The sequence below is a fragment of the Mytilus galloprovincialis genome, chromosome 9 (assembly GCF_965363235.1).
Source record: "Mytilus galloprovincialis chromosome 9, xbMytGall1.hap1.1, whole genome shotgun sequence".
Taxonomy (NCBI): Eukaryota; Metazoa; Mollusca; class Bivalvia; order Mytilida; family Mytilidae; genus Mytilus; species Mytilus galloprovincialis.
Window position 1 is genome coordinate 20463081 of NC_134846.1, and position 68560 is coordinate 20531640.

The 68560-nt window shown below is 32.4% G+C and overlaps 3 protein-coding genes across 3 annotated transcripts in view; all 3 read left to right on the forward strand.

The window, feature by feature from the left end:
• The first annotated feature begins 3271 nt into the window (after positions 1-3271).
• Positions 3272-8463, forward strand: LOC143046688 (uncharacterized). The gene is made up of 5 exons (XM_076219791.1): positions 3272-3411; positions 3892-4093; positions 5860-5993; positions 7015-7129; positions 7917-8463. Exons 1-5 carry the CDS (start codon positions 3372-3374, stop codon positions 8047-8049), a joined length of 624 nt encoding a protein of 207 aa, XP_076075906.1. The 5' UTR covers positions 3272-3371; the 3' UTR covers positions 8050-8463.
• Positions 8464-30606: 22143 nt separating this feature from the next.
• LOC143044593 (uncharacterized) lies at positions 30607-55601 on the forward strand. The gene is made up of 5 exons (XM_076216654.1): positions 30607-30760; positions 40994-41231; positions 45225-45361; positions 51278-51395; positions 55389-55601. The coding sequence occupies exons 1-5, from the start codon at positions 30721-30723 to the stop codon at positions 55528-55530; spliced, it is 675 nt and encodes a 224-aa protein (XP_076072769.1). The 5' UTR covers positions 30607-30720; the 3' UTR covers positions 55531-55601.
• A 6637-nt stretch (positions 55602-62238) lies between these two features.
• The window catches only part of LOC143044594 (uncharacterized), a 21136-nt gene continuing 14814 nt past the window's right edge, over positions 62239-68560 (forward strand). The window contains exons 1-2 of the mRNA XM_076216655.1: positions 62239-62421; positions 66078-66290. Coding sequence (XP_076072770.1) covers positions 62352-62421; positions 66078-66290 — 283 coding nt within the window. The 5' untranslated portion in view covers positions 62239-62351. The remainder of the gene's footprint in view (positions 62422-66077; positions 66291-68560) is intronic.

The window sequence follows — 68560 nt, forward strand, 5'->3', positions numbered from 1 at the left end:
TACCTTGCTCTGTCTTTGCAAATAAAAGCAGTAACGATAATACTGACATAATTGACATCTACAAAATAGTAAAACAACAATGAAAATGAGTTTTAGCAAGAGTGTTTTCTTGAAGCCTGCTAGGATCAAATGCTTACTTCAAACTTGCGAATAATAAAACTAAACATATTACATTGTATCAATATATTTAGGCTACATATCCTTTTTCGTACTTCGTACATAACTAGATTTCAACTCGTTTTTTTTATGTATTTCTTTCGGGAGGATTAAGATTTTACAAAGCAACTCTGTACAGAAAATGTATGAAATCTTTTAAATCCAGACAATTCGTTAACTGATCTTTATTAAAATTTATAATACATTCAGGGAATTGGATGAGAAAAAAAATAAACAAAAAAATATAAACAAATTTCAAAAATGATAATTAACCTCACCCAAATATTGATACTGTTAAACTCGAGGTTTCCCTTCATTCTAATCTGTGAATTATATTCTCATTTAAGGAGAAGACTGGTCAAATTGTCTCCATGCTACTAATTTATTATTCTTCTATAAACTCTAAACATAAAACATAGAGATATAAGAACACATAAATATCTTATCAGAATCTTTTCTTAAAGATGACATATCGTTTTACCCAGTTTTTATGATAGCCATAAATAATTAAAGACTATAAATATATAAATATCAAATCAAAAACGTGTTCGTCTATCTCTCCTTCTGTAAAGAATATGCTGTTATCTTTCGATTGATTAACTATTGTTTTACAGTTCACCTTTATTTGACAATCAGGAACAACCTGTTTCATTTAATTGTTAAACAACTTTCCACACTTAATAAATGTTTTATTAAAAACACGAACACACAGATTATCCAAGCAACAATGAGCAGCAAGTAAGTCAAAGATTTAAGAACTACGGCAATATTTCTCAAATAACCAAATTTTACAATTTAGAGTTTTGAAAATAATGCATTTCTGATTTAGACCGGATCATAAAATGTACGTCAATTTTACAAGAAATATTTTCGCAACAGGGCAGTTTTCTCCAGTCTTGTATTAAATTCCAAGTTTAACACGAGAACCTCTGATTACAGCTTCTGATAGATGTGGCGTTTTACATTTTCTGACGTCAAAAAATGGATGTGATTGTTAGATTTGATAGATGCTTTTAGTGTTTCTTTAAATATTTGTTTGTTTTGAGATTGTGTCACAGTGATGACTATTGTACCCATATTTTGACAATATTACATATTATGTCTGTTTTGTTCACGCACCGTTGTAAATATAATGGAATTTGATGCGACTGACATACAGGTGAGAGGTTTAGCGCTATAAAACCAGGTTCAATCCACCATTTTCTACATTTGAAAATGTATGTACCAAGTCAGGAATATGACAATTGTCGTCTTTTAGTTTGATTTTGTCATTTGATTATGGACTTTATGTTTTCCTCGGAGTTCAGTATTTTTGTTTTTTTTACTGTTTATTATAGACCATAAATGCATGCAGATTAGTGAATACTGTCGGTTATCATGGTTATCGGTCTTAGTCACATACATTTATGTTTTGGCTTCAAAAAAAGACTCTTACCTCTAACGATGAAATATGAAGTATATATTTAGAAAAAAAGTTAAATGTTTAATTTTTTAAGAATATAAAATTAATTGAAGTAGCCAATTACTTTACCAGATATGTATATTTGAAATGTACATTTTGCAATAGAATCGTGAAGCATTTTTTTCTTCAGGACATAAAAAAAAAGAAGAGAGGATAAAATGTGAAGTTAAAGTACTACCTTCTTTGTAACCATCAGGTAAGCATTTTTTCTATTTGTATAAAAATTTACAGCAAACAAGGCAAGTTAAGGAATTTAGGTGCAACATATCTGTTAACCAGTTTCATCGTGGGAATAGGATTCCGGAATGAATTATCGTCAAAAGTTCTAATTAATGATTAGTTTATCAAACCATTTAAAAGTTAATTACGACTTGCTTCGCAAACTTTTGTCATTTCAGGGAAATTAAAGATTTTCATGGAAACGTGATCTTCGAATATTAATTCTTCGTAAAAATGTATTATTTTACGTGAGTATCTCATAGTTTAATTGATACAGAAATATCAACAATTTGACTTTGTTTAATATTTGAAATTGATATGAAGAGACGCTGAAATCGTACCACATAACACCAACTAGTTTTGTATACGATACATAATCAATCGTCCCTTCTCTGAAGTTATTTTCAAATTGTAATATTACGTATGCATACTTTAACCCGGTAATCCCGTATAAAAAAAATCACAAATTTAAAAAGACGTCAAACTAATATATTGTTGAGAGAAAACGAATAATAAACCAACGCTTATCCATTATTAAAATACATATAAATTTCAGAAACATTAATTTTATTAAAATAGATAATACGATCATTACACAATGAGCTACAATGTACAGCTACATTTAGCAACGTGTAAAAAGATACAATAAACGGTGACAATTTATTTAACAGCAATACACTTATTCTATTCAGACAATAATAATACATTTAACTCTTGTAGGTTGACATTTGCCAATATGACAAATAAAGATATTATTTTGCGGTAAATCGTGTATTTTACATCACTTTACAGATGTTTGTATGCAAATTTTCAAAACTGATAAAAAATGGAAAGGGCGAAGTCAATTTTATGATATTTTTAATATATTTTTTTTCGATTATTAAAGAACACATGAAGAAATTACAGTCTCAAATAAGACTTTATTTTGTGATAATCTTTAGACATCACACCAGTCTTTTACACAAATGATTAAAAAGTGTGCCTCAATGCGAGACATTTGTACAATACCCAAATCCCTATAAAACCTATTCTGTTTTATTTTAAACAGTTAACAAAAAGTACCCCCTCTATCATGTTTATCAGGACATTATTAGTAAAGACCATTACAGTTTACAAATTGACCAATTATAGTAATATATTTGTTTTGTTATTGAGTTTCTGTTTCACTGCCGTATTCAATACAATTTCTATCTATTTTTTATAAGATTTTGTAAAAAATAACAAAATTATTTTTAACAAAATTATATCATGAGCTATCAAATGTAAGGGTTGGCTTAGATTTTGACAATTTGTTCAAATTAAATTGAAGCAAATTGATGACAATTGTCGAATTAAAGTAATTTGTAGTAGTATAAGTTAAATATTACGTGCATACAACACCAAAAATAATGTACTTATCTAAATTGGACGAACCTTAATCACTGAAAGGTTTACGTTCAGTGTATCACACCAACGTAATTTGTGTTACATTACATATGTTAGAAATTGAGGCGTATAAATAAGAAAGATTTTCAAGTTGTTCAAACGTTTTAGAATGTTGTTGTTATTGGCTTTATCACTTTTAGTTCTGAAAGGTACGTACACTATGTAACGAATTGCGTTTCAAATAACCAGTTTCACCTGGTATCCATTTTAAAAAAACCTCCCGTAATTAATATTGTCTTTTTTTTGTTTAGTAACGTCATGGGATAAAAATTTACTATCTACAAAAAAATCAAAAAAATCATGACGTCTCCGGTTAAATTTCTCACACAGGCTAAATAGTTTTATAGGCAATTAAGAAATGTTCTATTTGGGCAATGCTTTTAGTTCATGCCGTTGATATCAAAACTTATGAAATTCGTTTTATATTAAGATGCCAACAAACGTTTTATCGCTACTTGGAGATCATACATGTATAATTTGAACATCGGAAATTAAACCACTGTCGCATTACTTTGCGTCTATTTCTTATTGAATGAAAGTAAAGTTTATGTTTATTCTAGAGGAAGCACATTCACTACCTCTTTTACCAGCAAGTGATAATTTTGTAGAAAATTTTGTGTTTATTCTAGGGAATGCACATTCACTACCTCTTTTACCAGCAAGTGATAATTGTGTAGAAAACTTTGTCAATCTCTTTAAATGTCACCAACTACCTGCACTAGATGACTACATATACAGTTATGCTGCTAATGGTACAATGCTGGAATTGACTGATGTACACAATGCATTTAGAACATCTGTTGATAAAGACATTGTAAAGGATATTTGCAGGTATGAAGGGGGTTGGGTGATGTCTACAGAATGGAGAAAAAATGAACATCCAAATGAAAAATGGCGTGATAAATATATAAAAGTGAGAATTAGAGGCGAAAAGAAATTAAGGAATAGAAAAAAAATAGTCAAACAAATTAAAAGTACAGAGAAGAACCTAGCTCCTCATTCCCTCGCTATGTATATATAGTGTTATGTCATTTATTTAAAACAATTCTTATATATCGATTCCATGAGGAATCTATTTCGTTATCTATTCGTTTGATGTGTTTGAACTTTTGATTTTGCCATTTGATTTGGGGACTTTCCTTTTTGAATTTTCCTTGGAGTTCAGTATTTTTGTGATTCTACTTTTGACGTAGATGAAGTACTTCACCGACATCAAGATTATCGTTTGGCGCTCCAGCTGCGCGTTTGTCAACTGATAAGAATCAATCCTGGTGCTTAGATCAAAGCATTTGGAAGTCTATAGTTATCACAGGTACCAGGATTATAACTTAGTTCGTCATACCCGCGTTTCGTCTACATAAGACTCATCAGTAACGCTCAGATCAAAATAGTTATAAAGCCAAACAACTACAAAGTTGAAGAGCATTGTGGACCCAAAATTCAAAAAAACTGTGCCAAATACGGCTAAGGTAAATCCTTAGTTTTTCGAAAAATTCAGTTTTGTAACAGGAAATTATAAAAATCATCATATAATTGATATTCGTGTCAACACCGAAGTGCTGACTACTGGGCTGGTGATACCCGCGGGGACGAAACGACATTACGTCCACCAGCAGTGACATCGATCCAGTGGTGTAAATAATAATAACAATAATTTAGGAAACATATGAGTAATAATTCATCTAAATGTGTCAAATACAACTTTAGTCATCCCTTCCTTGGTTTATCAACCCTTAATATTTCTAAATGTAAGGGAAAACAATCTGGTTATTAACTATCAAGGAAATCATCGGTATTTACAAAAAAACAAATGATTATCAATCCGATTATGGTTATAATATATTTTAGGATCAATAAATAGATATCTTACGATGAAAAGAGGGGAATGATTCCGAGTAGATAATAAAAAGCCATCAGTATAATAAAACTATTGAAAAGGTCAGATACACATACAAAAGGTATACAAAACACAAAAACGCACTAGACAGGACACTCAAAACTGAGCTATACGAATCTCACAACAATCCAAAATAGAAATTGGATAGTCCAATATAGAATGCAGTTTCTGATCCAAAACTACCACACGTTGTGTATAAACTTGTTTAGCACTTCAAACCACCCTAGTAAAAGCCTCAGATGAAATGTACCACTGTTGCTGTTTTACGATGCATGGAATGATGTGTTCTCATTGGATATTTTTGCGATATTTGTTCGCATGCTTTCGACACCCTTTGCATTGTTGAACTCGTGTTGACGTAAGCTATGCGCTATTTGCGTAATTGTATCTACAATTTCATTGAAGTAATTATATTCAAAGTTTGCATATTAAGTCGTTTAAAATTTGTATATCCATCTCTATAAAACAAAGAAGGACTTAGTGAATGATTTTTGCAGAAAAGGAAGATCTGTATACATTTTATTCATTGACACCACTGAAAGTTGAGCAACCAACAATCAATCAATCAATCAATCAATCAATCAATCAATCAATCAATCAACCATTGTCACTGAAGTAATAACACACCGAAATAATTTTGCACCTGTACATTATTTGCATTGAATATAATAACATATCATTCATTTTATTTTTCTTACAGTTACTTGGTAGGAGTATCTGCCTGTCTACAAAACAGTTACACATATCTGCAATCGCACTGTCCATCAAAAATGGTTCAGATTGCAGAGTCCTTTATTCGATTAACAACAGCATTGTGTGACCTTTATGATGCTGGTAAGTATAGTTATCATTAGGCAGGCAAGTCATAGACCCAACCATAAGCTGACTACAAAACTGCTAGACATATCGTGTTTTGTACCATGGAAGTATTATATTGATATTAATGCTTCCATGTTTGTACTAGCACTGTCATTCTAGAACCATGATATCCCACACACTGTTCATGCAACGTTCTTATATGATTTATTGTTATTTGGTTATGCTACGAATAGGTCATGTCTGATCAGAATTCATCTATTTATTTATTCGGTATCATTTTTTTTAATGTTTTTAATATAGAATTGCTGCATGCAATATTTCAAATATGGAAGGCCACATGGTGGAGATGTAAGCTGCATTTGTTATCCATTGATTAACTGATTGGTGATAAACGTCACTTTCAACACTATTGTGCTATGTCGCGGCGATAAGTTTTTATTGATGGAGGAAGCCGGAGTGCCCGGAGAGAATCACCGACCTTCTGTAGGAAAACTGACAATCCTAGTCAATTAAGATTTGAGTCGCGGAGAGCACCTGCCCTATGTGGGATTCGAACTTACAACCTTTGTGTGAGGGGGGTAGGAGGGGTCCTGATCCCGAAATCCTGGGCTTAAAAACACGAAATCCCGATGTCCCGAATTAAAATATTTCAAATCCCGAAATCCCGAAATTCGAAACAAGAATTCCCAGATCCCGAAAGGGTCAATCCGAAATCCCGAGCTTAAAAACACACGATCCCGGAGTCCCGATAAAGGTCCTATCCATCCTCTTGTGTTGACTGCTAGACGATAATGAATATTTATTTATAAAAAGATGAAGGGAAAAATTTCTTTATAAAATATGAACGGAAAATTAGTACTGGCCTAATGTGAAAAATGTACAAATATCTCTTCTCTACAATTTAATTGAACATCTGGTTATGAGTCAAACACATTTCGAATATGTTAATTACACATATCTTTGGTGGGGCTTTGTGTTTCCAAAAAATATACTATTGAGTAAATATGTTATTCTGCGTAATTGTTGTGATTTATAGATATCAACATGATGGTGCAATGTTCTAACCAGGATAATAGTATTTTAGTGACGTATGTAAGCTGCATGGAAGGAGCCTATCAATATCTAAGTCGACATACATTACACCAATGCAGGTATATAAAATATACATTTGTAATAACATTTCCATTCTCTAAATCACATAATAGTTTCTGATTGTCAAGAAAACCGTCACTGTTATAAACATAAGGGCAACCATCGATATTAGTATCTGGTTGACATAACATTGCATAGAAAACCAATTTAACAGAATTAACATCGCAATTTTGAAACTTTAAATTACTTACCCGGAAGTGAATAATTGGGCTCCGTAATGGTAAGCAGATTGTATTGTCCGCTTGGGTGGTTGGATAGTACCACCCCACGACAAAATATAGATAAAAACTCAATGAAACAGCTGGCATACACGTAACGGCGCTAGAAAGCTAAACAAACAAACAAAACAAAAAACAAATAGCAAAATAACGAAGTCAAAACAAACAATAAAAAAAAAAAACACGCAATCAAAAACGTAAATCTAAAACCTCCGATTGCCCGTAAAAATGTATTACCTGAGCACAATGTTCACTGCTGTATCCAAATTTTGACATTGTTACCTATTGTGTCTATTTGTTTTGTTCAAATATCGTTGTCAATATAATGGAATTTTATTTGACTGACATGCAAGTGAGAGATTTAGCTAGCTATAAAAACAGATTTAATCCACCATTTTATGCATAACAAAATCCCGATGCCAAGTTACTATCCATTCGTTTAAAGTGGATTTTTTTTAGCTTTTTATTTTACCATTTAATATGAGACTTTCCGTTTTTCATTTTCCTCGGAGTTCGGTATTTAAGTGATTTTATTCTGAACTATACTATATCTACTTATTATTTACAGCATGGTTCAGCGTTTTCGAGATTGTTTGTACCAGTTTGAGACCTGCTCCGAGAGTCACACAATGCGGTTGATGACGATGTTTGATGAGTATAAAGACGATGTTTGCTTTATATTGAAAGAATTAAAGAATTAGTATCGAGAATCATCTATAGTCAACCCTGCTTCAGAGACCACCTGTATTAAGCAAATACCTGTGTTAAAATACCACCACCCTCTGTAGTACATTTCATATATATTGAACCTGTATTAAAAGACCACCGGTCTTAAGAGACCACTTTTGGGCTTTCCCTTAAGTTGTCTCTTAAAACAGGTTTGACTGTATGTTCTATTAGACAAACGGAAAAAGTTATACTGCCAACAAAATTCTTTTCGATATCAATTCTGTTCATCTTATTTTATTTTTCAGCATAATATTGAATTATCATGAGCAGTTTTTTTATGTCATAGTTAGGGCATATTGCATTTGGTAATTTCAGCTTTCCAGTAATTACATTTTTTTCGAAGGAATTGCTACTGTTACAAATAATAATAAAAAATCAGCCCAAAACTGTTTTTTAAATTTGAAACTGCAGCATAAGAATAATGAGATGTTGAATGATCGGCAATAAGACAAGTATCCACCATATTTCGGATGAAGTCGATGTTAGCAACTATAGGTAAATGTTCGACCTTCACATTTGAGAAAAAACAATACCGTAAAGTTGGCTATAAAAGACACCAACATTCAAATTATGAAACAATTCAATTAAGAAAAAAAGAATAAGATAATAACAGAGACTTGCCAGCAGCAACAATACAATAGACCTCCAAAAAAAAGAAAGAAAAAAAGCATGGCACTGGACAGGCATACAAAAAATAAAATCCACACACAGACACGTACTACACGGAAAACTAAATATTGTGCAACACGGAACCTCAAATCATATATTGGAATCAAAGGCTTTGTTTTAATTCAGCTTGCTTCGATGACCAACAAATACGTACATGTTTCAAATATTATTAAAGTATTCAAGAAATACAGTGACCACCCCCCCCCCCGCCCGCAAAGAGTCGTAGCAGATTTTTGGCACAATATCCACATGCCTACACTATTTGTTTTTGACCATTTTTTTTTATTTATTAAAAACATAATGACAACGTTTTCTGTCTATTATACTTATATTGAAATTAAAAAAAACTGCAACTTACTTTGGTTCAGATCATTCCAATTTCTACCAACAATTTCTTGAATGAATTTTAACATACTCAGATACTCAAAACCCAGAAATTTTATTAATTATTAGTCACATTACATGATTTGTGTATTAGATGTAATTTAGTCGACTTTTCTCTGGCTTTTTACTTAGTTTTCGTCCGACCTTCATGAAACACTTGCAAAAAGTGGTGCGTCACTATGGTAGCAATACACAGTTAGAAGTTTAGTTTCGCATTATGGCCATGGTGAATTTTTTAAATATGAAAGTTTTTGTACAATAAAATTGATTTTTAGATAATTGAAGAATAATATAGCCTTCTTAGTGGGTTTATATGAACATTTAGATTGTTTTTAACATGTTTTATAGGCCATTTATATGATTGACAGTCCGTATTTTCCTATCCGTACCGTTCATAGGTCCATACATTATTGTAGTGTTTATCAACAAAGATTTTGCGCTCGATCTTTTCAATTCAATTTTATGGAAAAACGAGCAGATAAGCATATGATTTTTTTGGGACCACTTGATAGATATAAACCTATGGATTCAGGAAAGGTATTACTGTAATTGATTGAAATTTTCCTTTAGACCAAATTTTGGAGACTTTTGTGACATGTTCACCCCCCTTTTTTGCTATATTTTGTATCTAAGAAATGCAGATTGTTGCCATGGTTACACCCAAGAGGGATTATATTTCACCCTTATGACCCTTAGAAATCAAATCTATGGAAGATTCTCTTTCTATAAGTATATACATGCATAACACACATATAAAGCCTTCTTTGTTAGACATGTTAGACAGGAGGGGAAAGAGGGTGTTTAAAAATTATGAGTGTCAATTTTAAGTTTTTTTCCTAACTGTGTATTGCTACCTTATGGCATTTGACAAAGCAAAGAATTGCTTTTTTTTAGACAAATCATACCACAAATCTATTGATAACTAGGTTATAGATACAATTCTGAGGGAGAAACAACCTTTAGAATGACAATATATGTTAGTTTTGTTGTTTATTGTCCTTAGCAACCAATATAGACATTTTGACACAAAGACTTGGTTCCGTCATAAATTGAAACTTTATTGGCTACCCCTTGGAAAAGAAGATTGCGCGTTATGTAGAAACCTTAGAAGGGAACGCTTTATATTTTTTCATGCGACTAAATCAAATTTATTATTTTAGCAAGTATAAAGTCACAATTTAGCATGAATTAAGCCTAAATTTTTTCCCGCTATTATAAATGAATTCAGTATTTACTAAATTTTAACCAAGGCTTTGGTATGGTAATACACAACAAAATTGACATTCTAGAGCTTTAAAATAGCTTTAACTGGTAAAATTTGTCTACTGTTAAGGTTAATTTAAGTTTTTAAACAAGAAAAGACAGGCTTAGAAGGTATAGTTTTAGAAATTTGACTAAAAAAGGAGAAAATGCACTTTGACATGGCATGTTTCATAAAATCACTTTTTTGTTGCATTTCAGTGTCAACTGCTAACCTTCATAAAATATTTATTTCTGAACCGATTTTCAAAACTAGCAGGCCAATTTGCTCGTTTTAGCTAGTAGAAAACAGAAATCCATTTAAAGTGGAATTGGGAAAAAAAATGTTAATCCTTAAGGTAGTAATACACAGTTAGAAGTTTAGTTTCGCATTATGGCCCCTGTGAATTTTTTAAATATGAAAGTTTTTGTACAATAAAATTGATTTTTAGATAATTGAAGAATAATATAGCCTTCTTAGTGGGTTTATATGAACATTTAGATTGTTTTTAACATGTTTTATAGGCCATTTATATGATTGACAGTCCGTATTTTCCTATCCGTACCGTTCATAGGTCCATACATTATTGTAGTGTTTATCAACAAAGATTTTGCGCTCGATCTTTTCAATTCAATTTTATGGAAAAACGAGCAGATAAGCATATGATTTTTTTGGGACCACTTGATAGATATAAACCTATGGATTCAGGAAAGGTATTACTGTAATTGATTGAAATTTTCCTTTAGACCAAATTTTGGAGACTTTTGTGACATGTTCACCCCCCTTTTTTGCTATATTTTGTATCTAAGAAATGCAGATTGTTGCCATGGTTACACCCAAGAGGGATTATATTTCACCCTTATGACCCTTAGAAATCAAATCTATGGAAGATTCTCTTTCTATAAGTATATACATGCATAACACACATATAAAGCCTTCTTTGTTAGACATGTTAGACAGGAGGGGAAAGAGGGTGTTTAAAAATTATGAGTGTCAATTTTAAGTTTTTTTCCTAACTGTGTATTGCTACCTTATGGCATTTGACAAAGCAAAGAATTGCTTTTTTTTAGACAAATCATACCACAAATCTATTGATAACTAGGTTATAGATACAATTCTGAGGGAGAAACAACCTTTAGAATGACAATATATGTTAGTTTTGTTGTTTATTGTCCTTAGCAACCAATATAGACATTTTGACACAAAGACTTGGTTCCGTCATAAATTGAAACTTTATTGGCTACCCCTTGGAAAAGAAGATTGCGCGTTATGTAGAAACCTTAGAAGGGAACGCTTTATATTTTTTCATGCGACTAAATCAAATTTATTATTTTAGCAAGTATAAAGTCACAATTTAGCATGAATTAAGCCTAAATTTTTTCCCGCTATTATAAATGAATTCAGTATTTACTAAATTTTAACCAAGGCTTTGGTATGGTAATACACAACAAAATTGACATTCTAGAGCTTTAAAATAGCTTTAACTGGTAAAATTTGTCTACTGTTAAGGTTAATTTAAGTTTTTAAACAAGAAAAGACAGGCTTAGAAGGTATAGTTTTAGAAATTTGACTAAAAAAGGAGAAAATGCACTTTGACATGGCATGTTTCATAAAATCACTTTTTTGTTGCATTTCAGTGTCAACTGCTAACCTTCATAAAATATTTATTTCTGAACCGATTTTCAAAACTAGCAGGCCAATTTGCTCGTTTTAGCTAGTAGAAAACAGAAATCCATTTAAAGTGGAATTGGGAAAAAAAATGTTAATCCTTAAGGTAGTAATACACAGTTAGAAGTTTAGTTTCGCATTATGGCCCCTGTGAATTTTTTAAATATGAAAGTTTTTGTACAATAAAATTGATTTTTAGATAATTGAAGAATAATATAGCCTTCTTAGTGGGTTTATATGAACATTTAGATTGTTTTTAACATGTTTTATAGGCCATTTATATGATTGACAGTCCGTATTTTCCTATCCGTACCGTTCATAGGTCCATACATTATTGTAGTGTTTATCAACAAAGATTTTGCGCTCGATCTTTTCAATTCAATTTTATGGAAAAACGAGCAGATAAGCATATGATTTTTTTGGGACCACTTGATAGATATAAACCTATGGATTCAGGAAAGGTATTACTGTAATTGATTGAAATTTTCCTTTAGACCAAATTTTGGAGACTTTTGTGACATGTTCACCCCCCTTTTTTGCTATATTTTGTATCTAAGAAATGCAGATTGTTGCCATGGTTACACCCAAGAGGGATTATATTTCACCCTTATGACCCTTAGAAATCAAATCTATGGAAGATTCTCTTTCTATAAGTATATACATGCATAACACACATATAAAGCCTTCTTTGTTAGACATGTTAGACAGGAGGGGAAAGAGGGTGTTTAAAAATTATGAGTGTCAATTTTAAGTTTTTTTCCTAACTGTGTATTGCTACCTTATGGCATTTGACAAAGCAAAGAATTGCTTTTTTTTAGACAAATCATACCACAAATCTATTGATAACTAGGTTATAGATACAATTCTGAGGGAGAAACAACCTTTAGAATGACAATATATGTTAGTTTTGTTGTTTATTGTCCTTAGCAACCAATATAGACATTTTGACACAAAGACTTGGTTCCGTCATAAATTGAAACTTTATTGGCTACCCCTTGGAAAAGAAGATTGCGCGTTATGTAGAAACCTTAGAAGGGAACGCTTTATATTTTTTCATGCGACTAAATCAAATTTATTATTTTAGCAAGTATAAAGTCACAATTTAGCATGAATTAAGCCTAAATTTTTTCCCGCTATTATAAATGAATTCAGTATTTACTAAATTTTAACCAAGGCTTTGGTATGGTAATACACAACAAAATTGACATTCTAGAGCTTTAAAATAGCTTTAACTGGTAAAATTTGTCTACTGTTAAGGTTAATTTAAGTTTTTAAACAAGAAAAGACAGGCTTAGAAGGTATAGTTTTAGAAATTTGACTAAAAAAGGAGAAAATGCACTTTGACATGGCATGTTTCATAAAATCACTTTTTTGTTGCATTTCAGTGTCAACTGCTAACCTTCATAAAATATTTATTTCTGAACCGATTTTCAAAACTAGCAGGCCAATTTGCTCGTTTTAGCTAGTAGAAAACAGAAATCCATTTAAAGTGGAATTGGGAAAAAAAATGTTAATCCTTAAGGTAGTAATACACAGTTAGAAGTTTAGTTTCGCATTATGGCCCCTGTGAATTTTTTAAATATGAAAGTTTTTGTACAATAAAATTGATTTTTAGATAATTGAAGAATAATATAGCCTTCTTAGTGGGTTTATATGAACATTTAGATTGTTTTTAACATGTTTTATAGGCCATTTATATGATTGACAGTCCGTATTTTCCTATCCGTACCGTTCATAGGTCCATACATTATTGTAGTGTTTATCAACAAAGATTTTGCGCTCGATCTTTTCAATTCAATTTTATGGAAAAACGAGCAGATAAGCATATGATTTTTTTGGGACCACTTGATAGATATAAACCTATGGATTCAGGAAAGGTATTACTGTAATTGATTGAAATTTTCCTTTAGACCAAATTTTGGAGACTTTTGTGACATGTTCACCCCCCTTTTTTGCTATATTTTGTATCTAAGAAATGCAGATTGTTGCCATGGTTACACCCAAGAGGGATTATATTTCACCCTTATGACCCTTAGAAATCAAATCTATGGAAGATTCTCTTTCTATAAGTATATACATGCATAACACACATATAAAGCCTTCTTTGTTAGACATGTTAGACAGGAGGGGAAAGAGGGTGTTTAAAAATTATGAGTGTCAATTTTAAGTTTTTTTCCTAACTGTGTATTGCTACCTTATGGCATTTGACAAAGCAAAGAATTGCTTTTTTTTAGACAAATCATACCACAAATCTATTGATAACTAGGTTATAGATACAATTCTGAGGGAGAAACAACCTTTAGAATGACAATATATGTTAGTTTTGTTGTTTATTGTCCTTAGCAACCAATATAGACATTTTGACACAAAGACTTGGTTCCGTCATAAATTGAAACTTTATTGGCTACCCCTTGGAAAAGAAGATTGCGCGTTATGTAGAAACCTTAGAAGGGAACGCTTTATATTTTTTCATGCGACTAAATCAAATTTATTATTTTAGCAAGTATAAAGTCACAATTTAGCATGAATTAAGCCTAAATTTTTTCCCGCTATTATAAATGAATTCAGTATTTACTAAATTTTAACCAAGGCTTTGGTATGGTAATACACAACAAAATTGACATTCTAGAGCTTTAAAATAGCTTTAACTGGTAAAATTTGTCTACTGTTAAGGTTAATTTAAGTTTTTAAACAAGAAAAGACAGGCTTAGAAGGTATAGTTTTAGAAATTTGACTAAAAAAGGAGAAAATGCACTTTGACATGGCATGTTTCATAAAATCACTTTTTTGTTGCATTTCAGTGTCAACTGCTAACCTTCATAAAATATTTATTTCTGAACCGATTTTCAAAACTAGCAGGCCAATTTGCTCGTTTTAGCTAGTAGAAAACAGAAATCCATTTAAAGTGGAATTGGGAAAAAAAATGTTAATCCTTAAGGTAGTAATACACAGTTAGAAGTTTAGTTTCGCATTATGGCCCCTGTGAATTTTTTAAATATGAAAGTTTTTGTACAATAAAATTGATTTTTAGATAATTGAAGAATAATATAGCCTTCTTAGTGGGTTTATATGAACATTTAGATTGTTTTTAACATGTTTTATAGGCCATTTATATGATTGACAGTCCGTATTTTCCTATCCGTACCGTTCATAGGTCCATACATTATTGTAGTGTTTATCAACAAAGATTTTGCGCTCGATCTTTTCAATTCAATTTTATGGAAAAACGAGCAGATAAGCATATGATTTTTTTGGGACCACTTGATAGATATAAACCTATGGATTCAGGAAAGGTATTACTGTAATTGATTGAAATTTTCCTTTAGACCAAATTTTGGAGACTTTTGTGACATGTTCACCCCCCTTTTTTGCTATATTTTGTATCTAAGAAATGCAGATTGTTGCCATGGTTACACCCAAGAGGGATTATATTTCACCCTTATGACCCTTAGAAATCAAATCTATGGAAGATTCTCTTTCTATAAGTATATACATGCATAACACACATATAAAGCCTTCTTTGTTAGACATGTTAGACAGGAGGGGAAAGAGGGTGTTTAAAAATTATGAGTGTCAATTTTAAGTTTTTTTCCTAACTGTGTATTGCTACCTTATGGCATTTGACAAAGCAAAGAATTGCTTTTTTTTAGACAAATCATACCACAAATCTATTGATAACTAGGTTATAGATACAATTCTGAGGGAGAAACAACCTTTAGAATGACAATATATGTTAGTTTTGTTGTTTATTGTCCTTAGCAACCAATATAGACATTTTGACACAAAGACTTGGTTCCGTCATAAATTGAAACTTTATTGGCTACCCCTTGGAAAAGAAGATTGCGCGTTATGTAGAAACCTTAGAAGGGAACGCTTTATATTTTTTCATGCGACTAAATCAAATTTATTATTTTAGCAAGTATAAAGTCACAATTTAGCATGAATTAAGCCTAAATTTTTTCCCGCTATTATAAATGAATTCAGTATTTACTAAATTTTAACCAAGGCTTTGGTATGGTAATACACAACAAAATTGACATTCTAGAGCTTTAAAATAGCTTTAACTGGTAAAATTTGTCTACTGTTAAGGTTAATTTAAGTTTTTAAACAAGAAAAGACAGGCTTAGAAGGTATAGTTTTAGAAATTTGACTAAAAAAGGAGAAAATGCACTTTGACATGGCATGTTTCATAAAATCACTTTTTTGTTGCATTTCAGTGTCAACTGCTAACCTTCATAAAATATTTATTTCTGAACCGATTTTCAAAACTAGCAGGCCAATTTGCTCGTTTTAGCTAGTAGAAAACAGAAATCCATTTAAAGTGGAATTGGGAAAAAAAATGTTAATCCTTAAGGTAGTAATACACAGTTAGAAGTTTAGTTTCGCATTATGGCCCCTGTGAATTTTTTAAATATGAAAGTTTTTGTACAATAAAATTGATTTTTAGATAATTGAAGAATAATATAGCCTTCTTAGTGGGTTTATATGAACATTTAGATTGTTTTTAACATGTTTTATAGGCCATTTATATGATTGACAGTCCGTATTTTCCTATCCGTACCGTTCATAGGTCCATACATTATTGTAGTGTTTATCAACAAAGATTTTGCGCTCGATCTTTTCAATTCAATTTTATGGAAAAACGAGCAGATAAGCATATGATTTTTTTGGGACCACTTGATAGATATAAACCTATGGATTCAGGAAAGGTATTACTGTAATTGATTGAAATTTTCCTTTAGACCAAATTTTGGAGACTTTTGTGACATGTTCACCCCCCTTTTTTGCTATATTTTGTATCTAAGAAATGCAGATTGTTGCCATGGTTACACCCAAGAGGGATTATATTTCACCCTTATGACCCTTAGAAATCAAATCTATGGAAGATTCTCTTTCTATAAGTATATACATGCATAACACACATATAAAGCCTTCTTTGTTAGACATGTTAGACAGGAGGGGAAAGAGGGTGTTTAAAAATTATGAGTGTCAATTTTAAGTTTTTTTCCTAACTGTGTATTGCTACCTTATGGCATTTGACAAAGCAAAGAATTGCTTTTTTTTAGACAAATCATACCACAAATCTATTGATAACTAGGTTATAGATACAATTCTGAGGGAGAAACAACCTTTAGAATGACAATATATGTTAGTTTTGTTGTTTATTGTCCTTAGCAACCAATATAGACATTTTGACACAAAGACTTGGTTCCGTCATAAATTGAAACTTTATTGGCTACCCCTTGGAAAAGAAGATTGCGCGTTATGTAGAAACCTTAGAAGGGAACGCTTTATATTTTTTCATGCGACTAAATCAAATTTATTATTTTAGCAAGTATAAAGTCACAATTTAGCATGAATTAAGCCTAAATTTTTTCCCGCTATTATAAATGAATTCAGTATTTACTAAATTTTAACCAAGGCTTTGGTATGGTAATACACAACAAAATTGACATTCTAGAGCTTTAAAATAGCTTTAACTGGTAAAATTTGTCTACTGTTAAGGTTAATTTAAGTTTTTAAACAAGAAAAGACAGGCTTAGAAGGTATAGTTTTAGAAATTTGACTAAAAAAGGAGAAAATGCACTTTGACATGGCATGTTTCATAAAATCACTTTTTTGTTGCATTTCAGTGTCAACTGCTAACCTTCATAAAATATTTATTTCTGAACCGATTTTCAAAACTAGCAGGCCAATTTGCTCGTTTTAGCTAGTAGAAAACAGAAATCCATTTAAAGTGGAATTGGGAAAAAAAATGTTAATCCTTAAGGTAGTAATACACAGTTAGAAGTTTAGTTTCGCATTATGGCCCCTGTGAATTTTTTAAATATGAAAGTTTTTGTACAATAAAATTGATTTTTAGATAATTGAAGAATAATATAGCCTTCTTAGTGGGTTTATATGAACATTTAGATTGTTTTTAACATGTTTTATAGGCCATTTATATGATTGACAGTCCGTATTTTCCTATCCGTACCGTTCATAGGTCCATACATTATTGTAGTGTTTATCAACAAAGATTTTGCGCTCGATCTTTTCAATTCAATTTTATGGAAAAACGAGCAGATAAGCATATGATTTTTTTGGGACCACTTGATAGATATAAACCTATGGATTCAGGAAAGGTATTACTGTAATTGATTGAAATTTTCCTTTAGACCAAATTTTGGAGACTTTTGTGACATGTTCACCCCCCTTTTTTGCTATATTTTGTATCTAAGAAATGCAGATTGTTGCCATGGTTACACCCAAGAGGGATTATATTTCACCCTTATGACCCTTAGAAATCAAATCTATGGAAGATTCTCTTTCTATAAGTATATACATGCATAACACACATATAAAGCCTTCTTTGTTAGACATGTTAGACAGGAGGGGAAAGAGGGTGTTTAAAAATTATGAGTGTCAATTTTAAGTTTTTTTCCTAACTGTGTATTGCTACCTTATGGCATTTGACAAAGCAAAGAATTGCTTTTTTTTAGACAAATCATACCACAAATCTATTGATAACTAGGTTATAGATACAATTCTGAGGGAGAAACAACCTTTAGAATGACAATATATGTTAGTTTTGTTGTTTATTGTCCTTAGCAACCAATATAGACATTTTGACACAAAGACTTGGTTCCGTCATAAATTGAAACTTTATTGGCTACCCCTTGGAAAAGAAGATTGCGCGTTATGTAGAAACCTTAGAAGGGAACGCTTTATATTTTTTCATGCGACTAAATCAAATTTATTATTTTAGCAAGTATAAAGTCACAATTTAGCATGAATTAAGCCTAAATTTTTTCCCGCTATTATAAATGAATTCAGTATTTACTAAATTTTAACCAAGGCTTTGGTATGGTAATACACAACAAAATTGACATTCTAGAGCTTTAAAATAGCTTTAACTGGTAAAATTTGTCTACTGTTAAGGTTAATTTAAGTTTTTAAACAAGAAAAGACAGGCTTAGAAGGTATAGTTTTAGAAATTTGACTAAAAAAGGAGAAAATGCACTTTGACATGGCATGTTTCATAAAATCACTTTTTTGTTGCATTTCAGTGTCAACTGCTAACCTTCATAAAATATTTATTTCTGAACCGATTTTCAAAACTAGCAGGCCAATTTGCTCGTTTTAGCTAGTAGAAAACAGAAATCCATTTAAAGTGGAATTGGGAAAAAAAATGTTAATCCTTAAGGTAGTAATACACAGTTAGAAGTTTAGTTTCGCATTATGGCCCCTGTGAATTTTTTAAATATGAAAGTTTTTGTACAATAAAATTGATTTTTAGATAATTGAAGAATAATATAGCCTTCTTAGTGGGTTTATATGAACATTTAGATTGTTTTTAACATGTTTTATAGGCCATTTATATGATTGACAGTCCGTATTTTCCTATCCGTACCGTTCATAGGTCCATACATTATTGTAGTGTTTATCAACAAAGATTTTGCGCTCGATCTTTTCAATTCAATTTTATGGAAAAACGAGCAGATAAGCATATGATTTTTTTGGGACCACTTGATAGATATAAACCTATGGATTCAGGAAAGGTATTACTGTAATTGATTGAAATTTTCCTTTAGACCAAATTTTGGAGACTTTTGTGACATGTTCACCCCCCTTTTTTGCTATATTTTGTATCTAAGAAATGCAGATTGTTGCCATGGTTACACCCAAGAGGGATTATATTTCACCCTTATGACCCTTAGAAATCAAATCTATGGAAGATTCTCTTTCTATAAGTATATACATGCATAACACACATATAAAGCCTTCTTTGTTAGACATGTTAGACAGGAGGGGAAAGAGGGTGTTTAAAAATTATGAGTGTCAATTTTAAGTTTTTTTCCTAACTGTGTATTGCTACCTTATGGCATTTGACAAAGCAAAGAATTGCTTTTTTTTAGACAAATCATACCACAAATCTATTGATAACTAGGTTATAGATACAATTCTGAGGGAGAAACAACCTTTAGAATGACAATATATGTTAGTTTTGTTGTTTATTGTCCTTAGCAACCAATATAGACATTTTGACACAAAGACTTGGTTCCGTCATAAATTGAAACTTTATTGGCTACCCCTTGGAAAAGAAGATTGCGCGTTATGTAGAAACCTTAGAAGGGAACGCTTTATATTTTTTCATGCGACTAAATCAAATTTATTATTTTAGCAAGTATAAAGTCACAATTTAGCATGAATTAAGCCTAAATTTTTTCCCGCTATTATAAATGAATTCAGTATTTACTAAATTTTAACCAAGGCTTTGGTATGGTAATACACAACAAAATTGACATTCTAGAGCTTTAAAATAGCTTTAACTGGTAAAATTTGTCTACTGTTAAGGTTAATTTAAGTTTTTAAACAAGAAAAGACAGGCTTAGAAGGTATAGTTTTAGAAATTTGACTAAAAAAGGAGAAAATGCACTTTGACATGGCATGTTTCATAAAATCACTTTTTTGTTGCATTTCAGTGTCAACTGCTAACCTTCATAAAATATTTATTTCTGAACCGATTTTCAAAACTAGCAGGCCAATTTGCTCGTTTTAGCTAGTAGAAAACAGAAATCCATTTAAAGTGGAATTGGGAAAAAAAATGTTAATCCTTAAGGTAGTAATACACAGTTAGAAGTTTAGTTTCGCATTATGGCCCCTGTGAATTTTTTAAATATGAAAGTTTTTGTACAATAAAATTGATTTTTAGATAATTGAAGAATAATATAGCCTTCTTAGTGGGTTTATATGAACATTTAGATTGTTTTTAACATGTTTTATAGGCCATTTATATGATTGACAGTCCGTATTTTCCTATCCGTACCGTTCATAGGTCCATACATTATTGTAGTGTTTATCAACAAAGATTTTGCGCTCGATCTTTTCAATTCAATTTTATGGAAAAACGAGCAGATAAGCATATGATTTTTTTGGGACCACTTGATAGATATAAACCTATGGATTCAGGAAAGGTATTACTGTAATTGATTGAAATTTTCCTTTAGACCAAATTTTGGAGACTTTTGTGACATGTTCACCCCCCTTTTTTGCTATATTTTGTATCTAAGAAATGCAGATTGTTGCCATGGTTACACCCAAGAGGGATTATATTTCACCCTTATGACCCTTAGAAATCAAATCTATGGAAGATTCTCTTTCTATAAGTATATACATGCATAACACACATATAAAGCCTTCTTTGTTAGACATGTTAGACAGGAGGGGAAAGAGGGTGTTTAAAAATTATGAGTGTCAATTTTAAGTTTTTTTCCTAACTGTGTATTGCTACCTTATGGCATTTGACAAAGCAAAGAATTGCTTTTTTTTAGACAAATCATACCACAAATCTATTGATAACTAGGTTATAGATACAATTCTGAGGGAGAAACAACCTTTAGAATGACAATATATGTTAGTTTTGTTGTTTATTGTCCTTAGCAACCAATATAGACATTTTGACACAAAGACTTGGTTCCGTCATAAATTGAAACTTTATTGGCTACCCCTTGGAAAAGAAGATTGCGCGTTATGTAGAAACCTTAGAAGGGAACGCTTTATATTTTTTCATGCGACTAAATCAAATTTATTATTTTAGCAAGTATAAAGTCACAATTTAGCATGAATTAAGCCTAAATTTTTTCCCGCTATTATAAATGAATTCAGTATTTACTAAATTTTAACCAAGGCTTTGGTATGGTAATACACAACAAAATTGACATTCTAGAGCTTTAAAATAGCTTTAACTGGTAAAATTTGTCTACTGTTAAGGTTAATTTAAGTTTTTAAACAAGAAAAGACAGGCTTAGAAGGTATAGTTTTAGAAATTTGACTAAAAAAGGAGAAAATGCACTTTGACATGGCATGTTTCATAAAATCACTTTTTTGTTGCATTTCAGTGTCAACTGCTAACCTTCATAAAATATTTATTTCTGAACCGATTTTCAAAACTAGCAGGCCAATTTGCTCGTTTTAGCTAGTAGAAAACAGAAATCCATTTAAAGTGGAATTGGGAAAAAAAATGTTAATCCTTAAGGTAGTAATACACAGTTAGAAGTTTAGTTTCGCATTATGGCCCCTGTGAATTTTTTAAATATGAAAGTTTTTGTACAATAAAATTGATTTTTAGATAATTGAAGAATAATATAGCCTTCTTAGTGGGTTTATATGAACATTTAGATTGTTTTTAACATGTTTTATAGGCCATTTATATGATTGACAGTCCGTATTTTCCTATATGTACCGTTCATAGGTCCATACATTATTGTAGTGTTTATCAACAAAGATTTTGCGCTCGATCTTTTCAATTCAATTTTATGGAAAAACGAGCAGATAAGCATATGATTTTTTTGGGACCACTTGATAGATATAAACCTATGGATTCAGGAAAGGTATTACTGTAATTGATTGAAATTTTCCTTTAGACCAAATTTTGGAGACTTTTGTGACATGTTCACCCCCCTTTTTTGCTATATTTTGTATCTAAGAAATGCAGATTGTTGCCATGGTTACACCCAAGAGGGATTATATTTCACCCTTATGACCCTTAGAAATCAAATCTATGGAAGATTCTCTTTCTATAAGTATATACATGCATAACACACATATAAAGCCTTCTTTGTTAGACATGTTAGACAGGAGGGGAAAGAGGGTGTTTAAAAATTATGAGTGTCAATTTTAAGTTTTTTTCCTAACTGTGTATTGCTACCTTATGGCATTTGACAAAGCAAAGAATTGCTTTTTTTTAGACAAATCATACCACAAATCTATTGATAACTAGGTTATAGATACAATTCTGAGGGAGAAACAACCTTTAGAATGACAATATATGTTAGTTTTGTTGTTTATTGTCCTTAGCAACCAATATAGACATTTTGACACAAAGACTTGGTTCCGTCATAAATTGAAACTTTATTGGCTACCCCTTGGAAAAGAAGATTGCGCGTTATGTGGAAACCTTAGAAGGGAACGCTTTATATTTTTTCATGCGACTAAATCAAATTTATTATTTTAGCAAGTATAAAGTCACAATTTAGCATGAATTAAGCCTAAATTTTTTCCCGCTATTATAAATGAATTCAGTATTTACTAAATTTTAACCAAGGCTTTGGTATGGTAATACACAACAAAATTGACATTCTAGAGCTTTAAAATAGCTTTAACTGGTAAAATTTGTCTACTGTTAAGGTTAATTTAAGTTTTTAAACAAGAAAAGACAGGCTTAGAAGGTATAGTTTTAGAAATTTGACTAAAAAAGGAGAAAATGCACTTTGACATGGCATGTTTCATAAAATCACTTTTTTGTTGCATTTCAGTGTCAACTGCTAACCTTCATAAAATATTTATTTCTGAACCGATTTTCAAAACTAGCAGGCCAATTTGCTCGTTTTAGCTAGTAGAAAACAGAAATCCATTTAAAGTGGAATTGGGAAAAAAAATGTTAATCCTTAAGGTAGTAATACACAGTTAGAAGTTTAGTTTCGCATTATGGCCCCTGTGAATTTTTTAAATATGAAAGTTTTTGTACAATAAAATTGATTTTTAGATAATTGAAGAATAATATAGCCTTCTTAGTGGGTTTATATGAACATTTAGATTGTTTTTAACATGTTTTATAGGCCATTTATATGATTGACAGTCCGTATTTTCCTATATGTACCGTTCATAGGTCCATACATTATTGTAGTGTTTATCAACAAAGATTTTGCGCTCGATCTTTTCAATTCAATTTTATGGAAAAACGAGCAGATAAGCATATGATTTTTTTGGGACCACTTGATAGATATAAACCTATGGATTCAGGAAAGGTATTACTGTAATTGATTGAAATTTTCCTTTAGACCAAATTTTGGAGACTTTTGTGACATGTTCACCCCCCTTTTTTGCTATATTTTGTATCTAAGAAATGCAGATTGTTGCCATGGTTACACCCAAGAGGGATTATATTTCACCCTTATGACCCTTAGAAATCAAATCTATGGAAGATTCTCTTTCTATAAGTATATACATGCATAACACACATATAAAGCCTTCTTTGTTAGACATGTTAGACAGGAGGGGAAAGAGGGTGTTTAAAAATTATGAGTGTCAATTTTAAGTTTTTTTCCTAACTGTGTATTGCTACCTTATGGCATTTGACAAAGCAAAGAATTGCTTTTTTTTAGACAAATCATACCACAAATCTATTGATAACTAGGTTATAGATACAATTCTGAGGGAGAAACAACCTTTAGAATGACAATATATGTTAGTTTTGTTGTTTATTGTCCTTAGCAACCAATATAGACATTTTGACACAAAGACTTGGTTCCGTCATAAATTGAAACTTTATTGGCTACCCCTTGGAAAAGAAGATTGCGCGTTATGTAGAAACCTTAGAAGGGAACGCTTTATATTTTTTCATGCGACTAAATCAAATTTATTATTTTAGCAAGTATAAAGTCACAATTTAGCATGAATTAAGCCTAAATTTTTTCCCGCTATTATAAATGAATTCAGTATTTACTAAATTTTAACCAAGGCTTTGGTATGGTAATACACAACAAAATTGACATTCTAGAGCTTTAAAATAGCTTTAACTGGTAAAATTTGTCTACTGTTAAGGTTAATTTAAGTTTTTAAACAAGAAAAGACAGGCTTAGAAGGTATAGTTTTAGAAATTTGACTAAAAAAGGAGAAAATGCACTTTGACATGGCATGTTTCATAAAATCACTTTTTTGTTGCATTTCAGTGTCAACTGCTAACCTTCATAAAATATTTATTTCTGAACCGATTTTCAAAACTAGCAGGCCAATTTGCTCGTTTTAGCTAGTAGAAAACAGAAATCCATTTAAAGTGGAATTGGGAAAAAAAATGTTAATCCTTAAGGTAGTAATACACAGTTAGAAGTTTAGTTTCGCATTATGGCCCCTGTGAATTTTTTAAATATGAAAGTTTTTGTACAATAAAATTGATTTTTAGATAATTGAAGAATAATATAGCCTTCTTAGTGGGTTTATATGAACATTTAGATTGTTTTTAACATGTTTTATAGGCCATTTATATGATTGACAGTCCGTATTTTCCTATCCGTACCGTTCATAGGTCCATACATTATTGTAGTGTTTATCAACAAAGATTTTGCGCTCGATCTTTTCAATTCAATTTTATGGAAAAACGAGCAGATAAGCATATGATTTTTTTGGGACCACTTGATAGATATAAACCTATGGATTCAGGAAAGGTATTACTGTAATTGATTGAAATTTTCCTTTAGACCAAATTTTGGAGACTTTTGTGACATGTTCACCCCCCTTTTTTGCTATATTTTGTATCTAAGAAATGCAGATTGTTGCCATGGTTACACCCAAGAGGGATTATATTTCACCCTTATGACCCTTAGAAATCAAATCTATGGAAGATTCTCTTTCTATAAGTATATACATGCATAACACACATATAAAGCCTTCTTTGTTAGACATGTTAGACAGGAGGGGAAAGAGGGTGTTTAAAAATTATGAGTGTCAATTTTAAGTTTTTTTCCTAACTGTGTATTGCTACCTTATGGCATTTGACAAAGCAAAGAATTGCTTTTTTTTAGACAAATCATACCACAAATCTATTGATAACTAGGTTATAGATACAATTCTGAGGGAGAAACAACCTTTAGAATGACAATATATGTTAGTTTTGTTGTTTATTGTCCTTAGCAACCAATATAGACATTTTGACACAAAGACTTGGTTCCGTCATAAATTGAAACTTTATTGGCTACCCCTTGGAAAAGAAGATTGCGCGTTATGTAGAAACCTTAGAAGGGAACGCTTTATATTTTTTCATGCGACTAAATCAAATTTATTATTTTAGCAAGTATAAAGTCACAATTTAGCATGAATTAAGCCTAAATTTTTTCCCGCTATTATAAATGAATTCAGTATTTACTAAATTTTAACCAAGGCTTTGGTATGGTAATACACAACAAAATTGACATTCTAGAGCTTTAAAATAGCTTTAACTGGTAAAATTTGTCTACTGTTAAGGTTAATTTAAGTTTTTAAACAAGAAAAGACAGGCTTAGAAGGTATAGTTTTAGAAATTTGACTAAAAAAGGAGAAAATGCACTTTGACATGGCATGTTTCATAAAATCACTTTTTTGTTGCATTTCAGTGTCAACTGCTAACCTTCATAAAATATTTATTTCTGAACCGATTTTCAAAACTAGCAGGCCAATTTGCTCGTTTTAGCTAGTAGAAAACAGAAATCCATTTAAAGTGGAATTGGGAAAAAAAATGTTAATCCTTAAGGTAGTAATACACAGTTAGAAGTTTAGTTTCGCATTATGGCCCCTGTGAATTTTTTAAATATGAAAGTTTTTGTACAATAAAATTGATTTTTAGATAATTGAAGAATAATATAGCCTTCTTAGTGGGTTTATATGAACATTTAGATTGTTTTTAACATGTTTTATAGGCCATTTATATGATTGACAGTCCGTATTTTCCTATATGTACCGTTCATAGGTCCATACATTATTGTAGTGTTTATCAACAAAGATTTTGCGCTCGATCTTTTCAATTCAATTTTATGGAAAAACGAGCAGATAAGCATATGATTTTTTTGGGACCACTTGATAGATATAAACCTATGGATTCAGGAAAGGTATTACTGTAATTGATTGAAATTTTCCTTTAGACCAAATTTTGGAGACTTTTGTGACATGTTCACCCCCCTTTTTTGCTATATTTTGTATCTAAGAAATGCAGATTGTTGCCATGGTTACACCCAAGAGGGATTATATTTCACCCTTATGACCCTTAGAAATCAAATCTATGGAAGATTCTCTTTCTATAAGTATATACATGCATAACACACATATAAAGCCTTCTTTGTTAGACATGTTAGACAGGAGGGGAAAGAGGGTGTTTAAAAATTATGAGTGTCAATTTTAAGTTTTTTTCCTAACTGTGTATTGCTACCTTATGGCATTTGACAAAGCAAAGAATTGCTTTTTTTTAGACAAATCATACCACAAATCTATTGATAACTAGGTTATAGATACAATTCTGAGGGAGAAACAACCTTTAGAATGACAATATATGTTAGTTTTGTTGTTTATTGTCCTTAGCAACCAATATAGACATTTTGACACAAAGACTTGGTTCCGTCATAAATTGAAACTTTATTGGCTACCCCTTGGAAAAGAAGATTGCGCGTTATGTAGAAACCTTAGAAGGGAACGCTTTATATTTTTTCATGCGACTAAATCAAATTTATTATTTTAGCAAGTATAAAGTCACAATTTAGCATGAATTAAGCCTAAATTTTTTCCCGCTATTATAAATGAATTCAGTATTTACTAAATTTTAACCAAGGCTTTGGTATGGTAATACACAACAAAATTGACATTCTAGAGCTTTAAAATAGCTTTAACTGGTAAAATTTGTCTACTGTTAAGGTTAATTTAAGTTTTTAAACAAGAAAAGACAGGCTTAGAAGGTATAGTTTTAGAAATTTGACTAAAAAAGGAGAAAATGCACTTTGACATGGCATGTTTCATAAAATCACTTTTTTGTTGCATTTCAGTGTCAACTGCTAACCTTCATAAAATATTTATTTCTGAACCGATTTTCAAAACTAGCAGGCCAATTTGCTCGTTTTAGCTAGTAGAAAACAGAAATCCATTTAAAGTGGAATTGGGAAAAAAAATGTTAATCCTTAAGGTAGTAATACACAGTTAGAAGTTTAGTTTCGCATTATGGCCCCTGTGAATTTTTTAAATATGAAAGTTTTTGTACAATAAAATTGATTTTTAGATAATTGAAGAATAATATAGCCTTCTTAGTGGGTTTATATGAACATTTAGATTGTTTTTAACATGTTTTATAGGCCATTTATATGATTGACAGTCCGTATTTTCCTATCCGTACCGTTCATAGGTCCATACATTATTGTAGTGTTTATCAACAAAGATTTTGCGCTCGATCTTTTCAATTCAATTTTATGGAAAAACGAGCAGATAAGCATATGATTTTTTTGGGACCACTTGATAGATATAAACCTATGGATTCAGGAAAGGTATTACTGTAATTGATTGAAATTTTCCTTTAGACCAAATTTTGGAGACTTTTGTGACATGTTCACCCCCCTTTTTTGCTATATTTTGTATCTAAGAAATGCAGATTGTTGCCATGGTTACACCCAAGAGGGATTATATTTCACCCTTATGACCCTTAGAAATCAAATCTATGGAAGATTCTCTTTCTATAAGTATATACATGCATAACACACATATAAAGCCTTCTTTGTTAGACAGGAGGGGAAAGAGGGTGTTTAAAAATTATGAGTGTCAATTTTAAGTTTTTTTCCTAACTGTGTATTGCTACCTATGGTCGTTCGGGATGAACAAGTACGCATCCAAGTCCGGTTACAATGCGGACATTAAATCAGATGCCTTGTTTAGAGAGAATGCCACGCTTTCTGTACGTCAATAGATATAAGAAGATGCGGTATGAATTCCAACGGGACAACTCTCCATCCAGGTCACAATTTAGAAAAGTAAAAAAGTGAGAATGAAAAGGGGAATTTGTCAAACAGACAACAACCCGACCATATAACAGACAACCGCAGTAAACCATTATAGGTCAAAGTACGGTCTGCAACACTTGAAACAACTCTTTGAGGGGTCTGTAGATGGTTCTGTGGAAAGGAAAAAATGATTGTCGCTGTCCAAAACACCCCGATTTTCAAATGGCATTCCAAATTCCCAGACCTTCATCTTGGAAGACTCCCGTTACAAGACTTACCTGTTGAATTTATAGTACGAAGTTTAATTGTGTGGTAAAACATGAATGAACTATTTGCCACTGGAAATTTAGCAAATAATCAACCAATTAACTAGCTTTCAGATCCGGCTACATAGTTATTTGAATTCCTAGTATGAGCAGTACCGAACTTTGACATTAGTAAACGAAATGTGTGTGTAGATAAAAAAAAATACCTATAGATTTCCGATTATAAAATGCGTTACTTCATCAGTGAGGTGTATATATAATTGTCAAATTATTAAAATAAAATGACCAATAAATGTTAATCTTTTTGAAGTTAAAATACAATATTTAAAAAAAAAAATATGCTGAAAACCGTTTCTCGTCGAGCAAAATCACCATGTACCCCTACCCGGCCTAAAGTGATTCCGTATATACTAGCCACTGGAACCGCAATTAGGGCAAATACTTTGTTGGATACCTTTGGTAGCACTCCACAGTAAGAAAATAAAATTAAAAATGAGCCACAAAATGTTTTATCATCTCCTATTCCTGGATTTCTAATACATTAACCTAACTGTTTGTGTTGTACATGTGCATATGTATGCAATCAGTATATTCAATAGATTTGATTTTCAAAAGTTAAAAGAGTGAAAATTAATTTCTTTTATGTGTATCCATGGCAACATTCTGCATTTATTTACCATACCATAAAATATTGCAAAAAGGGGGGTGAACATATCACATATCCCCCCAAAATTTGGATCAAACTAGAATTTCAATGCCTTTGAGTGAAACTGTTTTCATAAATCTTCCTAATGATCAAATAAAAAATGGGTGTCTTTCGCCTCATTTTTTCGTAAAATCCAATCACAAAGTTCGTACTAGCGATAAAAAGTTGGAAAAAAAAATTACAATAATTGCTGGACCAATGTATGGTAGGGATATGCAAATACGGACTGTCATACAGAAAACAGCCTATATTACATACATTACATAATCTTGATGTTCATATAAACCCAATACAAAGGCTATCTTAATACTCAGCTATCCAAAAATGAATTTTATTGCACACTAGCTCTCATATTTGAAAAATCCACAGGGGCCATAATGCGAAACTACACACCTAACTGTGGAGTGCTACCTTATACGTATCTACGTACAGAACACAAGCATGCACATTTTTTTTTTTTGGGGGGGGGGGGGGGGGGGGGCACTGACTATCTAAGAGGAGGACTGCTCAAGCCAAAACTATCAGAAATATATGATTAGGTCAATAAAGTTTTCATAACTTCTTCGTCTGTCATCTTTCTTGGAATTCCCGGCTGTTTTTATCAACCAATTTTTCTCTTTTGTCACTTTGGTATGAATTCCACCCTTACATTACAGACGGCCATAACACATCACATGAAAATCAAACAATATGGGAAAAGGTTACATTTTTACCTATAAAGCAATATATGAAAAGGTATACATTTTTAAAATCTAAATTATATGAAAAGGGCGGGGTAACAGAATCCCAGCGGCACCCCAATCAATTAAGTATTTATTCTACAGATGGAGGGAAACACACAGTGCAAAGTTTGGGGCAACGTATTTTGTAAACATGACTTTAATACGGAACAACTTTTTTAAAAAAACTTCAAGAAGGGGCCGGGGGTATGATTTTTCTTAAAAAAATTTATTCTGCTCTCCAATTTGATGAATAAAAAAATAAATAAACATGGCCTAAATCAGACAAATACCCCCATACTCCTATCTTTATTATCAAGTTCAATAATTACTCCCTGAGTGGTACACCGCCATTCATTTTTTACGTACATGAACGTCGTTCCGTGACGTTTTTTCTTTTTCTGAAAAGCACAAGATTTGCAACGTCATAAACAAAATGCGCCACAAACAAAAGAAACAAGGAAGATCTGACCACGCACCTTCAATTCATAAGCTGATCTAAGAATGTTGTTGTTATTGGTATTATCACTTTTGCTATTTGAAGGTAAGTAGACTTATTTATTGAAATGCATTTACATGTACTAATTATCTTGTTCTTGTCTGACATATCATATGTCAAATCAAGTTGGTGTTAACTGACTTTGACTTAAGTTTCGTGCACTTGTCTACTTTCTAAGAGAACAATGTGTACATATAGTTCAAATGATTATGACGTCTTGAAAGGCTATTATATTTTGTTTCTTTGACGCCTTACATCAAGGGGGTCACTTCTTAGACACATGAACCGATCATGCACATTCTGATGGGGTCACTGATTTACCATTCTTTCGGTGATAAAGAAATTGACCGCAAATCTGATTGTTACCTTCCGTCTAAAGTCTGATAAAGAAAATATTTCAACTCTCACACTCCCACATTGGCATCGAGCAGGCCCGTAGCAAGGAATTTCCAAGGGGGGTTCGTTGGACTCATGAACTCGACTTTAACAGTCACCAGGGGGAACAAAACGTTGACTTTAATAGTGCTTATTTGATTTCAAAGGGGGGGGGGTCGTCCGAACCCCCCGAACCCCCCCTGGCTACGGGTATGTCGAGTCCCTTTGTCTTTGTCTTGTTGAACTAAATTCAGATGATCATGAAACGATATTTTATGACATTGAAGTTTTTCGTTAGACACATCGAACTACACAAAACGTGTGTGTAGGTGTTTGAAACAAGCTTGTGTGGATTACTTTTCCCTTTGTAGAGTTACTGAAACAAAGGTTCACACCCTACTCCAGGCATTGATCCAGCCATTTAAAAAAATGGTGGAGGTCCAACCCAAGAATAATGGGGCCGGGGTTCCAATCAAATAATGTCCCCATTCAAATGGATTGATCGTCCAAAACAATTTGATCCGAAATTTGTGGTCATAAGCATTATTTATAAGATTAAACACATTTAAGTAAGAGAATAGAAACCAGTTTCGGGACATACGTACGTGTACAGACTTAGGTAGCAATACACAGTTAGGAGTTTAGTTTCGCATTTTGGCCCCGGTGGATTTTTCAAATAGGAAAGTTATTGTGTAATAAAATTCATTTTAAGAAAGCTGAGTGCTAACTTAGCCTTCAAAGATGGTTTATAAGAGCATCAAGATTGTTTTTTACATGTTTTATGGGCTATTTTCTGTTTGACAATCCGTATTTTCATAGCTAGACCGGCTATCGGTCCAGAAATTAATGTAATGTTTACAAACACTTTTTTTCTACACGAACTTTTTGACGCAATTTTACAAAAAAATGAGACGAAAGACATATGATTTTCATTGGATTTGCTAAATGATGTATGTACACAGTTTCAGAAAAGGTATTACTTCAAGCGATTGAAATTCTACTTTTAGCCAAATTTTGGGGAAATATGTGACATCTTTTCCCCCCTTTTTGCAATATTTTATAACAAATAAATGCAGATTGTTGCCATGGATACACCCAAAAGAAATTATATTTTACCATTTTATATACTGGATATAAAATCTATGGAAGATTCTGATTACATACATATGCACATATATGACACAAACAGTAAGCTTGATATTGCAAGAAAGCAATGAAAAGGGGATGGTAAAATCTATAAGGGCAAATTTTAATATTTTTTCCTAACTGTTTATTGCTACCTTAGAATTTATCGTCATATCGAGGATACAGACGGACAGACGACATACGCATAGACATACATATGACATCATATCTCTTTTACATCATATCTAATTTTATAGTATATACTTAATTCATATTTAATTTTAGATTTTCATTATTGGTTCATGGAAATAAAGTTTGAGTTTTTTTTCCATTTGAACAGAAATGGTTTAACTAGTAAGAAGTATTTCATAAACAAATGAATTCTTGTGCTTCTTTGGTATGCTGATTCTAGCAATGAACTTTTATTTTGGATATTGGACCATAATAGGTAAATGTTCAATTTCAAATTTTTCGACCACATTTATTTCGTGTCACAAACCCATGCTATATCAAAAATTCAATCAAAATTCAAATGCAGAGCTGTTTTAATCTTAAATGTTTTGTCTATACTTGCTCAACTGTCCAGGGTTCGACCTCTGCAGGAAAATCCGATTTGCTGTCTCTCTGACAACCTCTTGTTAATTGTTTGCCTTTGAACCCATAAGGAACAAAATTCAGTCATGACAAAATCACCAGCACAGAACTTTCCCTCGCAAACCAACCTTACCCCCCCCCCCCCGTGAATTATTAACTACTATGAAAGTGATATACACGGAGACTGATAGTCCGCTGAAAAAAGTTTCGGCCCTGCTGCCGGTGGTAGTTGGGTCAGATACCTTGAGATGAGGAACTCAGATGACGTAATTAAAAAAAATATTAGTCCGCCATACAATTGTGGATGCTGTGATTTTAAAAATGGACATAAATAAACAATAAGAACTGTTTTATAGAGCTGATGTGATGAGAAAAGAAATATGTAGATTTGACCTGAAATAAATTATTAGAAAGGACAATTTTTTTATTGAATTTTATGATCAGAATTTTGGAATTATTTCATGAGGAGGGTGACATTTTTCACCATCTTCCGGGGTCCAGCAATTTGCGAAAAAAGTAATCTCACTTGCCACCCCGAAAATTTAACCAGAGATGTATAAATGTATCAGCATCATACATGTTCAAGTAAACGACATGGACTGAGCAACGGAGGAAAACGTTACCATTACCGCCTATGGAGAATTAATTGTAAATGTTTACCCAGTTATATGTTTTGTTCTTTTGTTGGTTTTTTCTGTATGATGTATTGTAAAATTATTATGTTGATTTATGTATGCCTTCAACCCATATGAGTAAAAATGTGCATTTTATATATTCAATAAATATAAAAGTGACGGAACTATCTGATCTGTTCCAGATGCGCTTTCGACTCTAAATGCTGGACGTGGATATATCGATGCCTTTAATTGCAGCGGATATATTAAGATTAATTGATTGATTGTTGGATTTTTAAAAGTTCAGTGGCAAATATTTCATGCTCGTTCAACAAGTAATCAATAAAATTGTCCTATAATACGGGCCGTTCCGGAATGAATGACTGGAAACTTGGACTGTCACTGTAAAATGAGGATACGTTCTTTGCAAAGATCACCTTAGGACCCATCAAAGTGTTTTAACTTGTGGAGTGCATTTCATAAACTCGACATGAGGCATCAGAATTTACGTCCCTATTATAAACTGATGTGATTGCGTATTAATATATCTCGCAAGCCAACACGGACCCCAACTTTGGCAAGGTTTTTACTGCCGGTCGGAAGATGACCGAGGATATAAAAAAAGAAGATGTGGTATGATTGCCAATGAGACAACTCTCCACAACTTGCAAGAGACCAAAATAACACAGAAATTAACAACTAATAGGTCACCGTGTTTCCGTATTTTTATTCTCCTCTCTTACACCCTTATGATGTTTTGTGTGTGTGTGTGTAAAAAAATAAGGGGACTGAGGGCAGATATAAGAAGGTTAATAAAAACATATATAGAAGAGAGCATACATGATACAGAAAGAATAAGAAATCTTGGAATGAAAGAGATGCTTCTTCATAACTAGAGGCTCTCAAGAGCCTGTGTCGCTCACCTTGGTCTATGTGCATATTAAACAATGGACACAGATAAATTCATAACAAAATTGTGTTTTGATGATGGTGATGTGTTTGTACATCTTACTTTACTGAAAATTCTTGTTGCTACAATTATCTCTATCTATAATGAACTTGGCCCAGTAATTACAGTGGAAAATATTTTCGAAAAATCTACAAAAATTTATGAAAAATGTTAAAAATTGACTATAAAGGGCAGTAACTCCTAAACGGGTCAACTGACCATATCGGTCGTGTTTACTTATTTGTAAATCTTACTTTGCTGAACATTATTGCTGTTTACTGTTTATCTCTATCTATAATATTATTCAAGATAATAACCAAAAACAGCAAAATTTCCTTAATATTACCAATTCAGGGGCAGCAACCCAACAACAGTTGTTCGATTCATCTGAAATTTTCAGGGCAGATAGATCTTGACCTGATAAACAATTTAATTCCATGTTAGATTTGCTCTTAATGCTTTGGTTTTTGAGTTATAAGCCAAAAACTGCATTTTACCCCTATGTTTTATTTTTAGCCATGGGTCATCTTGATTAGATCATAGATGGCCGGGTCACCGAACACAATTTTTAAACAAGATACCCCAATGATGATTGTGGCCAAGTTTGGTTTAATTTAACACAGTAGTTACAGAGGAGAAGATTTTTGTAAAAGATTACTAAGATTTACGAAAAATGGTTAAAAATTGACTATAAAGGGCAATAACTCCTAAAGGGGTCAACTGACCATTTCGGTCGTGTTGACTTATTTATAAATCTAACTTTGCTGAACATTATTGCTGTTTACTGTTTATCTCTATCTATAATATTATTAGGGCCCCGCCAAAGGAGGGTCGCCCTATAGTGATCAGTCTGTCCGTCCGTCCATCCGTCCGTCCGTCCGTCCGTCCGTAACACTTTGTGTCCGCTCCATATCTAGAGAACCATTATGATTTCATACTTTATACTTTACATGTTTATTAACCACTACCAGAGGGCGTGTCATGATGTATGTACAACTTCCTAGGTCAAAGATCAAGGTAAAAAAACTTTGGTTTCAGTTGACAACCCTGTGTCCTGTGGTGAAGATCGTGTCCGCTCTATATCTTGAGAACCGTTATGATTTCAAAGTTTATACTTGACATGTATATGAACCAACACCAGAGGGTGTGTCATAATTTATGAACGACTGCCTAGGGCAAAGTTCAAGGTCAAAAACTTTGGTTTCAGTTGACAACCTTGTGTCCTGTGGTGAAGATCGTGTCCGCTCTATATCTTGAGAACCGTTATGATTTCAAAATTTATACTTGACATGTATATGAACCAACACCAAATGGTGTGTCATAATTTATTTACAACTTCCTAGGTCAAAGGTCAAGGTCAAAAACTTTGGTTTCAGTTGACAACCCTGTGTCCTGTGGTGAAGATCGTGTCCGCTCTATATCTTGAGAACCGTTATGATTTCAAAGTTTATACTTGACATGTATATGAACCAACACCAAATGGTGTGTCATAATTTATTTACAACTTCCTAGGTCAAAGGTCAAGGTCAAAAACTTTGATTTCAGTTGACAAACCCATGTCCTATGGTAAAGATACAATTTTTTAATGCACATTATTCACAGCGGGGCCCACAGAGATGGCTCCCATCTCAAAGATATCTAGTTCAAAATAATAACCAAAAACATAAAAATTTCCTGAAAATTACCAATTCACGGGCAGCAACCCAACAACGGGGCGTTCGATTCTTCTGAAAATTTCAGGGCATTTAGATCTTGACCTGATAAACAATTTAACCCCTGACAGATTTGCTCTAGTCTAATTGCTTTGGTTTTTGAGTTGTAAGCCAAAAACTGCATTTTACCCCTATGTTCTATTTCTAGCCATGGTGGCCATCTTGGTTGGTTGACCGAGTCACCGGACACAATTTTTAAACTAACTACCCCAATGATGATTGAGACCAAGTTTGGTTTAATTTGGCACAGTAGTTTCAGAGGAGAAGATTTTTGTAAAAGATAATTACTAAGATTTACGAAAAATGGTTAAAAATTGACTATAAAGGGCAATAACTCCTAAAGGGGTCAACTGACCATTTCGGTCGTGTTGACTTATTTGTAAATCTTACTTTGTTGAACATTATTGATGCTTACAGTTTATCTCTATCTATAATATTATTCAAGATAATAACCAAAAACAGCAAAATTTCCGTAATATTACCAATTCAGGGGCAGCAACCCAACAACGGGTTGTCGGATTCATCTGAAAATTTGAGAGCAGATAGATCTTGACCTGATAAACAATTTAACTCCTGTCAGATTTGCTCTAAATGCTTTGGTTTTTGAGTTATAAGCCAAAAACTGCATTTTACCCCTATGTTCTATTTTTAGCCATGGCGGCCATCTTGGTCGGTTGACCGGGTCACCGGACATAATTTTTAAACTAGATACCCCAATGATGATTGTGGCTAAGTTTGATTAAATTTGGCCCAGTAGTTTCAGAGGAGAAGATTTTTGTAAAAGTTAACGACGACGGACGACGACGACGACGGACGACGCCGGACGCAAAGTGATGAGAAAAGCTCACCTGGCCCTTTGGGCCAGGTGAGCTAAAAATGAGGAAGAGATCGGTCACTATCATGTTTAACCCTGCTACATTCTGTGTAAGCGAGATTTTCCAAGTCAGGAGACTGTAATTTAGTGGTTATCGTTAGCTCTCTGAATGCGTTTAACATTGTTGAAGGCCACAAAAAGACATGTAGTTGCTTAAATTTACGTTTTTTGGTCTCTGGTGAATAGTAGTCTCGTGGGCAAACATACCACATCTTATTTTTATTTAGAAAGTAAAACAACAATAAGTTTCTAATTCCTTTATATGCATAAATGTGTAAACAATCTAAATTGGGCTTATCAAATCTGTGTTGGAAAGATAGAAAAGGTTTTGTGCAAATTGTTTCATCTGCATACCATATTTTAGTTGTCTATTGAGGAATGGTGGTGAGAAAAAAGATGTATCACTAGCACGTTCGTTGTTATTTATATGAAATCTTTTTTAATCAAAATCTGCAGCTATTATCCTTGAAGTATTCTACAGTTTATACGATTATTTTTGAAGTGATTTGTCCACAAGTTACCATTATCTTTTTTTGGAGTTGGGTTTTATCTTCCTTAATTTTCGTTGATTAGTATTTCGATTACGAGATCATATATGATATTTACAAGAAACACGCACAACGATCCCATTACAGATCAACCCAGCGGCTGAGTAATTCTTGAAAACAACACGTTTACACGGAGAAATTTATAGCAGACAACGATTTTACTTATTTCTACCTCCGCCATATTGGGATCGTGGTAACTGTGTAGTGATTTTAGCTTGCCTTAAACTTTTGTTAACAAATCATTTTCAAATCATTCCATGCAAAATTCTAAGTAAACCATGCATTAAGAAATTACGTTAGACATACAAATAAATTGCTTACAAATCATACAATGGAAGTAAATCCCAAAGAAATCAGTTTTTGAGAATTTCGTGAATTTTGATTTGTATATATGATTTTTTTTAAAACAATCGTAATCAGTAGTGTTTTGAAAAACGTAGTTAGTAAATATGCAATTTGTGTTGAACAAAATTATGAACAGAAATTTCGTTCATTACTTCATTGTTTGGATAAAATTGCAGTTCGAAAGATGAATTGATAACGTAATTTTTAGTGTTAAAATCATGTTGTATACACTGAAACCCTGGTTTTCCCCTTTACCAATGGATGATTGCCTGTAACCAACGCAAAAAAATAAGGTCAACCAATTCTGTTTGGCATGTTTTGCACCTTTTGATTTTGCCTTTGTTCCAACCATAACAGTGTGTTTTGGCAATTATGCGAGTGACACTTTTATATTTTTCTGTAGCCGATTATTTGGCTTTTAAGTTTATGGTAAACTTTTATGGCATGCATCTATGTGCAATAGCATTCGGCATTTCGATTGACAGTTGACATTGAGATCGTAAACATGTCTCGCAAATGACGTTGCGTTATCAAATTTATTCTAATATTGACATTGCATTGACACTACATTTTGATATACCTGGTCATTGATGGTCAGCAACAAATCCCGTATGCCTGTATCGTTGTCGGGGGACAGTAAGATGAGTTTTATCGTCAAATTGTCTGGTTGCAGCACGTTCACGTTTTCCTATTTGCAAAATTCTTATGCGCTAATTCATTTTTAGCTCACCTTGCCCGAAGTGCCAAGTGAGCTTTTCCCATCACTTTGCGTCCGGCGTCCGTCGTCGTTGTCGTCCGTCGTCCGTCGTCGTCCGTCGTCCGTCGTCGTCTTCGTCCGTCGTCGTCCGTCGTCGTTAACTTTTACAAAAATCTTCTCTGAAACTGCAGGGCCAAATTAAACCAAACTTGGCCACAATCATCATTGGGGTATCTAGTTTAAAAAATGTGTGGCGTGACCCCGCCAACCAACCAAGATGGCCGCCATGGCTAAAAATAGAACATAGGGGTAAAATGCAGTTTTTGGCTTATAACTCAGAAACCAAAGCATTTAGAGCAAATCTGACTAGGTAAAATTGTTTATCAGGTCAAGATCTATCTGCCCTGAAATATTCAGATGAATCAGACAACCCGTTGTTGGGTTGCTGCCCCTGAATATGTAATTTTAAGGAAATTTTGCTGTTTTTGGTTATTATCTTGAATATTATTATAGATAAAGATAAACTGTAAACAGCAATAATGTTCAGCAAAGTAAGATTTACAAATAAGTCAACATGACCGAAATGGTCAGTTGACCCCTTTAGGAGTTATTGCCCTTTATGGTCAATTTTTAACCATTTTTCGTAAATCTTAGTAATCTATTACAAAAATCTTCTCCTCTGAAACTACATGGCCAAATTAATCCAAACTTGGCCACAATCATCTTTGGGGTATCTAGTTTAAAAAATGTGTGGTGTGACCCGGCCAACCAACCAAGATGGCCGCCATGGCTAAAAATAGAACATAGGGGTGAAATGTAGATTTTGGCTTATAACTCTGAATCCAAAGCATTTAGAGCAAATCTGACATGGGGGTAAAATTGTTTATCAAGTGAAAATCTATCAGCCCTGAAACTTTCAAATGAATAGGACAACCGGTTATTGGGTTGCTGCCCCGAAAAAAGTAATTTGAAGGAAATTTTGCAGATTTTGGTTATTATCTTGAATATTATTATAGAAAGAGATAAACTGTAAATAGCAATAATGTTCAGCAAAGTAAGATCTACAAATAAGTCAATATGACCAAAATTATCAGTTGACCCCTTAAGGAGGTATTGCCCTTTATAGTCCATTTTGACCAATTTTTCGTAAATTTTTGTAATATTTTACAAAAATCTTCTCCTCTGAAACTCCTGGGCCAAATTTAACCAAACTTGGCCACAATCATTATTGGGGTATTTAGTTTAACAATTGTGTGGCGTGACCCGTCCAACCAACCAAGATGGCTGCCATGGCTAAAAATAGAACATAGAGGGGAAATGTAGATTTTGGCTTATATCTCTGACACCAAAGCATTTAGAGCAAATCTGACTAAGTAAAATTGTTTATCAGGTCAAGATCTATCTGCCCTGAAATTTTCAGACAAATCAGACAACCTGTTGTTGGGTTGCTGCCCCCAAATTAGTAATTTTAAGGAAATTTTGCAGATTTTGGTTATTATCTTGAATATTATTATAGATAGAGATAAACTGTAAACAGCAATAATGTTCAGCAAAGTAAGATTTACAAATAAGTCGACATGACCGAAATGGTCAATTGACCCCCTAGAGAGTTATTGTCCTTTATAGTCAATTTTCAACAATTTTTATAAAATTTGTAAATTTTTACTAACATTTTCCACTGAAACTACTGGGCCAAGTTCATTATAGATAGAGATTATTGTAAGCAGCAAGGATATTCAGTAAAGTAAGATGTACAAACACATCACCATCACCAAAATACAATTTTGTCATGAATCCATCTGCTTCCTTTGTTTAATAGTCACATAGACCAAGGTGAGCGACACAGGCTCTTTAGAGCCTCTAGTTTTATTCCTCAGTCTTGTCTATATGGAGAGGCAACATGGTTTAATCGATTTACGTGTGGCCATGGATTGAAAGAACTGTTTCACGGAGAGAGAAAAAACAAAAAAACATATTTTATGCCTTGGTTTTAAAATTTCGTGCGACTTCAATAATCCGCTATGATAAATAACCACAGAATAGTCAGATGTTGATTTTTCTAAAGTGGAAGAAGTGTGGTAAGCATGAATAATAGTGGTATGAGGATCAATCGTGATTTGGTAAAAAAAAAACAAAAAAAAAAAAACGAGTGATGCGTTTTTTTAAGTCAGTCAGTATATATCATTATGTCGAACCTAGGACTGGTTGAGTGGTCTCGTGCGCCGGAAAAAAGTACCTGGCGATTGGGTGCCACGATATCTTAGTGTCAGTGGCATGAGTTCGAATTTCGGCCAGGGAAGAACAAAAATGGCCATGCACTTCTGCATATATGTTAAAATACACGTTGTTCATGGGTTACTTAAATTGACCTTTTTTCTTTTGATATCATAATATACATTGATGTCCATTTCTGGTTAAAGTATAATAGATTTGCTTTTATTGTAGGGCATGCAAGAAGCCCAATGAGGGCAGTATATTTTAATGATGGTATCCCATCATTTCCGAATCCAGAAAAATGTGATATATATTTGAATAAAGCTTTCGAATGTAGGGAGCGACCTTCAATAGAAAAGTACATAAACACTCAGGATGCGAATGGTGAAAAATTGGGAACTTCATTCCAGGATCTTGTCAATGCTCGAAAAACTACCATAGAAAAAGAAATTGTTGCAGATATGTGCAGGTATGGAATTCCACATTTTAGAGAATAGACCATTTTCGTATTTTCGACTTTTGACTCCGGAATTTATATTTTCGACAGGTTACCTTCTTTCGACTTTGTGGTTAGACATCCTGGTACTCGGTTAAGCAAATGAAATGTAAATATTAAGTAAATTCAAGATTTTCATCGGTACAATTTTGAAGGAAGATTACTATCTAACGCTTTCTATAAATGACTTAGAATCATTCGAAAGCCCTTAGGTCTTAACTTTCTCGCCAAATTGTACCGTTTATAATTTTTATGTTACTTCTTTTGGTTGCTCGTAGTTGACCGATTTCCAGGATGTCTTACCACAGAGTATGTAACCTGTCGACAAAATACAGAACCCGGAGTTAAAAGTCGATTATATGAAAATAAGACTATTTTAATAGTTTTCAGATAGGACAGAGCTGGAGGCTGTTTATTCCTTAAAATATCTGAGAAATAATACTAACATGCTATTCTCTATAGATATTATACGTTTGCTTTGTGTAGAATATCAACAAATATATTTCTAAGAGTGTTAAGATACACATTTAGCATGGCATTATGTAATTATTTCGAAGCAGAAATATAATACACGTTTGACAGACAGCTATATTGATTTGATGAACTAAAAACGTTATGGAGAATCAACAGTAATGAGTTTAACCCATGATTGGTATAGTACTATAACATATTATAAGTTACTGTACTTGTACTTTTTTTCGCGGGTACTTATTTTCGCGAATCGTGTATTTCAAACACGTTCGCGGGTATTTCAGTTGAAAGGATTGCTATGGATTTTATTCACCCTCTATGGATCCGTAGGGAGTCAGTTAGTCAGAAGTTAACCGTATAACGAATTTATCATATTCTTAGACTAAATAACATATGATTTTTACCATAAGATTAGATAATAGCATTAAAATTACGTAAATTCCATATTTTTTTAATTGGTGCTTACATGTAGCGGACTCCCGGCTGATATGAAAAGTTGATCATATGCTTCGACTTTTATCACATGCCTTTCCGTAACGTTATTGCATGGCATTCTGGTAATACTCGGCAAATTCCGGACAATACACCTCAATGGTACGTTTTCAGTGTAAAGCATTACAAGGTAGGGTACAAAACAATTATTTGGATACTGGAAAGTATATTGTGTAAAATGAAGAGAAAAAAAGCCCACAAAAAACAAACAAAATGATAAAATAAATGAATTTTAAAAGTTTCAAAGTAACATAATTTAGAAAGTTACTTTAAAAATATTGACTTTTCCAAACAGTGAGTGTTCATTATGCATATTCGTGAATTATTTTTTTTATCGTCCTTATTAACAACTATATTATTGCTGTTTTTCTTCTCTGTCCGTGAACTTTTCACTCTTTGAACTTCTATTTGAGAACCACGTAAAAGGATCAATTAAACATTAATCTGCTATTTTTCTCCAATAATGAAGCATATGCGGCTCTTGGACTGATAGCGAACCTAGGGTTGATACATGTAAAACATGCGATATGAAAAATGCCATGTTATAGTCTGATGATATTATGTATTATGTAAAACTTATTAAACGATTTATTGTAATTTCCTATAGCGTCTAGTGAGCAACATCAACGAAAATGTTCATCTCCGGCGTTAAAAAAACAACTTGGTGACGCGAATCACGAGCAGCCAATGTTTTATTGTTAAACGAATTTGTTTCCAAAGTGGAAGAAGTCTTCTTAGAACTCCCATATATCAGAATTTCCGTCCAAATACAAAATAAAAAGATAATTATATATATGATTTATAGATCTATCATTTATGTTTTGTTTAAAACCAGATGCATTTTCTCATTCTCATCTCATCGGAGAGATGAGACGAGAACGAGAAAAAAACACAGTGTTTTAAAAACTTAGATATATTTTATCGCAATTGTGTGTATTTTCATACAAGTCACAGCAAACAATATATCTTATACATAATTAAATGCATTTTTTTCCTTTTTTGCCACTTTTTTTTCGCGCAGGCTTTATATAAATTTTACATATAATAAGTCACATATTTGAAAATGGCTTTTGAAGTGATCATCCCAGTGGTCGATTCAGCCATTTAAAAAAAGGGGTGGGGTGGGGTGGGGTCCAACCATATGTCCCAATTCAAATGCATTGATCGTCCAACAAAAAAAGCAGGTGGGTAAACGTTTCAATCGAATCAGTCGAGTGAGAATGAAAATTATCACATAAAAAGATCAAAGGAAAAATACACATAATGATGCTATTAAGGAGTTTTGCTATTCATTTTCAAAATAACAAGCTTTTCAGAACACTAGTATATATTGATAGGAACCAAAAAAGCAAAAAAAATATATAGGTCAATGTGCTTGTTTTCGCGATATTAGCCATTGAAATTTTGGTTGGAAAATGTTCTCTCTTGATTTTTCATAGATTTATCATTGACAAGTTTAAGTTTTCAAAAACTATTAAAAAAAAATAACACTATTTTTACAAGGATTAAAAAATTAGAAAATACAAGTAAAAGATATATAAACAGAAAAATGGGGATCAATGGACAAAAATGGTTAAGGCATTCAAATGGATAAAACCAGAGGATTCCGAAAATCTGACAAATCACAAAACATGACAAGCATACATCCTTAAAGTACTATTATATCATATATTTATTATTTGTATTTAGCAAATTCATATAATAATACAAAGTTATATGAGAATACACATATTGAGGTGTTGGTCAAAGAAACACCAAACCCAAGTCACAAAATCATATGTTTCTTTGCCCAGATTTAGAGTGAATATAAATGTTAAAATTTATAAGAATATCTAGTTTTACAATATGCTTGCAGGGTGAGAGCCAGCGAAACTCAGGCAAATCATGTGTTTATTTATGCTAAACCCGTATATATATTTACTGCACACTTTGTAAGATAATATTAGTTGCATTGTGTGCTAGTGACCTAATACGGTATATACGGGGTCAGTAAATTACACATGCCAGGGGTGAGAGCAAAGCTCGAATCCCCAAATGGAATTTACTGACCCCATATATACCGTATTACGTCACTAGCACAATATGTAACGAATTTATCTTACCGACTAATTTAACGTGTATAATTTAGACTGGTGACCTATCAAAATGAGCACTGAAGTCTTCACTGTTAGCATTAAGAAACTACTTCTATTGATCCTACAAAAACAGATACCAACAATAACAACTTGTTAGGTTTAAATGTGTTTTATGAATTTATATCTATCTTAATCATCATTTTCTTCGTCTGTTGAAACCTTTAAGATTTTTTCTCAGTACCGTTTAGTTTTTATAAAGGGACGTAACACCACTACTAACTGTTTATGAAATAAGCCCCGCCTCCCTTCTTACCTTATATGGAATGTAAAGGGGCGTAACAACACTACTAACCGTGTATGAAATAAGCCCCGCCTCCCTACTAACATAATATGAAATATACACAGTCTCCACGCGGACGCTTTTAACCAATCATACTCCTAGAAATGTATAGGAGGTAAGATTATTGTTCTTACCTGATTATCTTTAAGTAATTTGAACGTAGTTGTAAAAAAAAAATCAGTTGTTGTTGTAATAATTAATAGGTGTCAAAACCAGAGTCTCTAATACATGTTTTTGTTTAAAAGCTTGAAGATTTGAATATATTATTCGTATGTTTACAATTCGTATGCTAATTAAGACCAACACCGTGTTATTTCTGTAAAGGAACGTAACTCTAGACTAAGTTACTAACTTCGTTTTTTTTACCACGAATCTAACATTTGAAATAAACCACGCACACTGACCTAATATTACATTTACACGGTTCCGATTTGTAAACTTTTAACCAAAGATTTTCCTAGAAGTGTTTAGTAGGGAAGATAAAATCGAATATCCGTGTTCTTCTATATCTGCGCTCAACTCACAACTGTTTTCCCGGCTCTAACAAAACTTGTATTACTATGTTTAAAATCATTATTTGTCTTGCAGTTACTATGTGGGTGTGTCTGCTTGTATGAAGGCTACCATTTATCATTATATTGGAAAATATTGCCCAGCAAGACAATTTCAGGTTGCAAAGTCATATCAAATCGTTACCTCGGCGGTTTGTTCCAAAATAGCAGAAGGTAAGCCAATAGAATAATTATGATAAGATTTTATTTCTAGATTAATTTAAAAAAAATCAAACATACAAGACTAACAAAGGCCAGAGACAGGCGCAAAAGAAAAGCGACGGGGTTAAACATGAATACTTAAGTCTATATATAGATGTGCGTTTTTTCTTCAAAATACTCATTTGTGGCGCTTGAATAACTGAACTCACTGTTATATGAGGTGGTTAAATTGAGAAATTCTTATGAAGACTCTTACACTACACAATTTTACAAAACATGTGTAGATTTTTTTTTTGGACTTTTTTTTGTTTAATTGGCATTTTAAGGGGAGGTAAAGGTCTCTAAAACACAAATCTACATGGAACTTTCCTATTTTGTATTTTAGACGAAAAAAACGTACAGTGACCCTATCTTTTCTTTTGATATTCTCAAAGCATTGTCTGAGAGCTATCTTTTCCTAATTAATTTGACAATTCTATGATTTTGATTAGTTTATAATCATGATAATCACAAAATGGTGTTTTTTGCTGTATAATAATCCATACAAAATGTGTCATTTTGTCACAACCTGTAGCTTTGGAAAATGCGCGGTGATCTAAAATGTTCATTATATTTTGAACATATATTAAAGATGGTAACAAGACATATCGGCACCCAAGTCCGAAGACATTTCGGCACCAATTTTGGACATATCGGTATCCGGACAAATCGGCATCAAGACAATCCGGCACCTCGTTTTTAAAAATAAATTCTGTGACCCATCGATTCAGACATTTTTACTTTTATTTTCAAAAGGACGTCAAGATTAGCACGTGACCACGAGAAAAAAGTGATGATTTATGGAAACAAGTAATAGCTTTTCCAAAAAGCTTGCCGTATTTTAACTGATTATATTGAGATCAGTGGTTTGTGAGTAATTTATTTTTATTGGAATATTGCAATTCAAGCAATATGAAAACATAGCGCTTTTTTTCTACTAATTTGTCATTTTTGTTGTATTATTGGTGGACCCGTGTTATAATGGTAGGAGACTTTATAAAATTGAGAATGGAAATGGGGAATGATATTATAATAAAATGTATTCTGTGTCTATAATAAACGTGATAAAAATAGTATATAACCTACACGTACTTTTGAGGATTACTATTTGACAAAATGGACAACAACAGAAGGCAGTGGCGAATCCAGAGGGGGACGTAGAGGACGTACGCCCCATCCCCCGCCCCCCATTTGCTCGTTTTTTTTTTTGTTTGTTTTTTTTGTTTTTTTTAAATGATTAATCATACTAGACTATGTGAACTTTGCCATTTCCTGTGTACTCTATTATTTAATTTTTATGCGACAATTCTTTACTTATATAGACATTTATAATAGGAATTTACTGATTGTCAAAGTCATGTGATTCGCTATGGTGGAGTTGACCAGTGCTTCGAAAAACGTCGCTCAGTCATTTTGAAATTCAAATTACAGTAACACATTGCTTAAGCTGAGGATGACAATCATGACACATTCAAAGCGACATAGGATTGAGCAAGAACGTATTGACTTCTATTTCACTATTCTACCAAACAGGAAGTAATACTCTATAGACTATATTACACTCTCATGAAAAAAGTTCCATGGCAATATTATTTACCTACGAAAACATGTTTAACCCCAAGCGCCATTGTCATGATTGATATGGACTATATAAAATTGCTGTTTGGTGTGAACCGAGCTTTGCGTTGAAGACCAAACTACAACCTTTAATAGTTTACTTTTATAAATTGTGACTTGGATAGACAGTTGTCTTTGGTATTTACATGTATATGAGATCCTGTAATATCTATCTACAAGATTGAGAACACATTTTTTTGTAATAAATTTAAAACATATTTAATTCTGTAATATCTGATAATATGTATCAGTTATTTTTGATTTTTCATTTGATGTGTACTCTCTGGTAATGTCAGTATCAGCATGATCAGTTGAATGGTTGTGATAAAAAAAAAATGGGGCAGTTTGCAATTGTCATGTGCAGGTACACCACATGAAGATCTTCTTTCCCCTCTCATTTATAAAATTGTGCATGATATTTATCACAGAAACGCACCAGTATTTTGGTGAATGAAACACTTAAGCTTGTCATATTAAATTAAAGTCAGAGGTGGAGTTTTGTTGTTTTTATAGGGAATAACTCAAGCATGACTGGAGTTGGCCCCTTTGTAGGCAGTCAGTAGGCTCCCGCTTATGAAAATTTCTGGATCCACCACTGAAAGTTTGAGTAAAGTTAGATAAGAATTTATGACAAATTATGTTGAAATTTGCACAGATAATGAATGAAAAATCTAGTAAATTAAAAAATAGGCACTATTATTAAAAGCTTTCCTTGCTTATTCACAACCACATATAATATCCTCCATGCTATTCCGATCTGAGTTTTTATTCATACATACATGTAGTCTGGTGCTGTTCCAAGTAGTCTTCTTTTTTCTGTTTCTTGAGAAGTATTTGTTTTACCTGTTCAGTCACTGTAAAGTGTTACAATTTATATTTAAACGCAACACATAAATAGTGACCAAAAAGGTACGGCTATCACATGAGAGAAGCTAGAAAGAAGTAAAATGTAAACATTTTAAACATTTTTGTGGGACCATGAAAATGTGGTATAAAGATAGATATGCATAGATAGACCATAGAACAAATAAGCAAACAAATTCAAAGGAGATGTACATGTAAGATGAATTATAAAAAAAAAGAGGCATGGACAATAAATATAGCCTTTGTTAGAGGTGACCCAGGTCGCCTTTCTCTAAATCAGCTATATTAAAGGTAACCACATATTTCTGGGCTGGGTTGAAAAATAAATGAAAATGACTTTGAAAAAAGCTAATAGAAATACACCAAATTTGGGAGACATCTATTAAAATGTTTGAAATAATAAGAAAGTTGAGAAGAACTAAGCTTTTTCAGATAATATATAGACTATTGCAGTCAGCCTATAAAAGACTCTTTGCCTCCTGAAATGTTTGCTTATACACTGTGCTTTTCTATTATGATTTAAAATCAGTGTGATAGTTTTCATGAAGAACACTGAGGTATTATGTCAAGATAAATGTTGTGTTACATTGTACATGTATCTACCTAAATAAGTAAAATATAAAAATTCTTGACTTCTAAAACCAGTGATTGATCTCCTGATTCATATCTCATCACTCTATGCAGATGCTGTGTGAAAAAATAAATTGACTTACCAGTATGCTTCTTTCCATTGAGTTGATTTATTATTAATTATTTTGCTTTGAATACACCTTATTGCTACAATATGTATATGTCCGCCATTACAAACTGTACATGTACATCACAAATATTTCATGTAAAATTTTGATGTTTTAATACAAAATATATGATGCCACAATGGAAAAGTAATTGTTGTATGACATTAATGGTTAAAGAGGGACAGATTCTCAGGTCAGCTGGGACAATAAGGGGGAGGGGGGTGATTTCTCCACTCATGCTTCAGTGCTTCCCTACATAATAAACCAAATAGTAATGTTCATCACAAAAAAATATACTAAGTGTAAGACCTGATGATGTGAATAAATTGAAATCAGACGTATCAAATAGAGTTTTCAGTGCTTTTGATATATCAATGGGCAATCTGATGAGTTAAGCCTTTTTTGACTGATTTTTATAGTTCGTTCTTATGTTGTACTGTTATACATGTACATGTACCACTGTCTAAGGTTAGGGGGAGGATCGGAATCCCGCTACAATGTTTTACCCCGCCACATTATTTATGTATGTGTCAGTCCCAAGTCAGGAGCCTGTTATTCAGTGGTTGTCGTTTGTTTATGTGTTACACACGTTACATATTTGTTTTTCGTTCATTTTTTTGTATAAATAAGGCCGTTGGTTTTTTGGTTTGAATTGTTTTACAGGTCATCATGGTCATATCAGGGCCTTTAATAGCTGACTATGTTGTATAGGCTTTGATCATTGTTGAAAGCCGTACGGTGACCTATAGTTGTTTTAAAATGTCTGTGTCATTTTGGTCACTTGTAGACAGTAACTGTTGTCTCATTGGCAATCATACCACATCTTCTTTTTTATAATGACTGCTGATCACCACTGTGTCCATACTGGGACTATTATGGTCCAACAACCAGTGGTGGATCCAGAAATTTTCATAAGTTCAGGCCCACCAAATTTCCCAGAAAAGGATGGCATGCCCTCTGGTCTCCTTCTAAATCAGACTCCTGACAACTCCAAAGAATAGAACATCATGTACGAGTACATCAAAGATCATCAAACTGTCTACCCCACATGCAAACATCTTTTTCGGAGTTCACTGTGTTGCAAGTTTTTTTGGTTTGAAGGATCGTATAAATGATTGCCTCGGGGGTCATTGTCAAATATAAAGCTAAATTATATAATTTGCAACAGCTGACACTATATAGTATCCTATAGTGCACTGAAACCCTTGCCAATAACAATACCGTGATGCTTGGTGTAGGCTTCTTTGCATACAAGAAACCATATTGCTCACCTTGTAATTTTTGTATTCTTCTAATCAGTAGCGTCGGGTTTGTTTATTTACACCAGAAATCAATGAAGAGATGAAAGTGCTGGAAACGAAATTACATCTTCGGTAAATTCCGTGATTTTAATATTTTCTAATCAATACGTCCAAGCAATGAAAAATAAATGGTTATTATTTTTATACAGAGAGCATACGTTTTGTGTATTCTAAGCTGACGAAGAAATCTAACACAAAATTAAGTATCTCAATCATTTAACCGTTTTAATACGCAGTTTAAAGTGTAAATTATACACATTACTGTCCTATTTTTAGAGAATAGCAATAATACATACATGTACAGTTTCTTACCAAAATAGCAACATAATTTCAAGATTAAACCATCACATTGTCACATGATTATATAATCTGCACCAAATTGACAGTTTGACGTGAGTTATCATCATAACTAATCACTATAGCAAATGAACACTTTATCATAATATGTACCTATAACCTAGTATCATGATTTCAATCCGACCCCACTTACGGACGCGTAGAACATATAATGCATGCCACTCATTAATAGCCAATCAGACGTTAAAATGACCTTCATTTCCCCCAGAATCATTCCGGAAACAGCCACGAAGCAGCCATTAGATAGTATTTATAACCAATGAAATAACATAAATACCGTTCACAGATTTACCCGAACCTGACGTTTAGCCTCTGAGTAATGACCATAATAATAATCGAACACCTCGTTCATTTACGATGCAAGTAATCTGAATGTCCGAGTGCTTCCGATTGTTATCGTGGTTGGCACTAAATGCTTAATACCGATCTCCTGTAAAGGAGGTGAAAATCGTGGTTGGCTACTATAAAATGTAAAATAGCCTGGCATCCCGGCCCAATCTAGCTGTGCGTCGAGATTAGCCAGGACCCCAGGCTAAATGTTAAACATTTATCTCCTATAAAGGAGGTGAAAAAGTTAATATTTGCATATTTGAGTCTCAAGAGTTTCAAAAGGACGTCAAGTTACGAGAGATTTCGCGACCTCGAGACTCAAATATGCAAATATTTGTACTTTCTTCACCTCTTTTATAGGAGATCGATGTTTAACATTTAGCCTGGGGTCCTGGCTAATCTCGACACACAGCTAGATTGGGCCGCAATGCTCTGACGTCCCACGTCCCCAGCTTGTCTGGCAAAACAGCCGTTGGACGTCAGAGTTATCTGGGACTACCATGTGTGATTACGTCAAATAAATAAAAAAAAGAAATACTACGTTTTGGCAAAGTACTATGAACGAATTATATCATTTTTATTTTAGACTCCCATTCCACCTTAATATTAATGTTGATTACAAATAGTATTCATGTTGCATCTTAGCAGATCTATGTTATTTTGGTGAATCTGGTTCTTTACAGATCTTGAAGCGATGGTTCAATGTGCCAACCACGATAATGGCATTTTAGTTACGTTCGCAAGCTGCATGTATGGAGCATATAGTTTTATAAAGGCACATCCAGAAAGACATCATGCCAGGTATGAATTTAAAGATTTTACCATTCCCTTATCTGATTATAAAATATTCTTTTTTTGGTACACGAACAAGGCTATATCAAGGTGTATATCGATGGTTATAGGATTTATAAGAGTGTTGGGCCTGCTCTAAAGATTTTTATCTTAGTAAAAAATCAAACCTTACTCAATAGAGGTTTCATCTACATCATAGAACATGCCTTTGAGGTGTGAAAGTACACCTTAGTTTTCTAATCGTGTTTTTCTATGAAGCATTTTATATTTAGTTAAGGTAGTTCAGGGGTATTACCGCCATCTTGAATTGTACAATCACAGTAAATAATCGGTCTAGTTCTTTGCCCAAAGCTGCAAATTTCGATTTTTTCTTGCTACAAGTAAAGTTCGGTGACACCATTTCTTATTTTTATTTTCTTAAAATATATTATTAAAACCGATCTCCTCAATTTTTATTTCAAAAATCTGTCTCATAATTTTCTTTTTATGCACAAAATTGTGTTCTTTTATGAACAATCTTAACAAACTTTGGCAATTTTGAACGACTCGTACCTTAAAAATAGCGCGGTGACCCATACTTTTTATCATTTTTTTTTTTTAAAAAGCATATGGTAAAATCTTTATTTTGGCAAAGTATAAGAATATTCTGTATTTCTTTTTACTATACCCTTGAACTACCTTAAGTAATGAAATCGAGTATCTTTTGTGGATTAGTGATAGTGATTAGTGGAACAGTCATGATGAAGGCAATTTTGGGAAAAAAATATATATGTATCGATTAATACATGGCCTTTTCTATATCGCTCCGGGTGTCATCATTAGACCCCCATATCAGCCCGAGGTTTTAGCCGAAGGATGCAACCAGGACCGATAAAATATATGGAAAAGGACATTATATAATCCTTTTATATTCACTACCGATGCACAAACGCAACCAGACTGATAATCCCATATCAGCCCGACCACGTGGATGTGATTGCATGGCAAGTTTACTTCCCTTTAAATCCACAAATTTCTACACAAAATGTCTGTTCAAGTCAGGAATATGACAGCTTTGTTTCAATTCATCCATTGATACATGTATGTTTAACTTTTTATTTTGCCATTAACAAAATGTCTGTTCAAATCAGGAATAAGACAGCTTTTTTTTCAATTCATCCATTGATACATGTATGTTTAACTTTTTATTTTGCCATTTGATGAAGGCATTTTCGTTTTAAATTTTCATTAGAGTTCGATATTTTTTTTATATTTTACCTTTTTTGTATATCTAAATAAACCCACCATAGACACCACGAATTAAATTGTGTATATATTTATAGCATTTGAGATTTCAATATTTTCGTTCCAAAATTAGTGTTGAACAGCATGCAGAGATACATGTATTTATTACATTGGTTGCAATGAATTACATTGATTTCCCAGTTAAATAAAAACCGATAACAGGGCCATAACTAGCCTCTTTTAATAGTGAGGCAAAATATATTTGCGGAGCGTAGCGAGGTGAAAAAAATTTGGCGAGGGGTCTGAAGCTCTGAGAAAAGTAACGTAAAATCGTGCATTCTGAGCGTTTCCCAGACTTTTTTTTACATTGAAAGGCAATTAATTTTTAGCTATTTTTTCGACAATATTCTGGTCTCAAAGCTAAAACATAGATTAATTGTAATTTAAGACTTTTAGGTTTCACAGGGACAACATTAAAAGTAGACCGATATGTGGGATAAAGCAAAAATCGTAAATCTCATAATCTCATAATCATTAAAACCGGATCTGTCTGTCGATCTGTTGTTGTCTTGTATAGTGCTTAGACTTTCTTTTATTATTTTTTTTACTAGATTTAGATATAGTGACAGTGCAGTATTATAATTATACTAGTACTGAAAAGTCGTCACTTAAGACCATCTTGACCTTGTTTTACGGTATTAATGATTCTTTTATTGTTGAAGACCCTCCAGTAACTATCAAGATGAAGAACAAGAATAAAAACTTTGACCATTGATCATTGTATTTGTTTCTATGCATTGACTTTGTGTGAGATTAAGTTCCGTGCACGTTTACTCCTTGTTCCTTTATTTTCTGTTAAAGGGTCTGAACTTAATGCAAGTTTAACCCTACAATGTAAAAGGTCATATTGCAATGCATTGATGTTTTCATAGTTTATATAGATGACTTGATACGGGGAAATTAGAGGTCTTACTTTAATTTAAACCATGTCAGCTATCTATTTTTTTCTACAAAAAAGAGCCAATATTCTTTGATATCAAGTTCAATTCTCCATGCAGAAACAACAGTTTTTTTTTGCTGTGTCCAGTATAGCATCGTATATTCTTAAAATATTTTCTCACACAATGTCTGGACATCGGTGGACATGCAACATTGCAAAACCAAACGCTTACAAATGAAAACCATCACTCATAAAGTAGGACAATTAATGAACAAAAGACAAACCCGAGACACGGTAGTACAAACAATAAACCATCTACTCTGAAAACTAAAAGTAAAATAGAAACATGGATCACGAAAACATGCAGGGGCGACAACAGATATAGTAAAGAAAACGTGCTTCTTGCAAGAGACTTTCAGTGAAAACAATTTGATATGAAGACAATATTTTGTTTCCGTTTTTTTTTGTTTTTTTTTGAAATTTCCAACATGAGGCATTTGCCTCATTTGCCTCAATGTAGTTACGGCCCTGGATAATTTCACATGTGAAATTAACGTGGTTATTTCACTCTCTGAAGTCATGCAACAAAAGGCGTTGCCAAGGCGTCGATAACGGGGGAGCAAAACAAATTGTGATTGTGTAGAAAAAGATATAGTTCCTTACATGTTTTATATTAATTTCTTTAAAAGAAGCCATTTGCCAATGTAATAAAAAAAATTACTAATTAAAGATTTCAAATATCGAAAAAATATTCAACTCGTGACCGAACAACACTGATAATATACTCATGTGCTACGCGCATTCGTGAATTAATGTGTTGTTCGGTCACTCGTTGAATAGTTTTCTCTATTTAAATTCATCAATTTAGTTATTCTATAAATAATAATCTTTATTACAAAATTACACCCATAAGGGTAAAGCAGTACAACATGTACAAACAAACAATTATACAACACAACACAACACAACACAACACAACACAACACAACACAACACAACACAACACAACACAACACAACACAACACAACACAACACAACACAACACAACACAACACAACACAACACAACACAACACAACACAACACAACACAACACAACACAACACAACACAACACAACACAACACAACACAACACAATACCCACACCCACACCCACACCCACAACCACAACCACAACCACAACCACAACCACAACCACAACCACAACACAACACAACACAACACAACACAACATTTTTTTTTAACTGTAATTTCATATTATATTTGCTCAAAGTAAACATGCCGATGAATTAATTGTCCTTCAAACATTTTTTTTTTTGGCCAAAAGGACTTGTTGAATTTCTGCATGTGACCCTGTGTAGTGTGAATATAACATATCTCAATATTATATGTCAACCGTGTTTCCAGGGAACAAAAAACATTGTGCACTTATATATATATATATACATCTTTGTGGGGTATTCTTCGATGAGATATTCCGAAATACCGTAATCACAACAGTAACCTATATTATTCACTATCTTATTAACAAAATGATTTCACAAGCGACACAGCATTACAATAACCTTATTGGTACTCATACAATCCATGTTAAACCTATTGTAATACTGTATATTTTAGTAAATGGTTACAAAAATGTAAAAGTTGTCTCCCTTTGACCATAAAAAAACCTCAGAATCCAATGAATATTTGATTTTCCTTATACAATGTTGAAGAAAACCTCTGAATGTTCAACCATGTCACATTTAAACACCAAGTTAAATGAGGTATTGTATATATAAAGCCTAATAAAACAACAAAAACATTATAATATCATTCTGGATTTTTTTATTTACAGTATGATTGATCGGTATCGGGATTGTTTCTACCAGTTTGAAAGCTGTCCAGAGCAGATGATGACATGGGATACGATTAACGTGTTTAATGAATACCATAATGATATAAGTTTTTTGTTGAGCGGTTTGGGAATACAAATATGAACTTAAACATAATAATCAAAATATCAATTGTATCCACCATATTTTAGTTATTGGTATTACAATGAAATACACTGCTGTTTTGAATTTTTTTCTACTTGTAAAGTTGATCAATGTTTATCAGTTACTGTTTATGTTAAATACACAAAATTTAGAAATCTATGCTATTTACACGATACACATTTATAGTATAACTATAAGCCACAGCTTTTAGCTATTTCAGACTGTTAACCTGATAAAAAAAATATAGCTTTTAGTTAGTAGATCACGGTATGTTAATAATTATCTATTATATCTATTATAAAGTCATTTTATAAAATTTACTGTTTGCAAAAGTATGAATTATTCTAAACGATAAGGATGTTCTTATTCTAGGCAGAAAACCCTAGCCGTATTGGTCACAACTTTTGGAAATTTTGATCCTCAGTGCTCTTCAACTTTGTACTAGTTTTGGCTTTCGAACTTTTTTATCTGACCGTCACTGATTAGTCTTGTTTGGACAAAACGCACGTCTGGCATATTCGATTTTAAATCTGGTACCTTTGTTAGCTATTATTTGTGTGTTTCTCTGTCCTATATGTTCTCCCATTTATTTGTGTTGTAGTCCAGACTCCTGACATGTCATGTTGTCATTTTAATGTTATATTTAACATTGCCATAAAAGCAGGAGGTTTGGCATGCCACAAAACCAGGTTCAACCCACCATTTTTTTCTTAAAATGTCCTGTACCAAGTCAGAAAAATGGCCATTGCTATATTATAATTCGTTTCTGTGTGTGTTACATTTTGATGTTGTGTTTCTGTTGTGTCGTTGTTCTCCTCTTATATTTGATGCGTTTCCCTCAGTTTAATAAATTAGTTTGTAACCCAGATTTGTTTTTTTCTCTCAATCGATTTATGAATTTCGAACAGCGGTATACTACTGTTGCCTTTATTATTAGAAGATAAAATCTGACGTGCATTTTAAGCCAGAGTTTATTCTAAGTGTGTATAGAAACAACCAAAATAATCACTGCTGAGAGAAAGACAATGAAGATAATGAAAATAAAAAGATGTTTACAAACAACTTGTCCTGGGTACACAAACATTAATTATGTTTTTGACAATTAAAACTATGAATATGTATTATCTTTTCTATACAGCTATTCAACTAAACATGAACACTTTCTGTCGATACAATGCAATTTATATTTTGGCATTGCAAAAGGCCAAGGTTTTTCTACATACAGTTGATGACATCTTAATAATAAATCTGTTTTGTTGTGTACTGATCATTGAAATACACATGTATGAAAGTCTTTGTACTTCAATCTTGTCACTCAGGATTTTTTTTTAGTCAGTTTCATTTGTAGTTTCGATAACTGCGAGTTCATATCGGTATTTCATGTCTTTGTCTTTTGTTATTTGCTTTTTTTAAAAGCTAAACAGAAAATGCGTGATTTGGAATTGAAATTTACGGTGTATTTGAACACAGACGAAAAACCAATACAATATGGTTCTTTGAAAAATAAAAAAATATGTAAAATATTCTCGGATACAAATTCAAAAAGCGGAAGTCAATAAAAATCAATTGTAAAAAAAAAAGTTCTTTGACTTGGGTGTGTTTTGTGTCTGGGAACTGATAGATGTTATCATTCTTGGCATGCGCTGAAATATCACTCGAAGTGCGCATTTTCCACACACATTTTGCAAATGTAATGATTCATTTTTTTTCAAGTGGACATTTTTAACAAGTCTCAATACATTTGACGCACAGTACTTTTCTATTTGATCAATGTTTAATAAAACGTAAGATAACAACAATACCGAACTCCGGTTTTTAAATGGAAAGTCCATAAGCAAAATTATGACAATACCAAAAGCTCTAACACATCAAACGACTGGATAACAACTGTCATATGCCTGAAAGTTGTTATCCAGTCGTTTGATGTGTTAGAGCCATGATACATGCATGTTTTTGTATGAAGAAAATGGTGGAAAATGAGAATGTTAAATTTGATGTATGCCTTTTTGTGCTACTTTGTTACATTTGTTGTTTATGTAGTGATATTAAGATGATAACACAATATTGACTGTTGTACCCCTATTTTTGACATTTTTACTCTTTGAGTATGTTTGTTTTGTTCATGCATCGTTGACAATGTAATGGAATTTGATGCGACTGTCATACAAGTGAGAGGTTTAGCTAGCTATAAAACCAGGTTCAATCCTTCATTTTCTACATTAGAAAATGCCTGTACCAAGTCAGGAATATGACAGTTGTTATCCATTCGTTTGATGTGTTTGGACTTTTGATTTTGCCTTTTGATTTTTGATTTTCCTTTTTGAATTTTCCTCGGAGTTCAGTATTTTTGTGTTTTTACTTTTTAAACCTTGTTCATAACAAAATTTCCCTTCTGTGATACTTAATTCTCCATTAAAAACTGTAGCAGCAATCTCATTCCCTACAAACTATTGAAAGCCTAACACTCTTTATTTTCTGTGAACTATTGAAAGCGTAATTTAAACACTTGGGCGCTAACATAGTGTTTTTGGCAACCCAATGTATCTGTATAATCTGTAACAATAGTCAGAATGCTTTGGTCTTATAAATATCGGTCTCGGATTTAATTGTGCGTATTAATATTTTTCTGTTAGTTTAGTTATTCCACACGTATTGCTGTAAATGTAGTTATTTCACATGGGTTAGCGTATTGCTGTTAGTTTCGTTATTTCACATGGGCTAGCGTATTGATGTTAGTTTCGTTATTTCACATGGGTTAGGGTATTGCTGTTAGTTTAATTATTCCACATGGGCTAAATGTTTAACCCGGTCGAAATTTTGCAACAGTCAAAAGAACCTTTTGGTCTTTGTTAGCTTTGCATGTTTTTTTTTCAATTCTGGTTCATTAATATGTTTGGAAGTGTATTGTGCCCGTACGAAATTATATAGAGATTAATACATGGCCTTTTCCATATCAGCCTGGGTATCATCCCGAGACGGAGTCGAGGTGCTGATATGGGTCGAGGGATGATACCCAGGCTGATATGGAAAAGGCCATGTATTAATCGCTTTATCATATACTTCCGACAATAGTTTTATGTAAGGCAAACAAACAAATGCAATAACTAAAACAGTCAAAAACTTTATAAAGAAGTTAAATTATGAATCTAATATACTATAATTGTCCAACAACAGCATTACTACCTTCATATATTTATGGTAACATTTTCTAAAGACAAAAAAGAGGCATTTTGAAACATTGGCAACTTTTGGAAGAGTTTTATGATCATTATTACTCCATGTTTGTTGTACTATAAAATGATTGATAATTGTCAATGGCATTTGTTAGCAAGTACTAAACTATCCCCACAAAAGTTCCCGTAAATTTTGACGTCGTCATAAAAAAATATCTGACGTCACAATGGAAAAGTAAACAACCGATACCGGAAACACCGGAAGTAACTTGCACGAGAAGCACTATTATGGGTTTTGTGCACGAGATGCACCTGATATGGGTTATCAGCCCGGGTGGGAAATTATGGATTGTGTACTTCCGCTCATTACACATATGCAAAAGCTATCATATCAATGCTAAGTATATGATAAAAGGCGTATTACGCCTGGAAATAAGGCGTAAACCAGGCGTAAGTGGTAGTTACGTGTCTAGATCCAAGCGTAAGGGAGCAGGAAACGTAAATTTGTAGTCCTTACGGGCGTAGAAAAAAGCAGGAAACCTGGCGTAAATTAAAATAAGCAAGGCGTAAATTGAAATAATCAAGGCGTAAATTTTCTTACGGGCGTAAAACTGTTGGTATGGCGTAAATAGAAATACCCATAATGCTTTGTTTAAAGGATCATGGGATTTTTTTTTTCAAAATTTGGCTCTTTGGTTTTAGTTTGCAAGAGTTGGACACATGGCAGCTAATTCATATATTCAGGGATAATTTGCTTGTTTTGTGCTTTTTGGAAGAATCTGAAATTGGAAATACTGAATCATATAAATTAATGAAAATTGTGAAATAAAAGGAAAGAAGTAATACATGGTAAATAATAATAATGTGAGTAGAATTAAGTTTTATGTTCTATCAGAATTTTTGAAATCCCAAAACCTTTATCCTTGCATAATTAAAATCAAAATCTTTTACTTTAAGTTCAACTGCAGTATTATCATTTTTTAGTTCAAAAGACAATAATTTTCAAAAACAACTTAGTTAAAATGCTACTTTTATTTCAAGAAAAATTAATGGTCATAATTCTTATTTAAACTTAAACTTATTTGAGCCATTGTCTGCATAAAATGTATTTATTTCTATATTAGCTTCTTCAATGGTTAATATTACAAGTTTTTTGTCAAACAATAAGAAATAAATAACAGTACAGAAGTTTGTATCGAATACACAAAAGTACACAGCTTAGGTTAATACACTGAACTAAAATAAGTGTAGTATTATGTAAGGATATTACGCCTGGTTTATTTATTGACCAGGCGTACTCATTTGCATATTACGCCTATTTTTTTGTGAACCAGGCGTACTCATTTAAATATTACGCCTAATTTTACGCCTGGTTTACGCCTTATTTACGCCTGGTTGACGCCTGGACATGCATTTTGTAAACACTGCAATGCCGCCAGGATAAAGTATGATTTTTACGCCTGGTTTCCGTGTCATATACGGGCGTCACAGTTCGTACAGGTGACGTCCATTTTTTCTAAGTTACTATACATTGTTGTTTAGGGGCAGCTCAAACCGTTGCCGGTTGTGATCTGAACAGATGGCTCATATTTAGGTATTTCAAAATTTTAGTGCTTCTTTATTTAGGGTATATACGGATGTTTATGTACTAGTATACGTTTTCTGAAAGGACCGGAAAAATGTCTGGAAGCAGATACCTTAAAAAATGAAAATAGTTTTGGTAAAAGTTCAAGTATTGTTTGCTCTATGGTCGGGTTGTTGTCGCTTTGACATATTCCCAATTTCCTTTCTCAATTTTATTATAAGACTTGTTCTGTATAAAACATTATACACTTATATAACGATATACACCACCGTGCGGCTAGAATATGTTAATGTTTTGGAATGTCAAACAGGAAAATCAATGGGATCAGTTAACAACTATAGATCATCGTACAGCCTTCAACAATGAGCATTTCTAAAATGATATCGGGCTTAAAATTTTATGAATAAAATTAGATGTGTGGTATACATAATTGAGATAGCAACACGACAAAATGCAATCGGCAATCATCGGGTGAATGCTACTCTTCGTCAATAAAGGTACGGAATCGGCCGAGTTGTGACGAATGCGACAAAATGTTCATCTTCTTTTACGATATCTTAAAAAACTATGTTTTGTATAAATAAAAAGATGCAGTATGAGTGTCAATGGGAAGACTTTTCATCAAAGTCACAATAGAAAGAGAACAATTATACATCAAAGTGCGGCCTTCAACACGGAGCACTGTTTTATACAGAACAAGCTATAAAGGCACCCTTAAAAAGAGGAAACAAATCAAACAGGAAAACCAACGTGCTACATGGTATAAAATACAAGAAACTAGAAACGCCAAAAAACCACACAAACAAACGACAACTACTGAACAACCAGCTCTTGGTCTATATATCTAAAATTATAAGAGACTATTAAAATGCATAGATATAATACACAATATGAAATAAAATACTATTTACAAAATATAAAATTTCTACGCCTTTTTAAAATCAAATAACAGGTTTTGGCACACACACGTATCTTTTTTATATCTGAGAATAAAAACACTAACTTTTGGTTATCATCTAAAGTATTAAAACTATCTTTTAGTTTCAGCAACATAATATAAATGGTTTCTAAAATCGTCATAAAGAGGACATCTTAATAAAACATGCGCTTCATCTTCAATAAAAACGTCACATATATGGCACACTCTGTTTTCTAAAACTATATTTTCATATCTCCCTGTTTCAATCTTTAGGGGAGCAACACCACATTTAAATTTGGCGAAAGCACTTCTGTGACTGAAGAGTAAAGCTATTTTGCAGTATTCTTCCGGTTCAAAATTTTCTTTAAACAGTCTGTACGTTCGTAGCTTATTGCCACCTCTACCTGATATAGATTTATCAGAATGTAAAACAGCATGCCAATTATGTATCATTAAGACAAAATCAGGTTTTGAATCTAAAATGGTCTAGTACATTCAAATAGATATCATCATTTGAAACTTGATCTTAAGTGTATCATATAGTCCAGTAAAATATTTTTTTTATAATCAAAGGTGATCGTGAAGGATCAGGCAACACTTTAATTTTGATCGTGAATGACAAGGCGTGATAAGACTAATTGATAAAAAATACAATAATTTACCAATTGGTATACGCTTAATTGGTGATAGCCTGTAATTACTTACAAAAAACGTATATCTAATAATGCTTTCATTTCTGCTTGTTTGTGATATATACATATTCTGTGATGTATATAATACATAATTTACATGATTTTGAACGCAAAGTTTGAAAATATTTCAATAAAATATTTGTTTCATTTGTGAGAAAAATAGGCCACTCATTGTATAAGTTTTTATAAAGGATGAATCATTTATCGTAATTTTTAATTTCCCACGACTACTTTGTATTGTTACCAAATATCCTCGATCAGATGGCGAATTTAAAGTGCCTTTTAAAACACTTCCTGATAGGATAGAAATAAGACACTTAGGAGTAGTGACAAGTTAAATATATAATGTATATACATAGATACATGATACACTGTGTGAGTGTACATGTGTGTTTCAGAAAGATAGATTCATCGCATATATATGATTAATATGAGTGTTATTTAAACTTAAAATGAATTATATTAATTTATTACATTTGATACTGTTTATTATGACAACATGGACAAGGGATGCATCAACTGGTAAGTAAAATTTTAAATTATTATTTAATTTATTATTTTGTAAACTAATAAGTAATAATTTCTAGTATTTATTTAATTTCGCCCCTTGTAATCTTTACGCACCTGGGTAGGGGGTTGGGGGTACTTGGGGACAGTATAATGCCTTCTCAGTATATGATAAAGTATAGACAGACGATCCCCCGGATTAAATTACTTATTCATTATATATCTGTAATATATCTATATGGTGTAGTTTCACCAAGGTTTCTATATATAAATGTGTTATGAATTTTCATCTTCCAATTATACATATATGTAGTACATACTTTTATTGAGACTTCTAAAATAATACTTTTAAGGCAATAATTGTTGTCACAGATTGTTTATGGGTCAATATTTTGTAAATGTATATGGCTCGGAATTTTACTCACGCGTATGACAAAAGTTTAGTGTTAAAATTTGTTGATTACATTATTAATTGTTCACATTTTAGAGAAGAGAGAAGAGAGAAGAGAGAAGTAAATTTATAAATCGAAATTTTAGTATAAGGCCAAATATTATATTATTTACTGAAATTATGTCGTCTACAAATAGGACAGATCTCATTAATTTATGTAAGTTTATACGAATTATAAACAAGTGAGTGTGTCCTCCTGAATAAGTTCTTTTTGTCTTTGTTGTTGTTGTATATATTGTATATTTATGTTTATGTAGTTAATATATTGTATTATACATGCATGTCTTCTCTGTACCTATGTATTTGGTGATGAGAATAAAGATATACAATGTATATATGTCTGACTAAATCAATTTGATCGAATTTCATCAATATTATAAATAGGATAGAATTTGATAATATGTTTTTCTGTGCGGTATCTGTTGAAGTTTAAACCGATTAAGTGTGAAGTGCATGTAGTGAGGGGGGCACAGGGGTTCCAATAACAACAAAACAGTAAATTGATTTGGCTTAAAACAGATAATAAGGAATTGAAAAGGGATAATAACAGATAACAGTAAATGAAATTTAAAAAAACTGTAGATACTATTATATGACTGGTTATACGGAACTCGCTAGGCATTAGATATATATATCGATATATATACATTTTAATTATGATCCTCATCAGGTATCCTTGGCCATATGTTTTCCTTTTTGTTATTTTAATAATTGATTTGAATTTCATATACATGTTTGCATGGGGGTACAAGGAACCCAGATATACGTAAATTCAAATTCGAACAATTCTCATGAAAAAGGAAAACAAATACAATGTAGATGTTTTGTGTACAAGATTTGATTTTACTTTGTACAAATTGTAATTCATACACAAAATGCATGAACAAATTATATTTTTTGTGGTTTTCTTTTTTTCTTCTTTAATTTTCAAGAAAAAAGAAGCCAGTGATATTTATTTGATATTTAAACTTTTTTCTTCTTCTGAAAAGCAATTTTCTCGTATTGAGTCTGTTATAAAAAAAACATTGATGCACACTATAGAATTTTCATTCAATGACCACATAATAAACCTTCGTTATAAAATACAAAAATACCCAGATGGAAACAGGAAATATAATTGATACATGCATACAGTAAATTATGATAATATAAATTAGAAATTGGCTCAAGTGACTATTCTGATAGCATAATAGAAATTGGCCTGATTGATAATTTGGATGAAACAAAGTGTAACACTATTCATGTATCCTATGTGAAAGTATTGACTAATTGTTCATATATTGTACTGTTATATCACTGTACCATGTTAGGGGAGGGTTGGGATCCGCTAACATGTTTAACCCCTCCACATTCTGTATGTAGGTGCCTGTGTCAAGTCAGGAACCTGTAATTCAGTGGTTGTTTGCTAGATCAAGTTCATTAAAAAAATCGCAATGCATGACTTGTTCGCTTTATTCGAATAGGTAGTCTAACCTTTATGGGCAATCTGTCTCAAAATTGGGCAATCTGTCTCAAAATTTACAAAACCTTTTTTTTAAGTTTAATTTAATCTTAAAAAAAAAAGGTTCTATGGTAGAAATATATCAGACTTTCAGAACGTTTTTAAACGTCTTCAGGCAGTTCCGCCACATTCAAAAGTTGTCATAAGCTAGTATACCATTAAGGTAGATTAACTGTATACCGACATCTTGGTTTGTAAAATAGCAGTTCGAAAAAGGTTTATTTTTTTGGCTTTAATCTGTATCAATAGCGAAAAATATAGTAACCTATTTTGATTTAAAATATTCTTTAAATAGTCGTTTGCCTGAACGTAAAATTTCCAATCCCAGTCATATGTTAATATGCTGAAGCATTGATCTTAAAAAAACTGGTATGTTAAATCCCGGTCGACGGGGTTTCTTATCTAGACCCAACTATCCCTCGGTGTAATACATGTAAAAACTAGTATTATATCTACAAATTAGTTCATGCAATAGTTGATTCTGAGAGTGTTAAGAGAAGTTATGGCCGATCTTAACTGTGTCTGCTGGATTTATTTTTATTTTTTAAAAATTTTGTTCTGACCTGAAAAGTATTTAATAAGTCTTACGTTGTACCAATAGTATACATGAGTATGAGTTATAATATCGAATAGCCTGATAATGCTTTCTTAGATCAGTACATGAAAAAGGAGATGTGGTATGATTGCCAATGAGACCCAAGAGACCAAAATAAAACAAAAATTCACAGTTATAGGTCATCTTACGGCCTTCAACAATAGTCAAATATTATACTGCATAGTCATCTATATAAGGCACCTGTATCACAAAATTAAAACAATTCAAACGAGAAAACTAACGGTCTGATCAATCTACAAAAAAATGAACGAAAAACAAATATGTAACACAGCAACAAACCACAACCACTGAAAAAAAAAACATGTAGTGACCCCTGACTTTGGACAGACACATACGTACATACTTTGACGGGGTTTAAAAAATTAAAAAAAAAACACGTTTAATAATTTCTTTCGTCCGAAGCGCTTTTCTGGATTTACCTTTATATCGAACACTCAAAGCCAAACATTTGAAATCTGAAGATGCATAAGTACCGAAACCGTTGAAGAGCCTTATGTAAAAAATACCTAAAATAAATAGCCAAAATCATCTCAAGCCAACTTTGCCTGAGGCATTTGAAACCTTAGTTTCTTCATAATTTCAAAATTTATAAACGGACAGTTTTAGTAAGGTTTTTTTAAATCATGTCAGTACCGAATTACTGACTACTGAGCTGATGATACCCTCGGGGACTGTTAGTCCACCAGCAGAGGTATCGACCCAGTGATGTAAACAAATTGAAAATAACACGTTTAATCTTTCTTGCGTCCGAAGCGCTTTTCTTTTAAAATGTTAGCGTGATCCTCCCTAACCTGGGACAGTGATGTAACAGTACAACATAAAAACAAACTATAAACATCATTTAAAAAAGGTTTAACTCATCAGATTGATACAACTAAAAATACATATACGTACGTTCTACGATTCTGTCAGATGATATGATTTGACTCTCCCAAACTAGTTCTTTTGTAATAACATGAAAGTATGGGTATTTCTTTATTGAAGTTTGCCGTAATAACATTTTCAAGTAATAAAAGAGATGTATTTCCCTTAATTTAAAGATATCAAAAAATGTCCACCAATTTATACTTTTGAAAAAGCACAGAATATTAATGTCTTTTTAGATTCATTGATTGCACACTCCGAGAAGACAACATGGCTAGATTCTTTTCAATCTTGCAAAGACGGATTTGGCGGTTCAACCATTTTCGAACACTGTCAACCGAGCACCTGCAATGCCTCTAATGCTATAGGTAAAATAGCTAATATATCATCAAACAAGATTGAGTACTGGATAAATGGTTTTGTGCAGAGGTCACCTGTTGTAGTTTACGAAGGTAAAATCATTATGATCAAAACAAAACATCAATTGGTACATGTTTACAATATGAGGTCAATGTCAGAATCCAATACACATTTTTTTGTAAGGATTAAGAAACTGGGGAAAGGCGAGGTTCGAGTTTTTTTCCGAATACAAAAAAGTAAATGTTTTTTCATGACATTGACCTTACATTGTATATATACTGCAACTTGAATTAATAATTGATATCTATTTAAATTGTATTACATATTTCAAACGTATTTCCATCCTTTAATGGAAATCAAAGTTGCATTGCACAAACTATAGCTGTAAACACATCTTATTTTAGTATAATATGTAATAATATAACTGGCAGCTAATGACGGGTGTCAGCCATGGTTAACGCTATACATTTTTCGTATAAAGGTATTTGTAAAAAATGTATTGCAATAGAGTGGTTTCTTCGTCGCATGGTAAATGTAGCTGGTTATTTTGTTTGTCCTCTGCGTGTTTATTTGAAGAGTGGTGTGTTTTACGATGTATTCGGACAATGGAATAAATATAAGACAATGGAGTATACCGTATATTGTTGCCGATGAGACACAGATCCTCAGTTGACCATAAATAATGTAAAAAATATCATTTTTTGGTCAACGTGCGTCAATTTGGAGAATTTTTTTCATCTGAAGACTATGCATTGCCATATCAGCAGGCGCTAATTTCAAATTTTAACAGTCCGCCTTTATCTAAGTTTCAACCCAATTTTTTTTCTTAAAGTATCCTGTACCCAGTCAGTAACATGGCCATTGTTATATTATAGTTTGTTGCTGTGTGTGTTACATTTTAATGTTGTGTCGTAGTTTTCCTCTTATATTTGATGCTTTTCCCTCAGTTTTAGTTTGTAACCCGTAATTGTTTTTTTGTCAGTCGATTTAGGAATTTCGAACAGCGGTATACTACTGTTTTAAATACTATATCTATGTTAATGCAGATTATATATTAGTATTAGAAAGTACTTCAAATATACAGTGTAGGATGGATGTTTAGATAATATTGTCTAGAATATTGCTGTTTGTATTGCAATACCAAAGACTTACAGTTAAGGACATCATATTAAATAAATGCTTAACACTGAACACTTTTTTGTTCATTCCATGATTCTATCTTATGATGTTAAGAGTCATTCGAAAAAATTCTCAGTACACTTGATTAAAAAAACATCCATGCATGGACATTAACTTCTAAGGCTTAACCAAAGCATGGGTGACATGATATCAGATGTGGTATGATTGCCAATAAGACAACTCTTCAAAAGAGACCAACATGACACATATATCAACAAATATAGGTCACCATACCGCCTTAAACAATGAGCAAAGTCCATACAGCATATTCAGCTATAAATATCAAATATATTGTATCTAATGATTTAAACGAAATAAACAACGGTCTACAAGCGACAACCACTGCATTACAGACTCTTGACAGACCCATACACGATGTGATGGGTTAAATTAGTTTGAAGGCGTCACCCCTTCCTCTGACCTTGGACATTGGTGTAACAGTACATATATGTCATGAACAAAATATACATATCAAATAAAAATGGCTCAACTAATCAGACGGATACATCTAACAAAAAAACCGAGTGGACGTGGCCAGGTGAATGTACATCCCCCCCCCAAAAAAACAAAATGAAACCAAGTACAAATCTGAGAGTACTGGCATTTACAGACAGAAGTAAGTAAGTAAGAAATTTTTATTGGTTTAAAATCCAAAATTACAGGAATACACATTGGTTATACACAAACATACAAACATATATATCATACCAAATTCATGAATATTATATGAGGAGGTGGTACCACAAAGTTATTTTGTACTTAATAAAGCATTTCTAGAAATGTCGCTTATAAATTTAACACTAATTCTAATTATAATAGTCTCACCACACGTATACAAAAATTTAAATCTTGCTTCATTAGTCATATTTAAAAAAAGGGAACTATTTTACTTATTTTGGAAAACAGTTGGTCTCTAATTATATTTAGTTTTGTACATTTTAAATAAAATTCATCTTCTACTTCTAAGTGACACAAAGGACAAATTCTTTCTTCTACAGGGGTTTTAGTGTGACGCCCTTGTTCAATTCTAAGAACACTATTACTAATGCAGTATACAACTATGTACAGTATACAGTTCTATATAAATCATTAAACATAAATTATTATTTCTCTTTGTAAAAACGATGATGATAAGTAATTTTTCTATCAAATCCTATATAATGAAAAAGAAATGAGCGAATAT

Bases quoted from the DNA above. Each gene is read 5' to 3' on its own strand.
- LOC143046688 (XM_076219791.1), top strand. From the start codon at position 3,372: ATGTTGTTGTTATTGGCTTTATCACTTTTAGTTCTGAAAG. The intron at 3,412-3,891 runs GTACGTACACTA...TGTTTATTCTAG, and splicing joins ATCACTTTTAGTTCTGAAAG to GGAATGCACATTCACTACCT. The intron at 5,994-7,014 runs GTAAGTATAGTT...TGTGATTTATAG, and splicing joins GTGTGACCTTTATGATGCTG to ATATCAACATGATGGTGCAA.
- LOC143044593 (XM_076216654.1), top strand. From the start codon at position 30,721: ATGTTGTTGTTATTGGTATTATCACTTTTGCTATTTGAAG. The intron at 30,761-40,993 runs GTAAGTAGACTT...CTTTTATTGTAG, and splicing joins ATCACTTTTGCTATTTGAAG to GGCATGCAAGAAGCCCAATG. The intron at 51,396-55,388 runs GTATGAATTTAA...TTTTATTTACAG, and splicing joins CCAGAAAGACATCATGCCAG to TATGATTGATCGGTATCGGG.